Raw genomic sequence first — 59,907 nt, forward strand, 5'->3', positions numbered from 1 at the left:
CCACACTCCTTGGCAGCAAATTCCACTGTCGAACAGCTCTTACTGTCAGGAAGTTCTTCCTAATGTTTAGGTGGAATCTTCTTTCTTGTAGTTTGGATCCATTGCTCCGTGTCCGCTTCTCTGGAGCAGCAGAAAACAACCTTTCTCCCTCCTCTATGTGACATCCTTTTATATATTTGAACATGGCTATCATATCACCCCTTAACCTCCTCTTCTCCAGGCTAAACATGCCCAGCTCCCTTAACCGTTCCTCATAAGGCATGAGTTCTTACCATGTAGTTTATTCAATATTCACAGAGAGAGAGAGATGAAGGAATGCTGTCTCTCTTAGATAATGGCGTTGCTCCAAGTAAAGTCCTACCCCCCCATCCCTCCTATTCTACATCACCCCTGCACTGGCTGATCTGTGCTTTCTGCCTCTGAGTTTTCTGTTCTGTTACTCTCAAGTCATGCCTTGTTCTGGGAGGGGGGGGGGCTCACGTCAGGAATGCTTTCAAGAGACACTGAGTCTGTTAGCTGTCTCTCCTCTGGTGCTTCTTCCTCCTGCTGCTCTCCCAATATTTCCCAGCTCCTCCCCTCTGCAGCCTCTGAACTATGCCCTTCTGCAGACCACTGTTCTAAATCTATACTGTCCTCCTCTTCTTGGGAAGGTGCAGGAAGGGGGGGCGGTTCCCACCATTCCTCCTAAGTCCATCCCTTGACACCTGACACTATATACATGACATTGACAAATGGGTGACCCCATGCATAGCTAACAGAGGGTGAGCAGAAGCGAAGCTAACTGCTCCGGCACCTGGAGTGGTGCACATGCTGTGCACCCGGGGGTGGAGCTAGCCATCTGTGGGGGAGGGGCTAATGACACTTGGGGCAGGCCACACCCACTTCACCCCCTTCCTCTGCCGATGAGGGTGGGCCAGTCTCCCATCAACTTGAGAGCAGGGAGGGAAAGTTCATTCCTGCAGTGTTGAATACCCTGTGTGCCAGTGTGGTGTAGTGGTTAAGAGCAGTGGACTCGTAATCTGGTGAACCGGGTTCGATTCCCCGCTCCTTCATATGCAGCTGCTGAGTGACCTTGGGCTAGTCACACTTCTCTGAAGTCTCTCAGCCTCACTCACCTCACAGAGTGTTTGTTGTGGGGGAGGAAGGGAAAGGAGAATGTTAGCCGCTTTGAGACTCCTTAGGGTAGTGATAAAGCGGGATATCAAGTCCAAACTCTTCTTCCTCTACCCTGTCCAGCAGCTGTTGTGCAGAGGCATCAAGGCCAATAGGTGGGGCATTCAGGGGTGGGGCATTGCGGAGGAAGGAGTCTCTAGTGGCATCAGGCAGGAAGAAGGAGAGGTCAGGCGGAAGAGAGCACCCTGCCTCCCATATCTAAAGCATCCACCGCCACCCGCCTCAACCCACCTCCAGAGAAGACACAGCTGACCTCTTGTGGTTTCTCCTTTCTTCCTAACTTCTCCTTCCTGCCTTATGAGAGTCCCAGATCACTCTGGGTACCCAGCCTGACCTACAGTGCTCCAGGGCTGTCTCAGTCTGAGTTGGCCAACACCCAGATCACCCCAAACCTGCCAGATTTGGTTAGGGCCTCGGGCACAGCTCTAATGGTTTGTCAGGCGTATGGTCCCCCAGCCCATCAAATGTACTGTGGAGAGCAGGAGGTTCAGTCCTGCTGGGTGCTGCTATGCCAGTGCATTCCCATCTGCCAGTGATGGAATGTGGCACTCAGGATGAAAAAGAGTTCTGTGCCCCTATATTAAGGTCATGCCCCCCGAAAAAGGATACACCATAACCCCCCTTTTCTGCGCCTGACCCCACACACATTTGTACTCAACACCCATGGTGGGGAAAGGGAAACACTACAATTCCTGAGAAACTCCTGCTCCTTCTATTTGCCAAGGGGAAAACAAAAGCTTTCCTATTAAGCAGCTGGGGAAATCCCCCACCAAGGACCACTTAAAGATTTGTACTCTAATCTCAACAACTGCTTTGTTGCACAAGAATTCCCCTTTGTTATTTTTCACCTCCAAAGTTCCTGCTTGCCCTTCATAAGAGCCCCTCTTCCATTTCCCACCCTCCCAGTCAAATCCCCACATTCCTATGTTCGAGAGATCTAGGCTGAGGTCCACTTCGCACCTCTTGAGCAATAGCTCCTTTCTACAGACTCTGGATCAAACCTGAAGGAGGCTGGTAAAAAAATGTTTTTTCTTGGTTTCCATTAAGCTCCTCTCCCTCTCCCTCTTCTGTCTTTATTATTTCCCCACTGTTTTTTGGGTTTTTTTACACCATCTGCACGATCCATTTAAAGTATGCCCAATGCACTTTTAAAGCACTTATTTTCCCCAGAGAATCTTAGGAATTGTAGTTTGCCAAGTGTGCTTGATATTGTAGCTTTGCGTTGCTTCTGAATGCTCAACATGTCTTTTATTGCCTATACTGGCAATATGACATGCATTCAGGTACTTGAAATTCTAACCTGGTGCCTTGTTGCTCATTTGCTGTCCAGGAAACCTGAATTTTGCCCCAAAATTTTGCATAGATGAGATCACGTGTTAAGTGTACAATACAGTGGTACCTTGGGTTACATACGCTTCTGGTTACAGACTCCGCTAACCCAGAAATAGTACCTCGGGTTAATAACTTTGCTTCAGGATGAGAACAGAAATCGTGCTCCAGCGGCGCAGCAGCAGCAGGAGGCCCCATTAGCTAAAGTGGTGCTTCAGGTTAAGAACAGTTTCAGGTTAAGAACGGACCTCCAGAACGAATTAAGTTCTTAACCCTAGGTACCACTGTATAGGACAGGACACAGCCCATGGCCAGAGATTATGTGAGTTATAGTTGCAAACATCTGGAGTTGGAGAAAGCCAGTGAAAGGTGACGTCAGGATTGTTTAGCCACCAGTGAGCACTTCAGTGACTCCCATGCATGCATAGTGTGAGGGTGCAAAACAATGGCTAGTGCCTTATGACAGACTTGCTATGGGTGCTGTAGGAGGGTTGGAGCCAGATTAAGAGGAAGGGTAATCATTTAGAGGTAGAGCAGCTGATTTCCATGACAAAGGGCCCAGGTTCAGTCCCCAGCAGCTTCAGGTAGGCCTGTCTTGGTGTAAGGCAGCTTCCTGGTTCACCAAAAGTTGAACTCAGTTCCCACTGTAATTGATATGGTAAGTGAGTCATGACATAAGCCCCATATGTTGCAACGGGAACAAAGCTCAATGAACTTAGTGTGGATCTAGCCTGGAGCATTTACCAGTGTTGCTATGATCTCTCTTCTTTCAGGTGGCATTGTTTAGTTTCCTGTTTTGCAGATGGAAGTGTGCAGGTTGACCACACACACACACACACACACACACACACACACACACACACAGGGTTGGCCCTTACAAGAGAGAGATGCAGGTGGTGCTGAGGTCTAAACCACTGAGCCTCTTGGGCTTGCCGATCAGAAGGTCGGTGGTTTGAATCTCCATGACGGGGTGAGCTCCCGTTGCTCTGTCCCAGTTCCTGCCAACCTAGCAGTTCAAAAGCACACCAGTGCAAGTAGATAAATAGGTGCCAGTGCAGGAAGGTAAACGGTGTTTCCATGTGCTCTGGTTTCCGTCACAGTGTTCCGTTGCACCAGAAATGTTTTAGTCATGCTGGCTACATAACCCAGAAAGCTGTCTGTGGACAAACACCCGCCCCCTTGACCTGAAAGCGAGATGAGCGCCACAACACCATAGTCACCTTTGACTGAACTTAACTGTCCAGGGTTCTTTTATCTTTCTTTCTTTTTTTTTAACCTTACAAGAGAGTTACTGTTTTATAAATGCATAAATTAGATCTCTAAGATGTATAACAGCCTGCAAATCAGAAGGCTTCTGATAACATCTGAATAGTGATCTGCAGGTATTTACCGTGGGCTAAACATACACAAGATCAGTTTCGGCCCCTGAAGATGTGTTTTGTGAATGGTGAATGGTTTAGAATCTGCAACCACAGAAGACCTTGTTGTTGTTGTCATCGAATGTATACACTATGAAATGCAGTGGTCAGCCCTGAGTGCTCACTGGAAGGACAGATCGTGAAGCTGAGGCTCCAATACTTGGGCCACCTCATGAGAAGAGAAGTCTCCCTGGAAAAGACCCTGATGTTGGGAAAGATGGAGGGCACAAGGAGAAGTGGATGACAGAGGACGAGATGGTTGGACAGTGTTCTCAAAGCTACAAACATGAGTCTGACCAAACTGCGGGAAGTAGTGGAAGACAGGAGTGCCTAGCGTGCTCTGGTCCATGGGATCACGAAGAGTCGGACACGACTAAACGACTAAACAACAACAACAACATGCAGTGGTACCCCTGGTTAAGAACTTAATTTGTTCCAGAGGTCTGTTCTTAACCTGAAACTGTTCTTAACCTGAGATACCACTTTAGCTAATGGGGCCTCCTGCTGCCACCGCGTTGCCGCTGCGCGATTTCTGTTCTCATCCTGAAGTAAAGTTCTTTACCCGAGGTACTATTTCTGGGTTAGCAGTGTCTGTAACCTGAAGCGTATGTAAGTCGAGGTACCACTGTATTGTATTGGGATAAGCTTTCTAAGAGGTTGGCTGCTTAAATTAAAACTGAGCAGCTTATCTCTTGACAGGCTGCTGGCTCCTGTTACCCTTCTTCTGGAGAAGAAGTGACTTCTTGAAGCTGGAATCACGCAGGACCTGCAATGTGTTTAGGTCAGACGGATGAGGTGGATGGAGGAGCAGGGAGGCGGTTCTTCTCTTCAGGAACTTACAGTCAGGTGGAATCTGGAGGACTTCAGTCTTTCAAAACTCTCAAGCTGTTCTTGAGAGTTGCATAAATCAATCAGAGGAGCCAGAAATACAGATTTATATAGTTGTAGCTCACCATCTCTCGCTTGGCTCCTTTGGGAGGGAGAGTGGGGGAGAAAATCAAACAAAACAAACAGATAAAATGACTGCAGCTGCCTTCCTGGCACAGACAGAGCTTTCAGACCAGTTCTGTGGAATTTCACTTTTTGAGCCCTTCTCTCTATATAAAGGGGAACAGCAGCAGAGAAAGAGTTTTCCTCTCTCCTACAGCAAGCCAAGTTAGAATTGCTGAAAAGTGGAAGGTAAGAGGCTGCTTTGGATTCAGAGTGTATTTATTGTGATCATTTTCTTCCATTTCTCCCCTGTTATTCCTCTAAGGAGCTCAGGTACCTTATTCTTCTCCATCGTCCCATTTTACCCTCACTACAATCCTGTGAGGTGGGTTTGGCAGAGTGAGTCTTTCTAGGGGTGGATGAATCTGTCAATTTTGGTTTCTCTCAGTTTTCTGGTCTTCTGTTCTCCACATTTCTGCATCAGTGTGCAATTTTAGTTTATTTTTTTTTAAGTTCCCATGAAAATTTGGCAGCATTTCAGTGCAATTTTTTATACGCTGTTTTGCATGCAGTTTCCCCATATATAATGCATTTTTGCATGTTATTTTCACTAATATATGCAATTTAATGCACCATTTCCCCTAACATATGCATTTTTTTTTATTACACTTTGTTTGGTTGGAGAACTTCAATGCAAAATTCAGAGGTACAAATTTCAACAGGGAGCTGTGATTTGATTATTTAGGGGAAGTGTAAATTAGGCAGGTTCACATCAAAAACAGGGCTGTACACTGGATTTGGCAGAAGTCTGAAGTCTGAAGCTTGAACTGAATCAGGCCAGTTTGGTGAGATCTGTACTTTGGTCACATCAAACAGCCCCCTTGGCTGAGCCTCCCAGAGTAATTTGAAGCTGTCAAGGGTCAAGGCATTGGGCAGGAAGAAGGAAGTTTGGCTGTGCATGCCTGTTCAGTCAAAATGAGCAGTCTTGCCCCAGTGAGCAACTTTGCCACTGAATTCTTCACCAGCTGTTTTGACTAATAAATTTGCACCTGCCTTTAGTATGTCAATAGAGCCTCTGCATGTTGTTAGGGGTCATTATGTATATAGAATCCCCCATTTTTTTGTCTGATTCTGTCTAGTGTCTCTGTCTTTTGGAGTAGGAGGGCGTTAAGTCTCCAAGTAGATCTCTGTTTTGCTTCTAGTTGGTAGTGCAGGGTAGCATCTAGCGTACTGGGACCAGAGATTACTATTGGTCCCATTGAAACCTGCTTAATATTTGCAATAAAATCCAATGAACTTATTAAATAACCAGTTCTATTATATGAGCTATTACGGTTTGAAAAGAAAGAAAAAGAATCCTCTAGTGGATTTAGTAAGGTTCAAAAGACATTCTAAATTACCTGGATTGTATACAGAGGAGCGCCTTAATTTCCCCCTCCAATCTAGTTTCCAATCTAGTGGCCAGTTCAGGTCTCCATCTGATAACAATTTGCCTTCCTAAAAGTCTTTTAAGGTATTTAACTGGCCTGAGCACACCCAGCTCCAGGAGGACAAATGGCTGGCAGTTTAATTCTTTAATTCTTTATCGACTAACCACGAACTTACAGTAGCTCCTGAGGTGCACTAAGCGCACATACACACACACGCGTGCATAATGAACCACAAACACTTCTGGTACCTCAGGAGCTGTCTCACCTCCCTGGGCTTATGCTCTGAGCTGGAGTGTTGGAGCAACAATTGGCCACTCCTACACTTAGACTTAAGTACCCTTGCCTGACCACCACCCAGTTTTTAATAGAACCTCAAGCTACGCCAACTACAGCCAGCTGCAAAAGACATACTGTCAGAATTAAAAGAACAGGGTGCTTACAGTATAAGCACATTATGAACCTAGGGATTTGTTTTCAGTACCTGAACTGAACCGAGCTCACAGTCCTTTCTGGTGGAAGTCCCCTCCTGGCTATCTTTCTTCATTTCAGCAGCCCAATTTAGGGATGGGTGGGAAATTATTTTGTTGTTGCTGTTAAGCAATCAGAAGACAGGAGCCCCTTGCCCTCCCACTGCAAATCAGGCAGAGATCTACCTTTTTCGGTCCACTGCTGCTATATGGGCCTTTGGAGTTCTTGCAAGAAACAAAGTCCTTTTCCATCACTGCACCTCCATACTGGGAAAAGCTGCTGCTGTTGATTTTTGTTATAGGTGCAGTGCCTACTTCAGCTCAAAGGTTATGTTTCTTAAAAAATATCCATCATTACTACGATAGCTTTCTGAATCGAGAAGACCCCTGTCCTGAAATCATGTTTAATATTTATTCCAAAAATCCTTGTTTTGCAGCCATGGCAATGCTGAGGCTCCTCACCCTTCTGGCTGGTTTGATGCTCATGAGCGGTGAGTAACCTGGGATCCTATCCCTTTTCCTCTTCAGGTTACACATGCAATTATCAGTATGCATTGTTAGGCAGCACAGCGATGAGGAACCTGATCACCCTCCACATATTTACTAGACTACAACTCCCATCATCTCTCACCATTCGCCATGCTGGCTGAGGCTGATGGGAATAGGAGTCCAGTAACATCTAGAGGGGGCCACAGGTTGCCTAGACCTAATGGCCAAATTACATCCCACATTAAATACAGTATTACACATTAACTCAGAAAAAAGCAAGCTATGACCTTCACTGCAATTAGTAAAAACAGATGCACCATAATGAGAATCAAAATATTTTGTAGAAAGAAGCAGTTTTATCGAGACGCCTCCCTCCCTACATCACCCTTATCTCTGCTGAACAGAATGCATTTGTTTAATCACTACCAGAATTCCGCAAATATTGTGAAATCTATTCTTCCACTGAAAACCTTTGAACAGTTTCCCAGCACTGAGTAATCTGTTGCAGCCGCTGGATGTACCTGAATCTGGCCACAACTTAAGCACATACAGCAGTGGCCTGTTTTATTTACTTCACTTCCCATAAACACTCCACGGTGATTTAACAATAATAAGCAGCAACAATTTCAAGACCAGTACAGAGACTGATTGCAATGGGGTGAAGAGAGAGACTGCACCGGAAAAACTTGCTGGAACAAGAAGCTCTTCAATAGGCCCCAAAGAGGGAATAGAGATGGTGTCTGTCTGATAGGTAACAGGAGTGAGTTCAAGACGGTTGGTGCCAACATGGCAAATGCCCACTTCCTATATTACATGGTGCAGAGCTTCTGGTGAGATCTTCTCTGCAGGAAGCCCCCTCTCGCAGACCACAATGATGGGCTGGGGGGGGGGGAGACAATACATCAGGCTACACTGGTTTAGCCCACTAACAGCCCCTGGGTGGCATCCAATTCACTCATTCCATTAGCGCAAGGTTTACCCTTGTGCATTGGAACACCCCCTCTCTCCTTGCTCCGAACCTGTGCCTTCCTCAAATCTGCTCAGGAGGGTTCAGGGAGCCCCTAACAAATTTAGGTGAGGTTGGGAGGGGGGAGAGGGAGAACCTTCCATTGTACCCAGCAGTAGTGCATGCACAATCGTGTGTGAGGAGAACCAAAGCTTACAGGGTTAATAGCTCATGGAGTGATGTCCTGTCCATGGGGGTGTGCACATATGGGGTTTTGACGCTTTGTTATGTGAGCTGAGATTACTTTCGTTTTTGCTATGAGGGGAGAGACAGCATGTCCGCTCGCTCTCCCAGACTGCTAATTTATTTTATCCGCTATAAATAAAGCTTCTTAGATTAGAAAGAAGCTGCGTACGGAGTGTTTTTCTGCACGCCTGAGATTCCGCCACACAGAGCACACACCGCTGATTGCAACACTCTGCTATATGTCCAAAGCAGAGCTGAGGCACAGCTGAAGCATGCTGGACTTTCAATTCCGCATCATGCACTTTTTTTAGAGGAAGAAATCATGAGGACAGAATCTAGTCAGTCAATTCCCAGCCACCACACCTTTTTTTTTTTTTTGCAAAAGGGGTGACCGACATTAGTACAAAAGCAATTAAGATGCATATGCATTCCTCACTTCAGCTGCTGGGAGTTTTCTCGCTCTCTCTTTTCTATAGCTTAGGAAACTGCACATAGAGCACTCATATTGCTCCTGCTTCTTTCTCATGTGCTGATGATGCACATACAGAACATTCATATCCAGATTGGGGATGCATTTATTTCTTAATCTGCACCCTATTTTTTTAAAAGACAAGCAACAACAACAATGCCATTTATAGCCTGCCTTTCACCAGCAGGTCCCAGGGCAGGTTGCAAGAATCTAAAATTCAACATTAAAACAAACCAGGAACAGGCGAGTGCAACCAAAGGAAACAGAGATGTTTTTCCACATGCATTGGCTGCAAGAATGATTTCTCACAAATAGCAGGTTTCTTTTCCCTCCCCCTACCCTCTGCCCACATCAATTGATGGGGAGGTGAGAAAGAATCACTTTTCTAGTCCCATGCTGGGCATTTTCCAAAGCACTGAGCATAGGGTTGGCAACGCCCCTTTCACTGCACTCCCCATGCGCATGGGCACTTCAGAACCCTGCGCAAGGGATTTTGACAGATGGGCAGGACAACTCGCCTGCCAATGGTGATGTCATAATGACGTCTTATGATTGGCAGGTGTGCTTTCTCCTAATCCAAAGAACAGACTGAAAGAAAACCAAGCAGAACCAGGGAGGTTTTGCTGCAAAGCAGAATGTGGTGCAGTGGAGCAGATTGTAGGTCAAATGTTTTGTGCTTAAACCAAAGATGGGGAGCCTGTGTCTTTTCAAATGCTGTTGGGCTCAAATTCCCATCCAAACCCAGCCAACATGTCTAATGGTCAGGGGCGATGGGAACTGCAGTCCAACAGCATCCCTGATATATAATAAGTTTTCTTTTCATCTGATTTCTTTTTTGCTTTGATATTTCATTGCTATTGGTTTTTTATAATAATTTTTATTAAGTTTTCCATTTTAACAATCCAATTAGATCACATTAAATATTCCAAATTATTCAAATACATATCATAAAGTCCAAATATTTTGCCAAATTATAAATTTTTTGTTGGGGCTTCCCATGCTTCAAGTTCAGTGGGGTCCAGTCATCTTATCTTTTTACTGCCTTGAGTTTCCAATAGTCCTTTGTTTAAATCCTCCTGTTGTTATCCTCCTCCTTTCATGGCCTCTGAGTTATTTCCACAGGCGAGTTGAAGTGAACAATAATATACTTCTGTGTGAACTTTGTATGACTCTCCTTTTTTTTTTTTTTGCAGCTATTAAGTCTGTTATTTGCAGTATGTCCTCACACGCTGATGTTTACGCTGATATTTCATTGCTATCGTTTTCCAAAATCTCTTTGTGAATTTTATGTCCTAACCTCTTCAGGTCACGCCAGCGCAAGGTACTATGGGAAACAATTTGTCACGGCCTTCATGCAAAATTTTGAGACGAGCCGAGCCTCCGAATCAAACTTTCAGCTGCTCCTCACTGGACACCACAACCTGACTGAAGTAACTGTGTCAGTGAGTCGATCGGCCTTCCGGAAAAGTTATTCAGTTGCAGAAGGTGAAATGGTGCCTGTTCAGATCCCAGTGACTGCAGAGATGAAAGGCAGCACCACATTCGACCAGTCTGTTCTGATTCAGGCTGACAAGGACATTTCTGCTGTCTTACTGTACCGGAAGTTGTATTCCATGGCAACCACAGCTCTGTATCCATCCCATGAGCTTGGCACAACCTATTATGTCGTAACCCCGTCAAGTACCAGACCGCCCATCTACTTAAAAGAATTCGCAGTCATAGCCTCACAGTCTCCTTCCACAGTTCGTATTTACCTAAAAGGGAATGTGATCTTTGGTGGGACATCATACGCCGCGGGGACAAGAATCACAGTTTATCTCCGGGCATTCCAGGTTGCCCAGCTGCAAAGCTCAAATGATTTGTCGGGCACCAAGATCGAGTCGTCAACACCCGTGGCCGTCTTGAGTGGGCATGTCTGTGTGGTGCAAAATTACCAGTGTGACCATGTTGTCGAGCAGCTGCTGCCGGTCTCCAGCTGGGGCAGCACTTTTGTCGTCCCCCCAGTGTTTTTCCAGACCAATAATGACATTGTGTATGTGGTGGCTTCCCAGGACACTCATGTTGACTATCAGCTGGGAGCACAGAAAGGCTCTCAAGACATGGTGGCTGGTGAAGTTAGACAGTTTGAGATCCAGTTCCCTAATGCCTTTTACATCTCTGCCAATGCTGGGATCCAGGTCCTTTTCTTCTTCACTGGCCTCAAGTCGGGAAACACAGGCTATGACCCATTCCTCATCAACATCCCAGCCACAACAGCTTATGGCCTATCCTACCACGTTGATGGGATAAAGAATTTTGAGAACTATGTCGTTATCATAGCAAAAAGCTCTGAAACCCAGAGGATTAACCGAGATGAGACCGCTATCACAGGCGTTCAATGGAGAATGATTCCCAGCTCACCTTATTCATGGGCTGTATACAACTTGGGCCCCAGGCATCAGTCCATCTCTGTAGCACATCCTCAAACTCCTTTTGGTGTCTTGGTCTTTGGTGGCCGAAATTATGAAGGCTATGGCTTTGCTCCACCACCTTTTGTCTTATCAGGTAATTTAAGGTTCATGTTGGGTTTACATCCTATGTAGATGTATTTGGGTTGGTGGGGAACCAGCTTGCAAGGATAATTTCTCCAGGAGATCCTTAATCTGTATTTGCCACCTATCCAGTATAAGTTCCTTTTACAGAGATCTCCTGTGCTATGGCCAATCATCTCTTTGCACAACACAGCCAGTCATAAAGCATCACTATAGACAGGTCCCTCCCACATCTATCTCCATGCAGGGGTGAATGTGTATATTTGTGTCTCCTCCAGAAAAGCTCATCATAATCGGGCAGTTTTGCTATCCCCCCCCCCACTTCTTTCTTCTTGATTGCCTAACTGTAACATTGCAAATTTGTTTGTATATTTAGAATAGTTTTTCTAAAATTTTACTTTTTAGGAAAAACTCGTCACATAGCAAATGTAGCATAAGGTAATTTAAAACATCACACTTAAAAAAACACCCCTAAATACATTAGAATTAGAAACAATGATCTTTCATAAAATCACAATTATCAACAGAATAAAAGCAGTAGCAGCTGCAAGCCAATAACCTGCTTAAAATCACTCCATAAAGAGGACTTCCGGTCGGCGCCAGCGCTAATGGCGGTCCTTTTTCCGAGCTCCGGAGAAGGACTGCCCTGCGAGTTCGGGTCTGCCCTGCTACGGCAAGCGGGGGACCCCTAAAATCACAGGTGCAGAAGCCTGTGAACGAGGAGATTCGGTGGGCACCAAAAGCGCCCCCCCTTTACCGCAGAAAGAGCCTTTTTAAAGGCTCTGGAACGACATCGGGGGAGAGCGGTGCTGAGAAAAAATGCAGGGATCTCACTTGGAAGCAAATTCCACTGATGTGTGGCCACCACCAAGAAGACCCTGCCACATATGCCTAGCAATTTTATTTCTGTCACAGGTGGGCACACAAATGAGTCCTCTGACACAGATGTATCAAAGCATACGTGACTCTCCGAAGTTCTTGGGATGGGAGTGTTTACAATAAGATTGCTTTTCAGTGATTTTATTTATTTGATGCGTTTATATTCCACAAAACTTGGTATTTCGAAGCAGTATACATAACGGCAACCATACATAAAATGAAGCCATAAAAGGATAGCAAATTATCAGAAGGTCCTGTGGGTAGCCATGTTGGCCTGATGTCCCATTTGATGGTCCTATAACTTAATTCCAAGTCAGCTGACAATAAAACAACTCATTCCCTCTTTAAGTGCATTTATCTCAGGATGCGGGTGCCTCTGCGGTCTAAGTCACCGAGCCTCTTGGGCTTGCCGATTAGAAGGTTGGCGGTTCAAATCCCCGCAATGGGATGAGCTCCTGTTGCTCTGTCCCAGCTCCTGCCAACCTAGCAGTTTGAAAGCACGCCAAAAAAGTGCAAGTAGATAAAGGTAAATGGCATTTCCATGCGCTCTGGTTTTCATCATGGTGTCTCATTGCACCAGATGCAGTTCAGTCATGCTGGCCACATGACCCGGACAAATGCTGGGTCCCTTGGCCTGAAAGCTAGATGAGCACTGGAACTCCATAGTCACCTTTGACTGGACTTAACCATCCAGGGGTCGCTTACCTTTTCCCTTTACTTATCTCAGTTAGCAAAGATATCTTGATAGACCTATAGACCTGAGAAATGACTTGAATGGGTTTTAATCCTTGTTTCAATCAGATTCTGAACTGCCTCCAATATCCTGCCCTGAGAACAGCCACTATGAGTCCTGCGGAAATGCCTGCCCAGCCACCTGTTCTGACCGAACCGCTCCCGAAACGTGTGATGACACCTGTGTGCCGATCTGCCAGTGTGACGAGGGCTACATCCTCAGTGATGAAACGTGCATCCCAGTGGAGAATTGCAACTGTACCTATAACGACAAGATCTATGGTCCTGGGGAGGAGTTTTGGACTGATGAAAGCTGCCGTAGTCGCTGCAAATGTAACCCCAGATTAGGGAGGGCTGTGTGCCTGCAGGATTCCTGTAAGGCCAGAGAGAGATGTGCCCTAGTTAATGGGAACTGGGGCTGTCATACCATCAGCTATTCCACCTGCATAGGAACTGGAGACCCTCACTACACCACCTTTGATGGAAAGAGATTTGACTTCATGGGAACCTGCATTTATCAAATGGCCGGAGTCTGCTCCAAGGACCCCACTCTCACCCCGTTTTTGGTCACGGTGGAGAACAACAACCGAGGCAGCAAGGCGGTGTCCTTCACCAAAGTGGTGACATTAGAGGTCTATGGCATGACCATCAGCCTGAGCCAAGAGCATCCACGCAAGATTAAGGTATATATGCTAGGAGACAAGAGAAGATTGGGGGAACTGTTGATTATATACTTTGCTGTGAGAGGACCAGCTGGTACAAGGGTAGGGAGTCATTCATTCATCACCAATCATTCTCCTCCCTCCTCCCTTGCAGACTTGTTTCCCTGGCAACAGTTTAGGGATGGGAGCTGAAGAATTACTCTGTGCTGAGTGGCTGCTATGTCATATGTCATACACATGCAATGCTGGGTGTCACTCAGCTCCTATCTAAAAGTGTCTCTGCAGCCAACTACACAGGGCCAAGAGGGGAAGAGGATGAGTGAGCAGGACTTTGCAGCTGCAATGCAGCTGAGTGGCCAAAATGGCAATGCTGTAGGCAGGATAGCTACCACCCCCGGCATCTGGCGCAGAGCCTGACCCGAGGGGAGCACAGTAGAGGATTTAGGAAGAGATGGCCAAGTCCGCCTAAAAGCCAATGGAACATGGAGGCTCTGCCTTCATACAATAGATTTCTGTTTTAACTGTCCATAGGAGTAATGTGTCCCCTTGTCCCCATAATTTTAGCCCTCTCATCTGGCAACTAATCTCTTTCACCAGCTTCAAAACCCTGTATAACACATTTCTACATATGTTCATCAGTTAATCACCATCCTTTTCTGATTTAACCGAAAATCCCTGGATGGTCACTTCCATGTTTTCCAGGTGAATGGAGTCTTTGTGGACCTGCCCTTCTCCTATGAAAATAAACTGAAGGTCTACATCAGCGGAGTCCATGGCTTCATCAAAACAGACTTTGATATGAGAGTCAGCTTTGACTGGTACAGTTATGCCAGGGTCATTATTCCTAGCACTTACGCCAATGCTGTGTGCGGACTGTGTGGCAATGCTAACCAGGACCCCAGTGATGACTTTGCTATGAAGGATGGAGCTCAGACAACAGATGAAATCCAGTTTGCAGACAGCTGGAAGTTGAAGGAGGTCCCAGGATGCTCTGCAGGATGCAGTGACTGCCCAGTATGCAGTGAGGCAGAGAAACAGACCTACAAGGGGGACCAGTTCTGTGGGATCCTCAAGAGAAGGGATGGGCCGTTCAGGCAGTGTCACGAGACCATTGACCCAACACCTTACTTCGATGATTGCGTTTTCGACACATGTCAATACAAGGGTCATCATGACACTCTCTGCAGTGCCATCAGTGCCTATGTGACAGCTTGCCAAGCTCTGGGCATCGAGGTTGGGAAATGGAGATCAGACTCTTTCTGCAGTAAGTATTACTTCCTGAATCTCGGTTTCGTTTTTGCTCCAGAAATGAGTGTGGGCATCCTCTGTGCAGATATTCTGCACAGACAGAATTCATGGATTTCAGAGCATTTCAAGGGACCCAGACGACACCAGAAATTGGGCAAGCAGACTCATCCTGTTGCTCCATCTATGTGGGGAGCTTTCTTCAAGTGGCTACTGTGAGAGGGGGCTAAAATTAACGGCTTGTCTAGGTTCCTAAGCTCTTGGAGAAGGACCATAGCTCCACAGTAGAGTTTGTCCTTCGTATAGAGAAGATCCCAGGTTCAATCCCCAGCATCTCCAGGTACCACTGGGGGGAGAACTCTGCTTGAAATAGTAGAGTATTTTTGCCAGTCAGGGTAGACACTGCAGAGCTAGATGGATCAGTGGACTGACTCATAAGAGTCATAAGAAGAGCCTGATGTATCCAGCCAATGGCCCATCCAGTCCAGCTTCCTGTTTTTGCAGTCATCAGCCACACACCTATGGGACACTCAAAAGTAGGACTTGAATGCAATAGCATCTTCCCCACTTGTGATTCCCAGCAATGTACACTGTCTCTGTGTCAGGGACTGGGCAGAGGAGAAATGGTGGAGACTGCCTCCCCTTCCTGACCCCTCCAGGGAGGAGGAAGAGGAAGCCAGTATAGATTTACAACAGTGGGTTTTATAGCAGCTCTGTGTAATAGTGAAATAAAAAAGGATGGTAAGAAACCTTTCCTTTCCTTTATACCTTCCTGGGCAGCCAGCTGGAAGCCGCTGACAGCATCCCGACACTCTGACAGTAGAGGTACAATAGAGCTAGAGTGCTTAGTAGCGATGGCTTGAAGTAGCTTTGGGTTGAGCATTTCTGGGTTGCGTTCTGAGGTGACCTGGAAGTAACAGAGCACGTTGTTCTGGGTTTTGCCGCTCGCGCATGTGCAGATGCTCAAAATGATGTCATGCACATAAGGGGGTTGTATTCGCTTCATGATGTGAACAGGGCTCCGGAACGGATCCTGTTCACATCCAGAGGTACCACTGTATATTACAATGGTCAGGGGGAAAGAAAAGAACACACCTCTCTACTCATTTTCTCCTTCCAGGCTTTTCCTGTCCACGCAATTCCCACTATGAACTCTGTGGAAATGCCTGCTCTGATACATGCGGGAGCGTCTCCTCCCCAATAATGTGTGATGCTGCATGTACTGAAGGGTGTGCCTGTGATCCTGGATTCGTGCTCAGTGGAAATCAGTGTGTGCGTCTTGCAAATTGTGGCTGTGTGCATCAGGGCAGATACTACAAAAAGGGAGAGGAGTTTTATCCCAGTAGCTCCTGCCAGGAGAAGTGCCGCTGCCTGGACAATGGAGCCACCAAGTGCCAGCCGTTCTCCTGTGGAGCGCATGAGGAGTGCAGGGTGGAGAACGGCATCCAGGGCTGTCACCCTGCGGGATATGGTACAGCTATAGCACTTGGTGACCCCCTTTATATTTCCTTTGATGGACAAAGCTTTCGCTTCCATGGCTCCTGCACTTACACTTTTGTCAAAGTCTGCAGTACAGACCCTCGGCTACAGAATTTCTCCATTTTGGTGGAGAATGAGAAGCTTGGAAATGGACACCTTGCTCAGATAAGGAAAGTTGTGGCCTCTGTTCATCAGCACACTATTGTCCTTGAAAGGGGAAGGAAATGGATAGCTATGGTATGTATGAGCCACTCATATCAGATTATTATTACTATTTAAAATAAAAGGGACGCGGATGGTGTTGAGGTCTAAACCACTGAGCCTCTTGGCTTGCTGATCGGAAGGTCAGCGGTTCGAATCCCCACAACAGGGTGAGCTCCCTTTGCTCTGTCCCAGCTCCAGCTAACCTAGCGGTTCGAAAGTATACCAGTGCGAGTAGATAAATAGGCACCGCTCTGGCAGGAAGGTACACATCGTTTCTGTGTGCTCTGGTTTCCATCACGGTGTCCCGTTGTGCCAGAAGCAGTTTAGTCATGCTGGCCACATGACCTGGAAAGCTGTCTGTGGACAGTGGACAAACGCTGGCTCCCTCGGCCTGAAAGCGAAATGAGCACCACACCCCATTGTTGCCTTTGGCTGCACTCAACCGTCCAGGGGTCCTTTACCTTTACCTATTATTTCAAATGAATAACATGTCCTTCTTATACAAAGAGAGTCCAGGGCAGCTTGTAGTCATAAAATTACAGGGAAACTATTTGGTATAATAATTAAATTGCTTTTAAATAATGATGACATTTCTTTAGATCACTGGGATGAAAAACAGCATGTGCAAAAGGACGTGTGTGTCTCTTTTGTACAGTGGTGCCTCGCAAGACGAAAAGAATCCGTTCTGTGAGTCTCTTCGTCTAGCGGTTTTTCCGTCTTGCGAAGCAAGCCCATTGACGGATTAGCGGATTAGCGCTATTGGCGGCTTTTAGCGGCTTATCTGCTGATTGGATCAGCTGATAAGCAGCTTAGCGGCTTAGAAAAGGGGGGGGGGAGGAAAAAAACCCAGCAGGAACTCACAAGACATTGTCGTCTTGCGAAGCAAGCCCATAGGAAATTCATTTTGCGAAGCACCTCCAAAACGGAAAACTCTTTCGTCTAGCGAGTTTTCCATCTTGTGAGGCTTCGTCTTGTGGGGCACCACTGTATTTGTGTGTGCTTGAGAATTTGCGTGTGCTCACAGCTGACCCCCATGAATATGCTTCTTTCTTCTTTGCTGATGCAGGTGGATGAAGAATTCTGCACTTTGCCAGTGAATAGAGACGAGGGGAAACTCTGGATCACTCAGGAGGGGATCAATATAATTGTCCAGGCGTCCTTTGGTCTCACAGTCCTTTATGATACCTCTTCCTATGTCCGTGTGACTGTCCCCAGCACCTACCAGGGACACATGTGTGGTCTGGGTGGCAATTTCAATGGTGACGAGAGGGACGATTTCATGCTCCCTAGTGGGGAGTCTGCACAAACGGTGGATGAATTTGGGGCCTCCTGGCAGGTCCCTCTGGATGGTGCCATCTGCTCCAATGGCTGTGGTGAGGAATGCCCCACTTTTGATACAGTCCAGACAGCACCGTATGAGAGTGACGACTCCTGTGGAATGATCACGTCCGAGACAGGACCATTCAAAGACTGCTCCTCATTAGTAAGCCCCTCGGATTACCTTGAGCAATGCCTGTATGACTTGACTGCGGCCAAAGGGGAGCAGGAGTATCTCTGCCGGAGCCTTCAAGCCTATGCAGCTGCATGCCAGTCTGCTGGAGTCAAGATTGGAGCCTGGAGAACAAAGTCCTTCTGTCGTAAGTTGGATGAAAAAGTTTCTTCATCTCTGCCTTTTCGGTAGTGAGTCTCTTCAATACCCAAAGTAGTATGAGCCTTTGATCGAGCTATGTTGGTTTCAGTGCTATGAGTTTGTCTTCTGCATTGTTTCCTCAAGCCTTTCTCTCCCACGTATCTTTCTATCCATGGAGAGGACACAAAATAGATGAGTATATTAAAACCCGATGTGAGGAATGTTCAGTTCTCAAGATGTTGCTGAACTACACCTCCCACCATCCCCGTGCATTGGCCATCCTTTCTATGTCTGATGGGCATTGTAGTGGAGCAACATCTGGAGAAGGTTCCCCATCCCTGATAAGAAGCAACAAAGGAGAAAGACAAAGTGAGAGACAGAGCTCTGAGGTTTGGAAGGCTGGAGACATCTTGCAGGGATTGCGTACCTCACTGGGTATCTGATGAGGGCGGTGGATTTCCAGCTTTTTGCAAAGACTTTGCTGTCTCTGACTTCACCTATGCTTGACATGCATACTTGTAAAGAAACCCAACTATTTAAAAGCCATAAGCCTTCGGTGACCTCTCCTCCAAAGGAAACCAAACCCAGGTCAGTGCTGTTCCTGGAACTTCTCATAACTTGGGGAAGTGGTGTGTGCCTGTATAACAACACAATACAGAGAATAGAAAATAGCTGAAAAGAAAACCTGCTTCTTAAGAAGACTCTTTCCTATTTTATGTAATGAAGAATGTCTGGTAAACATGACTTTGATTTGTCTTCTCAGCCCTCACCTGCCCGGCCAACAGCCACTATGAGACTTGTGCTGGATCTTGCGATTTCACCTGTGCCAGCTTGTCCACTGTTGTGCAATGCTCAAAGAACTGCTTTGAAGGCTGCCAGTGCAATGACGGCTATGTGTCTGATGGGGATGCATGTGTGCCTATGAACAAATGCGGCTGTGTGCATAATGGTCTGTACATTAAGGTAAGGCCAGCTTTACTGGTGGAGCATCATGAACGTTGAATGAAAACTGGTGTGCCTATGGTACAAGCATTTGCTGAAGTTAGATCACTGTCTCTTTCTATTCCTACATGTAGATCTTGGAAGGACAGCAGGCTCATTTTCACAAATAAATAAAATAAACAACAACAAAAAAGCAATGTATTTGAACGTTCAATCCCTTTTCCAGCTCTCACAGCTATGTCCCTTTGTCTGGGATTTCCCTACAGGTTGGAGAGGACATCTTCTCAAGCAACTGCACGGAAAAAATAACTTGCAATGCCACAGGTCAACTTGTTTATGAGAAAACCAGATGCCAGGCTGAAGAGATATGCACGCTTAGAAATGGAGTGCGCAGCTGTGAAAGCAAGGAATACCAGTGCAAACTCACTCCAGGAGCCCAACTCTCTACCTTCGATGGTGCTTCGCGCAAGTACCTCTGCAGTGGGGTTTATGACATTGCCACCGTTTGTGATGAAAGTGTCCCCTACTGGTTCAGGGTGTCAGTGAGCATCGGAAAGGACAGTGACGATGTCTTGGTAGTTGGGAGAGCGGTCCATGTTTTCTTCCAGAATGCATCCATCACTCTTAAAAGGGACCACAGGACATGGGTAAGAGAAAGTCAGGAGGAACAGTGTGTTAAGATCTGAGAGCCATTAGTCAAGTATTGGGCTCGATTGCCGTCCCCTCGCGTTCCTGCACAGCCAGGAAGAGGAATAAACCTTGATTCAGTTGCATGTCCCGCTGTGCCTGGCCTCTCATTATGTACTAATTGGGGATCAATATATTTTTGTTTAAGAAAAAGATTCTCGGCAATTGCAAAACATGCCAATTTCAAACGATGGATGATGAAGCTGGCTTGTTTAATGAATCTCAATTCTTGGGTAGTGAAAATTGCAGGTGAATGTATTCCTTCTCCTGAATGAATGCAGGGCGAAGAGGGTAACACTTCAACGTGAGGCTTAAAAGATCTGAGCACAGTTTAGCATTACATGGGACCTGGTCCAGTGTGGGAGGGATCTCCTGATTGTTTATGCAAGGGCTGTAGATCCAGAACCGCTGAGAAACCCTCGTTTTTTAAAGAAGCATTTCTTCTTTATTGTAATCAAGTGCTGTGCTTGCTTCCTCATCCAATGCATGGAATGATGGGGTACCAGCAGATTCTGTGCCTCAGAGTTGCCCTATGATTCTGTGGAAGGATCTCTGCATTGCTGGCATTTGCTCTTTTGCTCTGCAGCAGTGTTAAAGCGAATCAATGGGGAGAATTCATAATCAAATAAGACTTTTGTTCTCAGAACTTTTCATCTCATCTCTCCAAGACCAACTTCTGTGGAAATTCAAAGGCAGCATCCATTGGCAGTTTCTCTTCATTGTATCCATTTAATATTACCTGAGCTAGAGCAGGCAACTTCCGTTTATTCATAATAGGCTCCAGTGTTTTTTGACTTCCAGTTGCAAAGTTTGACAGCCTCTGGGGTGTTCCATCTGCTAGCATGCGGGGCTGGCGTGGATTTTGGTTCTCAGGCTGCTGCTGGCTTCTTGGCCTTCACTCGGCGCCAGATCTCATGTCCCATTCTTTATGTGTTCCAGGTAAATGGACGCCTGGTAAGGCTGCCATACAGGATTTCCCAAGCCATATCTGTGAGCGAAACTCAGGACGGGATCCTAATTAACCAGGCCTCTCAGGTGCAGGTTCACCTTCGCTCTGATGGGGAGGTGACAGTGGGAGTCAAGAAGACCCTCGCAGGAAAGCTGTGTGCCCCATGCGGAAACTTCAATGGGAACAGCTCTGATGACTTGAAGCTGCCCAATGGGATGGTCGAGACAAACACTGCTGAGCTCCTACATGCCTGGGAGGCCAAAGACTTCTAATATTAGTAAGATCGCTGTGACTGTATTATTATTATTATTATTATTATTATTATTATTATTATTATTATTATTATTATTATATTTTAATTGATATGCTACTTAATGCCAAGATGGCTTCAAAGAGATTTGCCAAACTTAGGCTGGATCTGCACTTGTTTAATGTTACAGTGGTACCTCGGGTTACATACGCTTCAGGTTACATACGCTTCAGGTTACATACGCTTCAGGTTACAGACTCCGCTCACCCAGAAATAGCACCTCGGGTTAAGAACTTTGCTTCAGGATGAGAACAGAAATCGTGCAGCGGTAGCGCAGCAGCAGCGGGAGGCCCCATTAGCTAAAGTGTCGCTTCAGGTTAAGAACAGTTTCAGGTTAAGAACGGACCTCCGGAACGAATTACGTACTTAACCCGAGGTACCATTGTATTAGAATGATTTTAGATATGTCGTTCTAAAACATCACAGGGCATACTTGTAAATTAAAGCATTTTTAACCCCCTTTTTTGGTCAAAACACTGTCTCCCTACTGCTGGTTGCTTGTTGCTCTGCAGTGCCTTCCAGTGTTGCATTTTAATAGCACATTATGAACATTAAAAGTAGGACATCATATGTCCATATACATCATTGAAACCCTTCCTTAACGTGAAAAACCACAAGTGTAGATCTGCCCATAAGAACCCACATTGTACTGCATCATTAAAATAAAGAATAATTAAAAATACACTGTAATTAAAACAAAAAAGAAAAAAATCCCGTTAAATAGAAATGTCAATGATCAGCACATCTACAATCTTTAGATAAATGTGCTAATCATGGACATTTATAATTAACAGGATTTTTTCTTTCTTTTTGGTTTTAATTACGGTGTATTTTTAATTATTCTTTATTTTAATGATGCATGACTAGCATATGGATACCCGCTAAGTGTCCAGGAAAAAACAGGACATCCCATTTTTTGTGGAAGATCACAAAAGCCATTTTGGGTGCTGTGATCTCCCACGCTTTCATGTTGCGCTCTCATGTAGCATCCCAAAATGCGCTCTGAAAAAGCGCTTTTTCCAGGGTGAGGTTGTGGCAAGGGTCAAGTGACTCACCTGGGAGCATGTCCCGGAAGATGCATGTCCCGGTTTTTGAAATGAAAAAAATGAACAGTATGCATATGCAGTGAGGCAAACACATTAAAACAATGCAGCAATTAAAGCAGGAGGCCCAGGCGAAGAGATCAAGGGAATGCCAGTGTAAACAGGTGTATTTTGAAAAGCTGGCAGAGTGCCAGTACAATTGGGTCTGTCGTATTTAAGCAGGGAGTTCATTCCACAATGCCAATGCAGACAGTGAAGCCCACCTCCTAGTCATCACAAGCTGAGCATTATTGGGCTAGACAAGTTCCACTTGTTGATCTTAATTCCCTTACCGGGCAACAGGGGGGAAGGACTGAGCCATTTGCTTTGTGCTTTCCAGGTACAGCTCTGTGCTTTAAAGCTCCAAGTCTGAGCTCTCTCTCTCTCTCTCTCTCTCTCTTGCCCCAGAGCCTTTCCTGCTTTCACCCATCCATCATCTACTGGAGGAGGCTGTTTCATAGCCCAAGCCTAGTCATGTTTATTCAGAATGATTTCAGCTGGAGTTGCTTTCACATATGTATGTTTAGAGTGGCAGAGCTTGCACATCACGATACGCTGAATTTCTGGCTTGTTGTGGTTTATATCAAAAAGATGATGTGGGTGCCCATGGCCCAGTCACTCCTGCTTTGGTTTCCCACTGGTGAGAATGGGGTAAACCAACCAGAAAGTCTGGGCTTCCTATTAACATTCAAATCAGGGATTGTGGTTTGTTGCTCCCACGCTTAGTAAGAGAACGGCAAGTCATGGTTTGTGTTTGGCTAGTGGTTGTCGCTTACTGGAGAACAACAAATGATGACAGCTAAATTGGATGTTATAGGAAGCCAAAGCTTCCTGGTTTATTTATCCTGCTCAAGCCAGCAGAGAGTAAAGTTGGAGCAATTGGGCACCAGAACACCACTTGCTCACAATATACTATGGTGTGAACATGTCTATCCTGCATTGGTCTCTACAGCCACAATGTATTCCCCTGGGAGCGGGCCCAGCCAGTGCTCACTGGCCAGCTGGGCCTGACCCCCAGCGAATGTCCACAGGTTATTGGTTGGCAGCCCCATTATAGCCCACCCAGCTGCCAGATCACTAGCATGGCCCGTGGTCTGGTCCCAACACTGCCCACCTTCAAAGGTGTGCACACATGTCAGCATGAAGACAACCTTTGCTTTTGGGCAGTATAAGCCAAAACAGTATAGGCAGTGTAAGCCAGCGTATAGGATCAAGTTGTAAGCCTTTTAAAATCTCCTTTCTTTGTGAACTCCAGAACCGCTGCATCCTGGAATGATTCCATGCTCATTTCCCACCCTCTTCTCTGACCTGGACCTATCTCCTGAGTCCAACACACAAAGCAGAGTGAAGGGACACCATTTTGTTCAGCGTAATCACAGGAGCAGTGAAATTATTCTAAACCAGTAATCATCACATTCTTGCTTGCCTCAGCCCCCTGGATGCTGCTGTATGGAAAAGAGGATTATTAATGCTCCTGCAAACCGAAGAAGAAAATATCAGAAGCCATAAAGTTCTCAAACTGTGAACTTACCAGGCATCCACTGGAATGGATAATTTTGTCCAAAGAGCATCATTTCTGGAACATTACGGCATTTCAAGGGAAATAGCAAATATCTGAATGCAATAAAGGAGAAAAGTTAGCCTCCAAACAGCAGAAGTAAAATAGTCTGGACCTATTAGTAGCAGTGCAGAAAACTGCAAAGACTTTTAATGTTTTGTGGTGTTTTTTTTTAAAAAAATGATTTTTATTTGATTTTACAAATTCATTCACATCCAAAATCAAAAATAATGAAAATCACACAAGATTCTTCCGAATCTCGGGACTTCCCCCCTCCCCTCCATGGGTTCTTTGGTTAACTTTTTCAACTCCATACCATAAATCCTCCTAATTTTCAGGCCCCCATTGTATCCAAAGTTTATGTTACATTACAAGAGTTATTTAAGACCTTCCAAAGAGTTCAGATATTTACAGTAGTCTGTCAAATATAATGTAAATTTCTCCCATTCTTTGTTGAAGTTTAGATCCTCCTGGTTTCTGATTTTCCCAGTCATTCTCGCCATCTCTGCATAGTCCAGTAGTTTAGTCTGCCAATCCACTCTGTAGGGACCTTGTCGTCTTTTCAACTTTTAATGTTTTGGGTCATCTTGGGGCCCCAAGGCCTTCGGCTGCTTTGTTCTGATTTTCCACAAAAATAACCCATGACAGCAAATTGTCTGCTAAATAATTACCACTGTTTGCAAACAGGCTGTAATTCCATTTTAAAAAAATCATTGCTAAAAACTTAATCATTTTTATTAACTGTATTTGCATACAAGAAACAACAGATAGTTTTAAAAGGTGTTTTAGTTTCAGAAGATGCATGGACCTCAAAAGAGGTATTCCCTTCCATCTGGGAGAAGCAGGCAGACATCTGCTGAGGCGATGCCTGCCACCCATAGATTTATTGGACTTAGATTAAAAATAATTAACATTTTAAACTCTTTTTTTTTAATGGCATGATTAATTGGAGGCACATTCTTAATTCAACAAATGTGTTGTGAATACCTCCACATGTGGTGGGAGTGCCCCAAAATCCAACTCTTCCGGCCATCAATCATACAAGAAATATGCAAAATAATTAAGCAAGTATTAGAAATCACCCCAGAACTGGCCCTACTAAACATCCCACTCACATCATAAAGAGCTCATAACCCACCCACTCTCAGCACCCAGAAGCATCATATGCAGACACTGGAGAGACCTGTCAGGAGTAAGCATGGATCAATGGTATCACATAGTATGGGAAACAGCCTTATTAGAAAAACTAACCAACAAACTGAAACTGCCACAGGGACAAATAGACAACAAGACAACAACAAGAAACCGCCAACAGCATACAAATCAATCTGGCTAAACTGATCCAAACACGCACACACACACGAAAACAAATTTCACTACAGCCAATCAAAGACAACCAACCACACTCTAGGCCTAGGCCACCCTCAACCTCTCTCATCACCAAAGAAATACAACAAGTGAATAGTAAAGAGAATCCACACAAGTGACGCTGACACAAAACACCACACATACACTAAGTAGAATAGAAACATTGCGACCGACCCCACCCAACTCTCATTCCCCCTCCACCTCTTTCCCCCTTTTCTTCCTAATGTAACACTAATGTCTCACAGCAAATGAAACTGATCTGTAGAAAATGCAACTTGAAAAAAGAGACAAATGCACGTACTTTTGTAAACTAAGAAATCTTTAATAAAAATATATTAAAAACAAACAAACAAATATGTTGTGAAGTGTTGTGTAGATCCCAAATGGTTGACAAGACAGAAGTACTGTTTTTGGGGGACAGGAGGCGGGCAGGTGTGGAGGATTCCCTGGTCCTGAATGGGGTAACTGTGCCCCTGAAGGACCAGGTGCGCAGCCTGGGAGTCATTTTGGACTCACAGCTGTCCATGGAGGCACAGGTCAAATCTGTATCCAGGGCAGCTGTTTACCAGCTCCATCTGGTACGCAGGCTGAGACCCTATCTGCCTGCGGACTGCCTCGCCAGAGTGGTGCATGCTCTGGTTATCTCCTGCTTGGATTACTGCAATGCGCTCTACGTGGTGCTACCTTTGAAGGTGACCCGGAAACTACAACTAATCCAGAATGCGGCAGCTAGACTGGTGACTGGGAGCGGCCGCAGAGACCACATAACACCGGTCTTGAAAGACCTACATTGGCTCCCAGTACGTTTCCGAGCACAATTCAAAGTGTTGGTGCTGACCTTTAAAGCCCTAAACGGCCTTGGTCCAGTATATCTGAAGGAGCGTCTCCACCCCCATCGTTCTACCCGGACACTGAGGTCCAGCACCGAGGGCCTTCTGGCGGTTCCCTCACTGCGAGAAGCCAAGTTACAGGGAACCAGGCAGAGGGCCTTCTCGGTAGTGGCGCCCGCCCTGTGGAACGCCCTCCCACCAGATGTCAAAGAGAACAACAACTACCAGGCTTTTAGAAGACATCTGAAGGCAGCCCTGTTTCGGGAAGCTTTTAATGTTTGATGTATTATAGTATTTTAATATTCTTTTGGAAGCCGCCCAGAGTGGCTGGGGAAGCCCAGCCAGATGGGCGGGGTATAAATAATAAATTATTATTATTATTATTATTATTATTGTTTCGAATGCCAGTCCTACTCAGTACATGCCCATTGAAGTTAATGGACATGGCTAACTTTTAGATCCTTTAATTCCAGTGGGTCTACTCCAATTTCTAATAGCTGCAATAAAGAATATGTCCCAGCTGCAATAAAGAATATATCTCCTGTATTGGTCCAGTGTTTTGTCCAACTATGCTTTCCTTGCCTGTTGTGATCCTACTTAGGGTGACTCAACTCAGCCCTACTGAATGTGACTCTGCTTTTCTGGATGAGACCCCTGTCCTTCTAGCAAGTGAGGATGTTGATAGACATAATTTCCTTTCCACTCTGTAGTCATCACTTGCAGCACTGCTACTGTGCATCTTCCACAAAAGCAGTGCTATTTTTCTAGAAAAAGGGGTGCCGGAACTCACGAAGAACGCCTCCCTTGTTCTCTCTCTCTCTCTATTTTTTTTAAAATAATTTTTATTAATTTTTCATTAATAACAATCCAGTGGAGGCCACATGAATACAATGCCAAATCATGCCAAATCACAATACAACCAAAAGTGCCAATTAAACAGTTCCGAATGACACATTTTTGGATTTTCTTTTTCAGTGAAGGCTTGCCGATTCATAGCACAGCAAAAAATAATGTAAAGACACAACATAGCACTTACATAGCATTCCAATTACGATGACAAGAGTGCTCTCCAGATCAAAACCTTGGCACTCAGTGGCTGATTCATTTTGCAGGTTCTCTTTCTCTTTCTTCCAAAACAGGTCTGTTTCTGAAGTCCAAATTCAGATATATCTTAGAAGAAACAGATACGTCTGCTCATGGCGACCACATTGGGGAGCTTCCAATATGTGCATTCACTCTGCATCCCTGCCCCCACATTCCATCGGAGCCAGAGGCAGTTATCAGATGATCTGCGAGAGAAAGCCCTCCTCCCCTGAACTGGGGGGGGGGGCCTTGCAAGGATAATCACTCCCAAATTATCCTTAATTAACTGCATGGCTGGCATCCGCTACCATGGGATTGGCAGTTTGCCACGGCGGCTGCGCCAGAAGCCCTCCCTTGTTCTCTTATAATGGCAATGGTGCCCACCCGAGAGGTGCCAGAACTTGAGTTCAGGCTGAAAAAAAGCCCTGCACAAAAGCCCTGTTATTTGTCTTACATAATTATGGAAATTACTTTGTAATTACCTTATCAAAGTCCATTCAATGAAAAGGAATGGCAATGCAAATGGGTGAAAATACATAATCAATCATATATCACTTTCAGGCTCAAAGCAACAGCAGCAGCAAACACCAGGCATGTTTGCCGGATTGCTTTCTCTTCCAGTTATCACCATCGTTTTCTTTATAAGCTGATTTTCCATCGCTAAAGCTATGTTGAAGGTGGCTTACAGCAGAAAAAGATTTACATAATTACAAAAGTAGCCATAAAATAAATAAGACACATCAAAAAGTACACAGCAAAATTGAACCATTTCCATATAAATCATAACAACACTTAAAAATAAAAGAATATATATAAATAACAATAATATATCAATAACTCCCTCAGTAATACCCCAGCCCAAGAGTCTTTTGAGCAACATCAGCTTAAGTAGCTTCCCTCCCAGACCAGGTGGGGAAAAGCTAGCAAGGCAGGGAACAAATCTTCCAGGACTCGCAGCTAGGATGGTTGATGGATATAGGATGAATAAGCGAAAATTAGCAATTTCAACTGCCATTTCAATTTTTGTCAGATTTCTCTAACAGGCAGGCCCAATACATTTTGGCACCTGAGGCGAACTACAGAATCACGCCTCTCCTACCCCTCAGTTTAGGATGCATACTTGTCGACTTTTCCCTTTTCTTGTGAGGAATTCTATTTGGAATGAGGGAATTTCCCTTTAAAAAAGGGAAGTGTTGACAAGTATGTTAGGGTGAGATGCAGGTGATGGTGTTGTAGAAATTTGCTTTATCTGAAAAAAGTACAAAGCCAGACTTCTGAGTACAACTCCAGGGCACACCACTCTGTAGCCAGCACACAATGAAGCACACAAAAGTCAAGCTGTAGTGTTTTGTGCCCTCAGGAGCTTTCAAGAAGTCACCTGCTTTTAGCATTCCAATTTTCAGACCCACCCCACCTACCCAGTGCACCCAATAACACGATCAGATATCAGGTTCAAATCCCAGCTTGTAAAGCTCACATGGTCGCCTTGAGCCAATTGCAACCTCAGCCTAACCTAGAGCACATGGTTATTGCGAGGGGGGGGGAATGTGCAAGCGAAGGCACCCTCTCCATGAGCTGCTTCTCTCCCCTGAGCAACAAGAGAGGCAGCGGACAGGCAGGGAGTAGGCAAGCAGCAAAGGATGTGCACAGGAGAGCTCACAGACAGAGAAAGAGGCAGCTATGGCAGAGGCAGCAATGGGTGGATCCGCCGCCACTCACAGGGGGTCTAGATCTGCCCCTGAAGCAGCATGCTTCATTCTGTGTCATGCAAAACATCCCTGCTAGTAAATAGCACTGATTTTAACCCAGGCTTCCCGGACAGCCTTAAGCTGAACTGGGCACGGCCCAGAGAACATGCAGTTAGCTCCACATGCCCAGTAGTGCATTGGCCTTCCTCTTTTGCAAACAGCAGTCTCCAGTTCCCAACTCAGGGAAGTTTCGAAAGCAGTCTCGGATACGGTGATAAGCTGTTCAAAGCGGGAAACTAAAATGTCCCATTAAACTGTTCCCTGAACTAGCTCTCTGGATTTTGACCGAGAAGATCATTCCAAGGTCAGTTTCACTTTCTTTTTTCTGATTATGAAGAAAATTCCCAGAGGTCAAACTACTTCTCTGGAACTTGCTAGTACATCTGCCTGGCAGTAAGATCCACAACATGTTAGTTTCCTATCCAAACAACAAGTCAGGTCAAGGACACTTCGGTCACCTACCCCTGAGCAGCAGAACTGCACAAACAGGAAAAAGCTTGCTGTCTAGCTTGCCAGGTTTTGTTGATAGCAAGTACCATAATTCTTACAGAATAATGTCTAAGCTGTCTCTTTCATTGATGTCCTGCTAATTATGAAGAACTACAACAGCAAACAGGAGGAAAAGTTTGGCTTCACCTATTTCAGTATTCAAATACATTTTAGAAACATTTGTTAAATGCTAACCTATAAGGCACATTGCCCAATCCAGTCAGTTGCATTTTTTTTCTGGGGCTGAGAGGATAGGCAAAGGTTCTCTGCTTTTTTATTTGACTCTTGCATTTTCCCAAAGCCCAGCCCTTATGGACTGTTGCTGCTTTCCTAATAGTTAATCGGGAGATGGGCTTTGACTCCTTCAGCCTATAAAAAGGGAAAGAGCAGCTGAGAGAAAAGGAGAGAGGACCAAATTCTTCTTCATCCAGCCAAGACAAGCTTACTTAGGGGCACAAGGTAAGATATTGTTTTGAATAGTGCCTTGTGATTCTAATCCACTGCTGATCAAGGGAAGGATCTGTCTGAGATAAACAAGGATCCTTCTTGCCTTTTGTGCTTTTGGTGCCGCTAGTATAGTGTTGGATGAATTTCTCAATTTTTGTTTTTCTTTCCTTTCTTTTTTTTAAAAAAATCTTAATGAAAGGTTTTATTTTAATGCAATTTCCCTCGAATATACATACGCTTGAAAGCAGTTCTGCCTCATATACATTCCCCTTAATGCAGTGCACTTTTGTACAGTGGTGCCTCGCAAGATGAAAAGAATCCGTTCTGTGATTCTCTTCGTCTAGCGGTTTTTTCGTCTTGCGAAGCAAGCCTATTGACGGATTAGCGGATTAGCGCTATTAACGCTATTAGCGACTTTTAGCAGCTTATCTGCTGATCGGATCAGCTGATAAGCGGCTTAGCGGCTTAGAAAAAGGGGGGAGGAAAAAAAACCAGCAGGAACTCGCAAGACATTGTCGTCTTGCGAAGCAAGCCCATAGGAAATTCGTTTTGCGAAGCACCTCCAAAACGGAAAACCCTTTCGTCTAGCGGGTTTTCCGTCTTGCGAGGCATTCGTCTTGCGGGGCACCACTGTATCTTATTTTCACTAATATATGCTATTCTTATGCACACTTTATCCAGGTATATGCATTTTTGTACATGCCCCTTAGCTAGAGAGGTGCAAAATTCAAAGAACGGTTGTGCTTTGGTTCATGTATTGTTTTGGAGAGTGACAATTTAGTCACCCATAAATGTGAACTGAATGGAATTTCTCCTTCATCCCTGCACTGGTACTAGTTAGTCCAGAAGACATTTAACTGAAGAGGGGCTGCAGTGGGTGGCTGGGTGGGCAGGCCTTCAAAAATCTGCTTTAGGGGAAATAAGATCTGCCAGCTCTGATTGCTGTATCTTCTGCTTTGCTGTTCATGTGATCTCGTCCATTTGATTTTCTCCTGATTGGTTTCTCTCTTAAACCAACCTTTCTGCTTCTAATTTTATTTTAAATGACGTCTGGGTGCAAGCCTCTCTGGGGTGAGCCACCAAGAAAACTTTCCTCTAGTCACCATTTGCTTTAGCACAGATAGTGAGGGCTTAGAAGACTTTTTCTGTGAAGAGGCAGAACAAAGTTGGGCAAAGTAGTCCTTCAGGAATGCCTCTAGGTTCCAAACTGTTTGGTGTTTTAAAGGCAAGCTGCACTACTGGAATTGTGCCACAAACCAGACTGGGAGCCACTGTTTCTGTTTACACACAGCCACAATACGGTGCCATCTGCTGAGCATGGTGGCTTAATTTTGAACCAACTCCAGTCCCCTTCATGCAACGCATTGCAGTAGGTTAATGAATCAGAGGCGGTTTTAGGGCAGTACGACCGGTTTGGATGCACTGGGTTGCAGGTGCCACGGGGGGTGGGGGGGTGGGCAGGGCACGGATCCGCAACAATGATGTCAAATTGAGCATGAGAGGTGGGGGGCACCGAATCTTAGCACTACAAAGGGCGCTGCTGAAATTTGAGAGCCCAAACTTTGCCACCGAATGAACGCCTGACGCATAGTGTTCTGAAAAAGGACTGTTAAAGGACAGTTCACACTCTTGTCAAGTTTCTGAAAAGTTATTGTTGCGACTGCATAGTTGGGAGTTCCCCGTAGAATTCAAAGCAGTGCTACGTGAATATCCTATCAGTGCAAGGATTTCTGCTTGTGCAATGGAACATTCTCCCCCTCTCCTGCCCCTGCCCCATCCCTCACAAATCTGTTCTAGGCATTCATCCAAACCTCTAGGGCAGATCTGTGGGGAGGAGGGGAGAGTTTGGTTGCACAAGCATAAATCCATGTGGCGATGGAGCAAGTGCTTTGGAAACTGCCCTGCATTTCATGTTGTAGCAAAGGCAATGTGGTCGGATTTGTATTTAGAGCTGCATAAAACAATCTGTCTTACTTCTTTCCTATATTCTTTTGCAGCTATGGCAATGAGGTTATTATTCCTCTTGACTGGACTGGCACTATTGAGTGGTAAGTAAACCGGACCAAAGGCCACCTCCTCATTTTGGGGATGGCCAGTAAGGGAGCATGCACTTTCATATGGCCTGGCACGGTGAAAATATACTACACAAATGGATGTGAAAAGGGGATGCTGGTACAGTGGTGCCCCACAAGACGAATGCCTCGCAAGACCGAAAACTCGCTAGACGAAAAAGTTTTCCGTTTTGGAGGTGCTTCACAAAACGAATCTCCTATGGGCTTGCTTTGCAAGACGACAATGTCTTGCGAGTTCCTGCTGGTTTTTTTCCCTTCCCCCCTTTTTCTAAGCCGTTAAGCCGCTTATCAGCTGATCCGATCAGCAGATAAGCCGCTAAAAGCCGCTAAAAGCCGCTAAAAGCGCTAATCCGCTAATCCGTCAATGGGCTTGCTTCGCAAGACGAAAAAACCGCTAGACGAAGAGAATCACAGAACAGATTATTTTCGTCTTGCGAGGCACCACTGTATTCGTTCAGTATGAGCCACTTCCTTAAAAGTTATTTAATTTTTTTTAAAAAATATTTCTTATATAGAGCTACACAGTCATCATTGAAAGACATTTGCATTAACCGTCCCCTCTTATTGTTTATACTAATTTGTTGCACCATGAGGGGAATACTGGCTGCCAACATAGGGCTCAAACCCATGGCCCTGAGTTTAAGAGTCTCACACTCTACCAACTGAGCTATCTCTCATGACAAACCTGGGTCCTAGTTTCATGAGAGAGGGAAGTAAATTTCACTATCCACTTTCTCCATGTGATTATTCAGATGCTCATAGCTGTATGGGGTTCTTCCCCAGTATATATTATTCCAAATGTGGCCACACCATTCCATATATATTTGTGAACGAGACTTGCGATACTATTTTTGATCCGTTTCTATTTTCTTCCTCTCAGGGCCGTGCACAGCAAGTTCCCAAGGAAAGGAATTTGTCACAGCCTTCATGCTCAACATCAAACAGAATCGACGCAATACTAAGCTTGAGTTGCTCATCACTGGGTACCATCCTGCAACCACCGTCACGGTCACATCAAACAAAGCTACATTCCAGAACACCGTTCCTGTCAGTGAAGGGGAAACTGTGTCCATTGAGCTTCCAGCTTCCGCAGAGATGGCGGGGACGGACAGCTTTGACAGGGCTGTGACGATCCGAGCAAACCATGACATCTCTGTCTTTTCCCGCAGCCGCAAGGACTATTCAACTGGTGCCATGGTAGTGTACCCAGTCAAGCAGCTGGGCATGTTGTATTATGTGGTAACCCCAGTGGGTGAAATGGCAGACACTTTCAAGGAGTTTGCAGTTGTGGCCTATCAAGCAGCCACTAGGGTCGACATCCGTTTGACGGGGTCTGTGACATTCAAAGGACGTGTTTATCCCGCCGGGAGCATTCTGGTTGTTAACCTCAAGGCCTTCCAAGCAATCCAGCTGCAAAGCTTGCAGGATCTATCTGGCACCAAGGTTGAATCAAGTGGACCTGTGGCTGTCTTGAGTGGGCACAGTTGTGCCAAGAACCACACACACTGTGACCATGTTGTCGAGCAGCTCCTGCCCGTTTCACGCTGGGGTGCCGCCTTCCTTGTGCCCCCAGTGTCCTTCCAGAGCAGATACGATATGGCGTATATCGTTGCATCCCAAAACACTTCAGTCATGTATCAATCCGGACCCACAGCAGGAAACTATAATATGAGAGCTGGAGAAGCTATTCAGTTGAGCATCCAGCCCTCTCGGGCACTTTACATCTCAGCTGACAGAGGAATCCAAGTCCTTTTCTTCTTTACTGGTGCATCAAGAGGAAGCACGATCTATGACCCATTCCTCATCAATGTTCCTCCACTGACAAGCTACTGTAGGTCATACCGCATTGAGGGAATGGCCGGGTTTGATAATTATGCAGTTATTATAGCCAAAACCTCAGAAACCGGTGAGATCACATTAGAGAAGAGGGCCGTTGAAAACATCCAGTGGAGACCAATCCCGGCCACAGAATACTCCTCTGCTCAGCTCAGTTTGGGCAGAAAAGCTAGTTCTCTCTCCCTGGAGCACCCCAGCACTCCTTTTGGACTCTTCATTTTTGGAGGCTCATTCCGTGATGGCTATGGCTCCATAGCTCTTTGCTCATCTGGTAAGTATTGAATAGGCTGCTAGGGAATGAACAAATAGTTGACAATAGTCTTGACCAGGCTTCCTGCTAATTGGAGCCCATCTGGCAGTTCCTGTTTGTACCCAGTTTATTTCCTGTGCCACTGGGTTACAATGAATTAAAGTGCTGGGGCACAAAACTACAAGCCAATATGTCAATAGAAAAATGTTCCTCAGAAGTGAAGGAATTATGAATGACTAATTGTTGTAAGCTGCCCAGATGGGCATGGTAGAAATAAATTGTTGTTGTTGTTGTTGTTGTTGTTATACTGAGAACTCACCTGACCATTTTTTTATCAGTGTTTGATCCAGACACAACCGTGGCTCCATTATCCTGCCCTGAGAACAGCCACTTTGAGGCCTGTGGAAGTGCCTGCCCAGCCACCTGCTCTCACAGAACTGCTCCCTCTGAGTGCACAGAGACCTGTGTGGAAATCTGCCAGTGCAACAGAGGCTACGTCCTCAGTGCTGAGAAGTGCATCCCAGTGGAGAGCTGCACCAACACTTCTATGGGTATGAACTGCAATGCAGGGCGGGAGTCCTGGGCTCATGAAGACAGCCAGACTCTCTGCAAGCGTTACGCCAAATTACATAGGGAGTATAATATTTGACTGCTGAGACCATATAATACCAGTCTTAGAAAGACCTACATTGGCTTCCAGTACATTTCCTAGCACAATTCAAAGTGTTGGTGCTGACCTTTAAAGCCCTAAACAGCCTCAGCCTTGTATACCTGAAGGAGTGTCTTCACCCCCATAGTTCAGCCCAGACACTGAGGTCCAGCTCCGAGGGCCTTCTGGCAGTTCCCTCCCTGTAAGAAATGAAGCTTACAGGGAACCAGGTAGAGGGCCTTCTCGGTGGTGGCGCCCGCCCTGTGGAATGCCCTCCCATCTGATGTTAAGGAGATGAGTAATTACATAACATTTAGGAAACATCTGAAGGCAGCCCTGTATAGGGAAGCTTTTTAAGGTTTAAGGTTTAACTATGTTTTTATATATGCTGGAAGCTGCCTAGAGTGGCTGGGGCAACCCACTCAGATGGGTGGGGTGTATAAACAACAACAACAACAACAACAACAACAACAACAACAACAACAACAACAACAAAATAATAATAATAATAATAATAATAATAATAATAATAATAATAATAATAATAAAAAATTGACTGGAAGGAAAGAGGGACTTTTACTCCCTCAATCTTTTCCGTCCTTACTGGAGCCTTGAATTACTTTGCTTTTCCTGATTTTTAAAATATGTAATCACACCTGACTACTTTTGAACATTGCTTTCCTTCAGGTCCCACTGACCCCCCAATAGACTGTCCTGAGAACAGCCACTTTGAGACCTGTGGGAATCCCTGCCCAGCCACATGTTCAGACAGAACTGCTCCCGATGAATGCACAGATGGCTGTGTGGAAATATGCCAGTGCGATGTGGGATACATCCTTAATGATGAAAAATGCATCCCAGTCGAGAGCTGCCCCAGCACTTCGACAGGTATGGACTCCAATGCCAGGCAAGAGTTCTGGGCTGATGAAGACTGCCACATTATTTGCAATTGCTACCCTAAATTAGGGATGGTTGTGTACAAAAAGACTTTTTGTGAGGCCAAGAAGAAAAGCCTCAGGCACTGTAGGGGATGGAGGCTGTGAGCATTCAGAAGTAGCTCTGCTGCCAGAGCTAGGTTAGGAGAGGCGTGGATTGAGGTGTTCAGAGAATCAAGTGAGGCCAATTTGAGCCCTTGAGGGTGTCAAGCCTAGCCTGCAATTTAGCTTGATACCCATGGCTCTCACATTTTCAACTCAGTTGCTGCCTCGCGAACCAAGACACAAAGGACTTTTTCACCCTGCCATCCTTAATTAGAACAGCAAGGGTTTTGTGGGCGGCAAAAAGGAATCAACTTTGAGGTCATTCTGTGGATGAAGATGCAACCTTTTGCAAATGCCACCTCCTTCCAAGGTCAACAGGCTTCATTTTGGGAAGATGTCAACTCCTGCCCACATGTGTTAGCTTCATGGTCCATGGGCCCCTGTCCCTGAGGTCACATGGCTTCCTCTGTCCCCAACCTCCATGAGTAAGGTATGAACATCTGTCTGATGCATGGAGATTGTGGTGTTCTGTGACCACAGGGGAATAAAGCAATAGGCATTCCACTATCTCTGCCTAAATCTAATTGGTTGTTTTTTTTTACAGTCCTGAGCCACATGCAAATCAATTTCATTGAGAAGGCCTAGTTTCACTAACATGGGAGATATTTTTTTCTCCCCACTTTCCCTGCATTTTAAAAATACCAAATATATCATGTCCTCCTATGCAAGGTGCTTCTGACACTTCAACTATTTCAGCTGCCGCTTTTTGTCCTTTTCCTTGCTCCAGGATGGCCCTTTTGTGACACGGCAACTAGAACACTATTATGCATTAAAAATCTATCCCACCTATTTCTCCAAAGAGACCCAAGAAGCCTAAGAAACAATACAAGAAACAGAGCAGAACAAAATTCTGAATATTCATTCCAGTTAATAAATTAGCAACCCTTTTAATAATAACCCCAAAACAATGTAGAATGGTGCTAGGAAAGTAAAATACGTAGTATTTTCAATGGCCTAATATAAAAGCCAGGTTTTTACCTCTTGCCTGACACAGTAGAGCGATGGGACCTAATGGAACTTCCTCGACAAGCCATTTAATTAGGTAGGTGCCACAACAAAAAAGACCCTACTAATGGAGCTTTAAGGGACTTGGAAGAAGGCCCTAGATGATTGCAGTACAGTTGTACCTTGGTTGTGGAACAGAATCCATTCCAGAAGTCTGTTCAGCTTCTGAAAATGTTCGACAACCAAAGTGCAGCTTCCGATTGGCTGCAGGAGCACACAATTGGAAGCTGTGGAAGCCACATCAGACATTCGGGTTCCAAATAACATTTGCATTCAGGAGCCAAATAACATTTGCATTCAGGAGCCAAAAAGTTCAACTCGCAAGGTGTTCGGGATCCAAGGTACGACTGTATAATAAAATTTGCTGCACAGCGTGTGTGCCCCAGAACCATTTAATTCCTGACTGCAGCCTTGAATAAGCTTTGTTTTTCCTTAACTTTTTTTAATTACACCTGACCAGCTTTGATCGTTCTTATTCCTCCAGTTCCCACCTCAGCCCCAGTACCCTGCCCTGAGAACAGCCACTTTGTGTCGTGTGGAACTCCATGCCCAGCTACCTGTTCCGACAAAACTGCTCCCGAAACGTGCAATGATACCTGTGTGGCGGCCTGTCAGTGTGATGAGGGTTATATCCTTAGTGCTGAAGCATGCATCCCAGTGGAGAAGTGCCCTTGCATTTACAAAGGCATGAGCTACAGCGCAGGAGAGGAGTTCTGGGCTGATGAAGGCTGTCATACTCGCTGCAAGTGCGACTCCAAATTAGGGAAGGTTACATGCACCAAGTCCTCCTGTAAGGCCAATGAAAAATGTGCCCTGGTGAATGGCATTTGGGGCTGTCATCCCACCAGCTATTCCACCTGCATAGGAACTGGAGACCCTCACTACACCACCTTTGATGGAAAGAAATTTGACTTCATGGGAACCTGCATTTATCAAATGGCCGGAGTCTGCTCCAAGGACCCCACTCTCACCCCGTTTTTGGTCACGGTGGAGAACAACAACCGAGGCAGCAAGGCAGTGTCCTTCACCAAAGTGGTGACACTAGAGGTCTACAACATGACCATCAGTCTGAGCCAAGAACATCCACAGAAGATTAAGGTACATATGCCAGGTGATAAGGAAGAGTGGGGCAGATTTAAATTCAGCACTTGATTTTGGGTTCAACCAGCACCTCATTGAGCAATGAGGTCCTCTGGCAGGGCCATTGCATCTGATTCTTAATGTTAGAATGCCAACAGTCTTTCTGTTGTGGTTTACAAGGCTAAAGGATGTGAGGCTAGGACAGGAAAATGTGCTGAATGAGGAAATTGTGTTCTGTATTGTGTTATACTGGATACCAGCAACAAGGAAGAAAGATACTAGGCAGTAGCACTGAGGGATGCAGAAATGGAATTAGTTCACATTTAAAGGGGTGGTGCTGTGGGTTAAACCACAGAGTCTAGGACTTGCCGATCAGAAGGTCAGTGGTTCGAATCCCCGCAACGGAGTGAGCTCCCGTTGCTCAGTTCCTGCTCCTGCCAACCTAGCAGTTTGAAAGCACGTCAAAGTGCAAGTAGATAAATAGGGACCGCTCCGGCGGGAAGGTAAACACCGTTTCCGTGCGCTGCTCTGGTTTGCCAGAAGTGGCTTAGTCATGCTAGCCACATGACCTGGAAGCTGTACGCCAGCTCCCTCGGCCAATAAAGTGAGATGAGTGCCGCAACCCCAGAGTCGGTCACGATTGGACCTAATGGTCAGGGGTCCTTTACCTACCAAATCAGCAGTTTCCGAAACAATATGCAAACTGAAGCACAGCGATCCTTCAGAATTCACACTTCTCCAACCATATAATGTGTTTAAAAATGCTTTTACTAGGGGAATAAATGCAGATAGTATTGAAAATAACATATGGAAACACATTATATTAGGGGAAATTGCTTGAAACTGTGTGCATTATTCAAAACTGCAAACAAAAATGTGTTCATTGGGAGAAGTTGGCACTAAAATTAGCTTTTTTAAAAAAAGATCACAAATTGCTGCAGAAATGTAGATAACTTCGCATGCCAACCCTGCAGATGTAATGAGGTCCAAAAAGTTGTGTGAGGAGGGAACTATGATTAATATCGTTTCACTGATGTGATTCATAGAATCACAGAATGATCTAGTTGGAAGGAACCACCAAGGTCATCTGGCCTAACCCCCGTGCAATGCTGGAATCTTTTGCCAAATGTGCAGCTTGAACTGACTGAACTACCCCAGATCTCACAAAGCAATTTATAAGCTGCTGGTCTCAAGTTCAGCTCAGACGTGCAAATCAGCACCTCTGGTTGCTGTCCCATCTCTTGTAGAAATTGCTGATCTTAAATGACTCATTCATATGGTGATTATAATGTGAGAGACATATCAGCTTTCTGCCTCAAGCATGCATGCTACTTTCACAAGCTGAAAAGGCATTAAACATAAAATCTGTTTTCTGGTGCATGTTCTTAATAATTAGGCCATTCCATGGCTTCTTGAAATTGTCATATGACAAATTTTGCCCTGTAAATCTGTCTTAAGTGGGACGTTTTTTCCAAGAGCCCAGAGGTACTAGAGAAGAGCAGTAGATAATCTTGGGTTGGGGCAGTTCAAGCTTTCTAAAAGTCAGTGGCAAAGTGATACCAGCAACAAGGGCCTGGCGTCTGCTGATGACCCACAACCCAGCCTGGGTCCACCGACAGCAGCCTCCTGGACCTGCTCCCCCCCCCTCACAATGGCTACCTGCTTGTACACCCACCTCACTGTGTATCTGGTCGAGACAAGAGTGGTGATGATTAAAAGGAGCAGTAGACACCACTGCCTGCTTGCTCACTGGCTCTCTGTCGGACAAGCAAGGGAGAGGAGAAGCAGTTGGCAACAATGGAGATCAGGTCGAAGACTCATTGAAGGAGGACACACTGAGGGAGAGAGGTATGAGGAGGCCATTTTGCCTAAGAGCCTGTAGAGCCAGGAACCAGCACAGTGCAATAGAACACAGAGGGTTTACAGTGGTACCTCGGGTTACAGACGCTTCAGGTCATAGACGCTTCAGGTTACAGACTCTGCAAACCCAGAAGTAGTACCTCGGGTTAAGAACTTTACCTCAGGATGAGAACAGAAATCGTGCGGTGGCAGCGGGAGGCCCCATTAGCTAAAGTGGTACCTCAGATTAAAAATGGACCTCCAGAATGAATTAAGTTCTTAACCCGAGGTACCACTGTATCTCTAAATGACAAATTCCTGTTTGAACATTCAATAGTAGAAGCAGTTTTCTTTCTTAGCCTCAGGGTTCTGATGATGTCATGTGGGGGCAAGTCATTTCCTTCTCATTCTAGCGCCAGCAAAAGTGAATAAAACCCATAGATTATTATACAACATATAGCAAGGGTGGAAAATAAGTGGCCTGCCAAGTGTTGCTGAACTGCATACCCCATCATTCCTAACCACTGGCAATGCTGGCTGAGGCCCCATGCTCTCCACCCCTGGCATACAGCGCAGATGTGCCTCTCACTAGTGAAAACATGTCCAAGTTCGGTTTCCCCCCCTGAATTTGCTGAACTCTCAGTGTGACGGTCACTTCTATATATTTTCCAGGTGAATGGAGTCTTTGTGGACCTGCCCTTCTCCTATGGAAAGAAACTGAAGGTCTACATCAGCGGAGTCCATGGCTTCATCAAAACAGACTTTGATCTGAGAGTCAGCTTTGACTGGTACAGTTATGCCAGGGTCATTATTCCCAGCACTTATGCCAATGCTGTGTGTGGACTGTGTGGCAATGCTAACCAGGACCCCAGTGATGACTTTGCTATGAAGGATGGAACTCAGGCAACAGATGAAATCCAGTTTGCAGACAGCTGGAAGTTGAAGGAGATCCCAGGATGCTCTGCAGGATGCAGTGACTGCTCAGTATGCAGTGAGGCAGAGAAACAGACCTACAAGGGGGACCAGTTCTGTGGGATCCTCAAGAGAAGGGATGGTCCGTTCAGGCAGTGCCATGAGACCATTGACCCAACACCTTACTTTGATGATTGTGTTTTTGACACCTGCCAGTACAAGGGTCATCACGACACTCTCTGCAGTGCCATCAGTGCCTACGTGACAGCCTGCCAATCTTTGGACATTGAGGTTGGGAAATGGAGATCAGACTCTTTCTGCAGTAAGTATTACTTTCTGAATCTGGATCTGAGTTCAGTTAAATATTGGGTGTTGATGACCGCCATGCAGTCTTAGCATTTGGGAAAAAAACCTCAACGATGAATCATTTGATAAGAATTTCAGGGTACCGTGTAAAAGACGACATTGTATCAAGGATTGCTTAGAGAGTTGCAACTCTGCAGGAATACTAGGTGGAATGACTCCCTGTGCTTTGGTTTTTTCCTGTAGTGCCTCACAGACCTCGGGTTAAGAACTTAATTCGTTCCAGAGGTCCGTTCTTAACCTGAAACTGTTCTTAACCTGAAGCACTACTTTAGCTAATGGGGCCTCCTCCGGCTTCCGCATCGCCGGAGCACGATTTCTGTTCTCATTCTGAGGCAAAGTGCTTAACCTGAGGTACTATTTCTGGGTTAGCAGAGTTTGTAACCTGAAGCGTCTGTAACCTGAAGCGTCTGTAACCTGAAGCGTCTGTAACCTGAAGCGTCTGTAACTCGAGGTACCACTGTATTCCACATAGCATTAAGGAGACCGTGCCGTCAGCCTGATGGAATGATCTCCCTTCTTTGCCCCAGGGTTCTCCCAACTCCCTAGAAAAGATTCGGGGGGAGTGTGGTGGCATGCAGGGGGAGGAGAATGGAGAAAAGTCCCATTGTCGTAGCAGGCATTGCACTAGCACATTGATTTAGTTCTGCACATCCCAAGATGCCCAATTTGTGCACATTATTTTCCAATGCCAAATTGAAGAGTATGTTTGGGAGTATGTTTTTTTAAAAAATTGGGTATGTTCTTTAAAAAAATTATAATTGGGAGTATGTTTTTTTTAAAAAAATGATTTCTTGAACTGCTGCATGAGCACAAAGAAGGTATTGCATTGTTAAATTAGCAGTTACCATTCCCCCAAATACAGAGGGGTGCTTCATTTTCACCCAACTCCAGAAATGAGTGTCAAGGAGGGGGCCATTTTCCCAAGTCCTCCCTCCAAGCTACTAATCAATCACATGCAGGCACTGAACAGGTTGCCAAGCTTTATTGGCTTCTTCTCTGGCACAAGCCACAGAACATCAAACAGCAAGTTGAAAACATGGCATGTTCTCTCCCTTCCCCAGAAGGTTAGCTCGAAGATTTATAGGGGTTGGGGAATGCTGGCAAGAAACCAGCCCCTTCAACTGCTCCCACTTTGGGAACGAATTGTTACCACCTTCCTGAGGGGCCCCACCCAGAGATACTTGCTCACAGAATCACTACTTCATGACAAACCTCAGTTTTTTGTCCCTCATCCAGCCCACCACTGAATCTAGGCACCAGTTCATAACAGTCACAGCCCCTCCTGACTCAGATGCAACAGAATAAGCACTAGAATAAGCAAACTGCAGGTATTTTTTTGTGGTGTGTGTGTTAAGAGGACATTTTGAACCACATGGTGCCCAAAAGTCTTCACATAATAACACTTTGGTGGTGCTTTTGCTGAGCCTTAGTTATATTCCAAAGGCTGGTATAATTGTCTTTATTCTTTACTTCCAGGACTTCCCTGTCAACCCAATTCCCACTATGAGCTCTGTGGAAGCGGTTGTCCAAGCACATGCCAGAACCGTTCCTCCACCATAAAGTGTGGTGGACCATGTGATGCACCATGTACTGAAGGATGCTTTTGTGATCCTGGATTCGTGCTCAGTGGGGATCAGTGTGTGCGTCTTGCAAATTGTGGCTGTGTGCACCAGGGCAGATACTACAAAAAGGGAGAGGAGTTTTATCCCAGTAGCTCCTGCCAGGAGAAGTGCCGCTGCCTGGACAATGGAGCCACCAAGTGCCAGCCGTTCTCCTGTGGAGCGCATGAGGAGTGCAGGGTGGAGAACGGCATCCAGGGCTGTCACCCTGCGGGATATGGTACAGCTATAGCCCTTGGTGACCCCCATTATATTTCCTTTGATGGACAAAGCTTTCGCTTCCATGGCTCCTGCACTTACACCTTAGCCAAAGTCTGCAGCACAGACCCTCGGCTACAGAATTTCTCCATTTTGGTGGAGAATGAGAAGCTTGGAAATGGGCACCTTGCTCAGATAAGGAAGGTTGTGGTCTCTGTTCATCAGCACACTATCATCCTCGAAAGGGGAAGGAAATGGATAGCTATGGTATGTATGGGCTACTCATATCAGATTATTTCAAATAAAAGGGATGTGGGTGGCGCTGAGGTCTAAACCACTAAACCACTCTTGGGATTGCCGACCAGAAGGTCAGTGGTTCGAATCTGCTTGGTGGAGTGAGCTCCCGTTGCTCTGACCCAACTCCTGCCAACCTAGCGGTTTGAAAGAACACCAGTCAGTGCAAATAGATAAATAGGCAGGAAGGTAAATGGCATTTCTGTGGGCTCTGGTTTCGATCACGGTGTCCCATTGTGCCAGAGGTGGTTAGGCATGCTGGCCACATGACCTAGAAAGCTGTCTGTGGACAAACGCCAGCTCCCTTGGCCTGAAAGCGAGATGAGCGCCACAACCCCATAGTCGCCTTTGACTGGACTTAACCGCCCAGGGATCCTTTACCTTTACCTATTATTTCAAATGAATAACACGTCCTTCTTATGCAAAGGGAGTCCAAAGTGGCTTGTAGTCATAAAATTACAGGAAAACTATTTGGTATAGTAATAAAATTGGGTGTTTTTTTAAATGATGACATTTCTTTAGATCACTGGAATGAAAAACAGCATGTGCAAAAGGATGTGTGTGTGTCTTTTGTATTTGTGTGTGCTCAGAGCTGACCCCCATGAATATGCTTCTTTCTTCTTTGCTGATGCAGGTGGATGAAGAATTCTGCACTTTGCCAGTGAATAGAGACGAGGGGAAACTCTGGATCACTCAGGAGGGGATCAATATAATTGTCCAGGCGTCCTTTGGTCTCACAGTCCTTTATGATACCTCTTCCTATGTCCGTGTGACTGTCCCCAGCACCTACCAGGGACACATGTGTGGTCTGGGTGGCAATTTCAATGGTGACGAGAGGGACGATTTCATGCTCCCTAGTGGGGAGTCTGCACAAACGGTGGATGAATTTGGGGCCTCCTGGCAGGTCCCTCTGGATGGTGCCATCTGCTCCAATGGCTGTGGTGAGGAATGCCCCACTTTTGATACAGTCCAGACAGCACCGTATGAGAGTGACGACTCCTGTGGAATGATCACGTCCGAGACAGGACCATTCAAAGACTGCTCCTCATTAGTAAGCCCCTCGGATTACCTTGAGCAATGCCTGTATGACTTGACCGCGGCCAAAGGGGAGCAGGAGTATCTCTGCCGAAGCCTTCAAGCCTATGCAGCTGCGTGCCAGTCTGCTGGAGTCAAGATTGGAGCCTGGAGAACAAAGTCCTTCTGTCGTAAGTTGGATGAAAAAGTTTCTTCATCTCTGCCTTTTCGGTAGTGAGTCTCCCCCAAAGTAACCTGAGCTATTGGTTGAGTTATGTAAGTTTCAGTGCTATGCAATCACTTGTTCTCTCACCTTTTTCCTCAACCTTTTTCACCCTCTTATCTTTCTACGGGGTTCCTGTTTTTCAACCCGCTGCCTTGTTTTGCAATCTTTCTTGACTCTGAGTTCCTTGTAAGGTAAAGGTAAAGGGACCCCTGACCATTAGGTCCAGTAGTGGCCGACTCTGGGGTTGCGGCGCTCATCTTGCTTTATTGGCTGAGGGGGCCGGTGTATAGCTTCCGGGTCATGTGGCCAGCATGACTAAGCCGCTTCTGGAGAACCAGAGCAGTGCACGGAAACGCCGTTTACCTTCCCGCTGGAGCAGTACCTATTTATCTACTTGCACTTTGACGTGCTTTCAAACTGCTAGGTTGGCAGGAGCAGGGACCGAGCAACGAGAGCTCACCCCATCGCGGGGATTCAAACCACTGACCTTCTGATCGGCAAGTCCTAGGCTCTGTGGTTTAACCCACAGTGCCACCCGCGTCCCTCAAGTTCCTTGTGAGAGGGCCTCTAAATGCAGCAGGTCTGGTTTACATTGTTAAGTAATGCACATTGCCACTCTGCCTGGCATGGGATATCTAAATCCAACATAGGATACCTCAAAATAACAATTACCTAATATTACCAGTATTTATGATTTACATATTTATTCCCTGAGAGGTTGGAATGTTTGCGAACACTTCCAAGTCAGCTACAGTGTCAGAAGCTTCTGTGCCATAATATTGATGAAGCATAATGGTTGAAAATAATTGTTTTCATTTTGGAAAGCCTCCCTATTCCATGTTTGTCAAACATTACTTTTTCTGCTTTCTCTCTCTCTGTAGCCCTCACCTGCCCAGCCAATAGTCACTATGAGACATGCACAAAACCAGTTTGCGATTTCAGCTGTGCCAGCTTGTCCACTCCACTCCAGTGCACCAGAAAATGCTTTGAAGGCTGTCAATGTGATGATGGCTACTTATTTGACGGAGATACATGTGTGCCTACAGACAAATGTGGCTGTGTGCATGATGGTCTCTACCTCAAAGTAAGTCTTTGTATCCCAGTTATCGGGGTTCCCATATAGAGGGTCCAGCACAAGTGGTTTTTATAAGGATGGGAGAGAAATTTGATTCAGTTCGCATATAAAGGTGAACCTACTTTCCAAGACAATGCAAGAACTGAAACATTGCCATCTTTTGAAATTCACACTTCTCTGAATTTTGTAATGTAGTTCTCCAGTCAAGTAATGTGTGTATTGAAATGCACATATTTGTGAAAACAACATGCAAGATGCATGCTTTGCAAAGTTGTATATATTAGGCACAACTGTGTTAAAAATGTATACGGAGAAATTTTCACTAAAACGCTGATGAACTTTCACAAGGCCTTTTATAATAAACATTACAAAGTGATGTGGAAATGTGGAGAACTGATTGGGAAATGGAGAGAAACCGAAACAGATTGTTCAATAATGAAGGATATGATTTTACAAATAACACACATACCTCTAATGGAAGGGATAATGCGACTGCGCTCATGTCATGCTTATGGCCTTCCTGTGGGCATTTGGTTGGCCACTGTGAGAACAGAATGCTGGACTAGATAGTCCTTTAATCTAGTAGTGATTTTACATTCTTAAATAAATAAAATACATTTTTATAAGATGAAGTAGTTGTTACTGCTCTGAATCCAATGCTGAAAACCCTCTTCAAGAAACAATCTAAACCCAGGATCCATTTGGATGAGTGAATTCGGAATAGGCAGATCTTCAGCTGAGCCTCGGCTAAGCCCAGGGCTGGCTAGGACATTTTGCTGCTTGAGATAAACTTCCCAGCACCACCTGGTCAGTCACATGACTAGTGTAACCCTGTGCAACTTATGTTGACGAGAAGGGTGGTGTAAGTGAAACTCTGCTTCAAAGTCTTGTTTTCTCTCTGCCAATCTCAGGCCAGCTCAGCCATCAGTAGCCTTGCTACTGAGTGGAGTTTGGAATAGGGGTAACGTACACTGGGTTAGTTTTCCTTAAGTCAGAAATAAACTTGTGCATCTTTTACATGGGAAATCAGCATGTGAACGTTCTAAATAAGCTAACACCATTAAATAAACAGAAATTGCTGTTGGAATGTTTGCATTATTTTCCAACTCCCCCAACTTTATTTCTTTATGCGGGAATTTCCCAACAGGCTGGAGAGAGCATCTTCTCAAGCAACTGCACAGAGAAATGCACCTGCGGTGACTTGGGCAAACTTACCTGCGTTAACAGCAGCTGCCAAATAGACACCTGCGCACTTAAGGATGGGCATCGTGCCTGTGAGAGCATGGAACGTCTGGAGGGCGAGTGCAGACTCACCCCTGGAGCCCAGCTCCGTTCATTTGATGGTGCCTCAGGGAAGTACTTCTGCGATGGAGTTTATGACTTGGCCTCTGTTTGTGATGAAAGTGCCCCCTTCTGGTTCAGGGTGTCCGTGAGCATTGGAAAGGACAATGAGGACGGCTTGGTAGCTGGGAGAGCAGTCTATGTTTTCTTCCCTGATGCATCCATCACTGTCAAAAAGAACAACAGGACATGGGTAAGTAGAGTTCAGGATGGAGTATGCCATGGGGGAAAATATATCTAGTTCCTAATAATATATATATCTTCTTATGACTTGTCTATGTGTTCATCACTAGTCACTGCAGCTTATTATTTGCTTCCATGATGTGTGGGCTTATCATAGCCTGCTGTAAATGAACAGAGAGGAAGAAGCCCCCAAATAACTTGGACCCCCCCTTAAATGTCTTAGCTTTAAAAAGTCAGTTATTCAACTTTGATTGTTTGTGAAGTCTGAAAGTATACATCAGGGATGGCAGATCTGTGGCCCTCCAGAGGTTACAGGATGACAACTTGCATCATCCCTGACCATTTGCTTTGTTAACTGGGGTTGATGGGATGTTCACAGGGTCCCCACCACTGGGACGTATCCACAATAGTTTGACTATATTGGGGAGTTTAGAACTTAAAGCAAATTCATCGTATTTTCAAAGTGACCTGAGCCAATGGTGATGTGGGGTAACTCTGAAGCCACAACCCCTAAAATAGTCATAGATAGTCCTTGTTTACAATAATCCTACTTGAGGCTTCCTTCGCAATAAGGTGCAGGACCATAGCTCAGTGGCTATCAGGCTTGAGGAATCCTCCCCCCTCCGGAGGCGGCGCGAAGCAAGTAATGGCGGTCCTCTTTGCGCTGCGAAGAGGGGCTCCGCAGAAAAGGGTCGTTCGCTGCGGCAAAGCGACGACCCACTAAGAAAAACCACGAGTAGAGTGAGCTCGTGGCCGTGGGATCCGGCGGGCACCAAGAGCGACCCCCGAAACGAAGAAGGGACCCCGTAAGGGGTTCCGGAAGCGCGGAGGGGGAAGCGGTGCTGTGGATTCATCGCTCTTTCTGCGGGAGTGAAGCCGCGCGGCTGTTACTGATGAGCGCCGACCTTTCTTCCTTCTACATTGGATTACAAATCAACTACTCGTGAGTAAGACTTACTCAAAATTGGATTACAAATTTATGAATTCGGCTGAAAGCGGGAGACGAGAAAAAGGAAGTCCGTCTCCCGACGATGTTTAGTGATCAAAGGCAAAGATCTGACAAGCTGGAAGCAGCACAGAGAGGTTTTAAAGTGAGAGACATCATACGTCTTGAGAAGTCGGAAATTGAAGGAGGCAAGTTACTCTTATTTTCTTGTTATTTTCTGTATCTTATCTGGGGACTTTCTCCTCTGCTAGACCTTTAAAAACTTTAAAGACTTTAAAACCCCCAGTCTCCGGACTTGCAGCGGAACAAAAGGCTACTTTGCGGATACATTTACAACCTGAAATGGATATTTAGAGGCATTACTGTTGGATACAATTAAACAACTGTACTTTGCACCTTTTAAGAAACTTGTGGCAACATTGTGAGAGCTCTGCCAGAGGGAAAAGGTCTTTTCCAAGGATTATTGTTAATTTACTTAACTGAAGGAACTTTAATGGCGACTGAAATTTTGTTTCTTCTTTCCTGAACTGTAACATTACTCCCTCTAGTGGAGTTTGGGATTTACAACTCTCTGGGAACCAACTTTGCTTTGTCTCTCTGTGGTTTGGTTGTTTACTCCAAGGCCTGCCTTTCTCATGAAACTTTTGACAGTTTGACCTTGAATCCAAAGACAGGTGTGGAATGAGTGACAGAGTGAAAACAAGAGCTGCGTCGAAGGCAGGGAAAGGCAAATTGACACAAACAACCCTGTTCTCTCAGGGACGTAGATCTTCGGTCCCTGCTGTTTTACAGACTGCACCCTCGCCAACAACTCCAGTTGAAGAAGCTGAACAATTAACAGGCGAGGATATGGCATCTGGAGGATCTAACACTTTGCTAGAGGAAATGCTACAACAATTCGCAATTTTGAATAAAAAAGTGGATGATCAAACTGCAAAAATTGACTTAGCCACATCCTCAATTACCAAACTTTCAGAACAGGTGGCTAAGCATTCACAAGATATTGGTAATCTAAACGACGTAACATCTGAAAATCGAAAACTGGCGGAGGCTGCGATTGGGAAAGCAGAGGCTGCAGCCAAAGGAGTGGAGGAACTGAAAGGAGAGGTAAGGCCGCTTCACAAACATATTACGGACCAGCAGGCCTACCTGTCTTTGGTGGAATTGCGAAACAGGGAAAATAATTTGAGATTACGCTCTATCCCAGAGATTGAGAAAGAGGATTTGACTGGCTTCTTAACGGCAGAATTTTCCAAATTCTGGGGTATAAATCAAGACACAGACTTCAAAATAACGACCGCATTTAGATTGGGAAGAGTTGCTGGGAAGGACAGGCCTAGAGACTGTTTGATTATTTTAAGGACTAAACAGGAGAGAGACAAGCTACTTGATTTACATTTCAATAAAGCACTTGTGATCCAGGACAGAAGAGCACAAATTTACAAGGATATTCCTAAACAATTACTGGATCTAAGAGCTAACTATACGGACCTAGCTGGACTCTTGAGAGGTAACGGAATACCTTACAGGTGGGAGTTTCCACAAGGTCTGTCGTTTAAATACAAAGGAAAGAAGATAAAAATCAAAACGAAAGAGGATAGCCAGAAGTTTCTACACGATCACGGAGAAGACCTACAGAAAGGAGCGGCAGCTATTTGGCCACCACCAGAGTCAGGAAAAGAGTTGCCACCCTCGGATTTGGACAAAAAAGAAGACACCCAACAAGAGTAAAAACAGATTGACACAGGATGTCTCTGCAGCTGTATAGTTGGAATATTAATGGCGCGAATTCCCCTGAAAAACGCAAAAGGATCTTCCATATTTTAAAGAAAGAGAATTTGGATATAATTTGTTTGCAAGAAACACATGTGACCAGGTTACACAGGAAGGTGTTAATAAATAAAAGATTAGGCCAAGAATTTATCTCATCAGACAGAGTAAAGAAGAGAGGCGTGGTGATTTACGCCAAAGAGAATCTTTCACCAAAATTTTTGTTTAAAGATGAACAAGGAAGAACCCTGGCTATTGAAATTTCGACCCAAGGAGAAAAAGTTTTGATATTGGGAATTTATGCACCAAATGAGGGGAAATCAGAATTTTATAAGAAGCTGCATGAGACATTATTGGACTATCTGGACTATTCCAACATCATTATGATGGGAGATATGAATGGGGTTGTCTCTACTTTGATGGATAAGTCACAGAATCAGAACTTGACTAAAGATGGAAGACTACCAAAAACTTTCTTTGAACTAACTGACAATATGGATTTAATTGATCTATGGAGGACGAGAAACCCCCTAGGTAAAGAAGGAACTTTCTTTTCTGAAGCCCACCTGTCATGGACAAGAATCGACCAAATTTGGACAACTAGAGGGCTGGCACCTAAGATTTCAAAAATAGAAATCTGCCCAAAGACTTGCTCCGACCATAACGCTTTGAAAATGGAAATGAGATTTACTACTGCCGATTCCTTCAGATGGAAAATGAATGACAACCTGCTAAGAGATCAAGAGATTGTAAAGAAGGCCCAAAAAGCTTTAAAGGACTATTTTGAAATCAACTTAAATACCTCGGTGGAAAAAAGAACAATCTGGGACGCGAGTAAAGCTGTTATGAGAGGGTTTCTGATACAACAGAATACGATTAAGAAAAAACTCTGGAATGGTAAAAAAGACAAGATATTGGAGAAGATAAGAGACGGTGAGAAAAAACTAAGATTGAATCCAAAATCAAAAGAGACTCTAAGAGAAATTAAGTTCCACCAGTCACAATATGCGCAACTGATCAACCAAGAAGTGGAATGGAGAATTAAACAAATGAAACAAAGATCATTTGAGTCGGCAAATAAATGTGGGAAACTGCTAGCTTGGCAGTTGAAAAAGAGACAAAAATTAAATTATGTTACCAATCTAGAAGTTGAAGGAAAGAACATCCAGAAACCCGGAGAAATTAGAAAGTGCTTCCAGAAATATTTTAAAAAACTATACACACAAGGATCCGAGGATGTAGCCGAGATAGAACAATTTTTGAAAGAAAATGGCCTTCCAGAACTATCTCAAGAGAAGAGATCAATCTTGAATTGCAAAATAACACAACAGGAAATTGAGGATGCCATTCAGAATATGCAGTTAGGCAAATCTCCAGGACCGGATGGACTCACCTCCAAGTATTATAGGACGTTAAAAGACTATTTGATACAACCACTAGAGGAGGTTTGCAACCAGATTATGGGGGGAGGGAAGGCACCAGATACGTGGAAAGAAGCATTCATCACACTGATACCTAAAGTGGAAACTGAAAAGACTCAACTTAAGAACTACCGCCCCATCTCACTCCTAAACGTGGATTACAAAATATTTGCGGATGTTTTGGCTAACAGATTTAAAAAAGTATTAAATGAAGTAATCCATAAGGACCAAGCAGGCTTTCTCCCAGGTAGACATTTGTTTGATAACACCAGGAATATTATCGATATTTTGGAACTTTTACAAACAAATATTAACACCAAAGCAGTGTTAATTTTTATTGATGCGGAGAAGGCCTTTGACAATATTTCTTGGAAATTTATGAAGAAAAACTTGGAAGGGATGGGAGTGGGAAGGGGGTTTGAGAATGGAATAGAGGCAATCTATTCTGAACAAAAAGCTAAGTTGATAGTGAACAATGTGGTGACAGAAGAACTTCATATTGAAAAAGGAACACGCCAGGGGTGCCCCCTATCCCCTTTACTGTTTATTTCAGTCCTGGAGGTTTTGCTGAACATGATAAGGGAGGATCGGCAGGTACAAGGAATACGGGTCGGAGCGAAACAATATAAACTGAAAGCATTTGCAGATGATCTGGTTTTAACACTACAGGAGCCAGAACCCAGTACAAAAAGAGTTTTGGATCTGATCCAGAAATTTGGTCGGGTGGCGGGTTTTAAGCTGAACAAGCAAAAAACTAAAGTGTTAGGGAAAAATTTGACGGCTATGGAAACAGAAGGGTTTCAGAAAGAGACAGAACTAAATATTGTTAAAAAAGTGAAATACCTGGGGGTGAATCTGTCTTCTAAGAATTTGAATTTATTTAAAGACAATTATGAGAAATGTTGGCTAGAAGTTAAAAAAGATTTAGAAATTTGGTCAAGACTGAAATTATCCTTGTTAGGCCGAATTGCAGCTATAAAGATGAACGTTTTGCCAAAGATGTTGTTTTTGTTTCAGGCCCTGCAGATTGTGGACAGAGTGGAATGCTTTGGAAAGTGGCAGAAGGATATTTCTAGGTTTGTCTGGCAGGGCAAAAAGCCCCGAATAAAGTTTAAAATATTAACTGATGCAAAAGAGAGAGGGGGGTTTGCCCTGCCGGACTTAAGGTTATATTATGAAGCGGCGGCCTTCTGCTGGATGAAAGATTGGATTTTACTAGAAAACACTGATGTCCTAGATCTGGAAGGCTTTAACAATTCGTTAGGTTGGCATGCGTATTTGTGGTATGACAAGGGTAAATCATATGGAATGTTTAAAAACCATATTGTCAGAAAAGCAATATATATGGTCTGGAAAAAATACAAAGACTTATTGGAGAGTAAAACTCCGAGGTGGATTTCACCAATAGAGGCCAAAGCTCGGAAAACAACCAATATGGAGGCATACTGGCCGAAATATTGGGAAATAATAGAAAACATTGGAGGCAATTGGAGACTGCAGAGCTTTGAAAAACTAAAGGATAAGGTGCAAAATTGGCTGCATTATGCCCAAATTAATGAGGTTTTTAAGTTAGACAAAAAAACAGGTTTCCAGGTGGAAAAATCGAAACTTGAGACAGAATTGCTTGAACCAAAGACCAAGTTATTATCGAGAATGTATAACTTGCTGCTTAAATGGAACACTCAGGATGAGACAGTTAAATCAGCAATGATAAAATGGGCCCAGGACATTGGTTATAATATTATGTCTGAAGACTGGGAAAGGTTATGGACCACCGGTATGAAATTTACTGCATGTAATGCTTTGAAAGAAAACATTATGAAGATGGTATACAGGTGGTACATGACCCCGGTTAAGCTAGCTAAGATTTACCATTTGTCCGATAACAAATGTTGGAAATGCAAGGAAGCTGAGGGGACATTCTTTCACCTCTGGTGGACTTGCCCAAGACTGAAGGCCTTCTGGGAAACGATCTACAATGAGTTAAAAAAGGTGTTTAAGTACACCTTTCCCAAGAAACCAGAGGCCTTCCTTCTGGGCATTGTCGGCCAGAAGGTGTTTAAAAAGGATAGAACCTTTTTTATGTACGCTACAACAGCAGCAAGAATTCTTATCGCCAAGTATTGGAAGACCCAAGATTTGCCCACACTGGAGGACTGGCACTCGCAACTGATGAACTACATGGAACTAGCCGAGATGACTGCAAGGATCCGGGACTTGGGAGAAGAAGCAATGGAGGAGGACTGGAAAAAATTTAAAGACTATTTGCAAAAGTATTATAAGTTATATGAAACATAAGATGTCGTATGATTGGGAATTTAGCTCCAGTAACGAAACTTGAATATTTATGAAATTTGATAAGATTTATGAAAGAACCAAGATTTAAATGGGTAAAAACGATATTATGGTATATTTTTAGAGTATATGGTGATCAAGAGATTTAAATCTAAACTGCAATTGAAAATATAAAGAAATACACGAAATAAGGGTATAATTTGCTGATAAATTTATTGTTAAGAATGCATTGTGCGGGGGACGGGGGAAGTCCAATGGAAATTTGAAATAAGTCATTGAAGTGGTCGTGTTTTTTTTTTTTTTTTTTTTTCCTTTCTTTTTATCTCTTCTTTTTACTCTTTGACTGTTCTGTTATTTCTGTAAAAAATGTAATAAAAATTATTATAAAAAAAAAAAAGGAATCCTCCCCCCGATGGCACCAAGAGGCAGGAAAGAAAGTTCTTACGTATGATTTATTCAGTCATCACGATAAAAGACAAAGAATTTCGGTCATAATGGAGCTGCTCGCACTGAGCTCCTCCCCCTTCCCTCTCTTGCAACAACACCTGCTTCTATGGTGTCTGTCCGTGGACAATTGTCTATGTGCTCTTTGTTCTAGCACTCTTAACAAACACTGCAATTTGAGAGAAGGGGTTGGGGGTTGGGTATGCTGTCCAGTGATGTGTCAGCTAGTTTCTCTGCCTCCATCCCTCCTTCTCCTAACACAACATAACTCTGCTGTTTGCCTGTCTCTGAGCTACTATCTTCATCAAAGCCCTGCTGTAATTCAAGGCTGCCTTCCTCCTCTCTGGAAGTTACAGGAGAAGGGGGGGGGACGGAGATCTCCACCATTCCTCCTCCTCTTCAGTACAATCCCTGACAGTGGCAGAGCATTTTCTTGGCATGCAAAAAGTCCCAGGTCCAGTCCGAGCTAGAACTGGGAATATGCCCTGCCTGAAACCCTGGAGAGCTTCTGCTAGTCATTGTGGACAATAATGAACTAGATGTACCCAATGGCCTTCCTATGTTACCAAGTGGATTGGCTGCTTCCCATCATAAAAGAGATTCTCTGGACTATTACACAACCCCTTTTTATATACTAATTGGCATTTGCTTGGTTGGGGAAGTATACGGTAATTAATCCATGGAAATAATTAAAAGTTGCACAGTCCGACTAGCTGGAAGATTAAGGTAGCTCCTCTTAAACAGTTTGCCTCCGATCTTTCCAAGACTGTTTTTAGAGGCACTCACAAGACAGAGTCCCCTGCCAAAGTGAAAAATGAAATCGTCCAGTGCCTGCTCATTTTTAATAATATGATGCTGAAGAGTAATGGGGGCAATCTCATAGTTTATGACAGGAAATCATCGTTTTTGGATGACCGGAGGTTTTCCATCACTGCGCCTCCTTGATGGAGGATTACATTTTTCATCAATTTTTGCCTGCTTAGCAGCTGTTAAGGCACAGGGCCTAATTCAACCAAAAGGGCGTATTTCTCAAGAAATCTTCCATCTCATTCAACAGTGGAAGGCTAAAGCAGAGATAGCTTCCAGATGTTGTTGTACTGCAGCTCTCATCATTCATTGGCCATGCTGGCTTGGGCTGATGGAAGTTGAAGGCCAGCATCTGAAAGGCCAAAGGGTTATGGTGATTTCTTCACTGATCCCTTTGCTCTTCAACGGTGGATGAAATTCAGCTTCTCCACATATACCTTTGTGCTCTTTTAATTAAGATTAATGGACGACTGCAGAATAACTACTTGTCCCCAGTTCTGTGCTGTCATTCACTATAAGAATATCTGGACTCCTGCCAGTCAAAGAGTTGGGCAATCTATCCTTTTGTTGTTGTTATTGTTGTTTAGTCTTTTAGTCGTGTCCGACTCTTTGTGATCCCCTGGACCAGAGCATGCCAGGCACTCCTGTCTTCCACTACCTCCCACAGTTTGGTCAAACTCATGCTGGTAGCTTCGAGAACACTATCCAACCATCTCATCCTCTGTCGTCCCCTTCTCCTTGTGCCCTCCATCTTTCCCAACATCAGGGTCTTTTCCAGGGAGTCTTCTCTTCTCATGAGGTGGCCAAAGTATTGAAGCCTCAGCTTCAGGATCTGTTCTTCCAGTGAGCACTCAGGGCTGATTTCCTTAAGAATGGATAGGTTTGATCTTCTTGCAGTCCATGGGACCCTCAAGAGTCTCCTCCAGCACCATAATTCAAAAGCATCAATTCTTCGGTGCTCAGCCTTCTTTATGGTCCAGCTCTCACTTCCATACATCACTACTGGGAAAACCATAGCTTTAACTATATGGACCTTTGTCGGCAAGGTGATGTCTCTGCTTTTTAAGATGCTGTCTAGGTTTGTCATTGCTTTTCTCCCAAGAAGCAGGCGTCTTTTAATTCTGTGACTGCTGTCACCATCTGCAGTGATCATGGAGCCCTTTACCATTATTTAACTCTGGTTGTGAATACCTAGGGAGTTACTAATAAGTGAATGGTGAAGTTGACTTGGTGTTGTTATTTAGTGGATGTAGCTTAAGTTTATTTAGAGTTGGTTCCAATGTTTTCTTGACTTTAGATGCTTAATGCAAAGTTAGCCTCTGGTGTATTCTACATGTTAATTCGCTTTTGCCTTTATTAGTAGGTGTGAATTCTGATGTTCTTGCTGACTCCTTGGCCTTCATCAAAACAATATCTAATGCACCGATCTTTACATGTTCCAGGTAAATGGACGTCCAGTAAGCCTGCCATACAAGGTCTCTAAAGAGGTGTCTGTGAGCAAAGTTCACGATGGGATGCAGATTGACCAGGCCTCTCAGGTGCAGGTTCTCCTTCATCCCAGTGGAGAGGTGAGAGTGAAAGTCAGCAAGTCCCTCGCAGGGAAGCTGTGTGCCCCATGTGGAAACTTCAATGATGACAGCTCTGATGAACTGAAGATGCCCAGTGGAAAGGTGGAAACAAACGTTGCTGAGGTCCTACATGCCTGGAAGGCCAGAGACTTCTAAAAGGAGCATATTTCTCTGTGGGCGGCTGGTCTTTCTTAATACACAAGGACTGCAGATCTGCTTATTTTCAACTTATTTCTGAGAAGAGATGTAGGCAATTACACCATAGTTACAACAACAAAAAACACAAAAATGGATTTTGTCGAATTATATTGTGTAGAAGCAATCCTGAGCTGACAATAACAAGGCTGACTCTTCAGTGACCCATTAGTTACATTAATACTTAACTGCATTGTTTGTGATGAACACTGTATTATTATCAACTGAAAAATAGTCAAGCAATGAACGTCAGATATAAAATTGTTATCCGTGTCAGTGTGGGGAAACAGTTTTGTGGTACCTTAAAGACTAAAGCGGTGTATACACAAGTATGTTATTGCACACATGGGTCACAAAGATCATGTTTTTCTGTGTGGCACTTTTGTCTACAAAGGAGCACCTCCATTTTAAACCATTCAAATATTTATTTATTTATTTTTAGAAACCCTATATTTAGCTCTATTGAGCTTGCTTCAGCATTTTAGTGTGAATTTCTCCTAAAAACAGATTTTAATATACACGTTTGACTGGTGTGCACATTTTTGCAAGCATTTCCCCATAATATAATGCATTTTGTATGTTATTTTCACAAATATATTCATTTTTATGCACAATTTGCCCTAATATATGCATTTTTATTAACATTGGTGTGCGTGTGTGTTTGTGTGTGAACTGCATTGTCAAATTTGGTTAAGTGTGAATTTTGAAGGACAGTTGTTTTTTGGTTCTCATATTGTTTCAGAAAGTGTGGATTTGATAAATTCAGCTTTAAACGTGACTGAATCAAATTTCTGCCTTGGGCTTGGGTGAGTTAGTGGTGGTAACAAGAAAGGACCTGAGTCAGAACAAAAGTTAGAATGATATTCCATAAAAATTTATTTAAATCACTGCGTAAAATAATAAAATCATATTAACTCAGAAGTAACTGAAATGTAAGAATAAAAACAATATATAAATACAGTGGACGCTCGGGTTGCGAATGTAATCCATGAGGGAGGCACGTTCGCAACCAGCAGCATTCGCAACCCACAGCTCTGCGTCTGCGCATGCATGGGTTGCAATTTGGTGCTTCTGTGCATGCGCAAGCGACGAAACTCGGAAGTAACCCATTCCGGTACTTTTGGGTTCGGCGAGGTGCACAACCCAAAAACGCGCAACCTGAAGCATCTGTAACCCGAGGTATGACTGTAAAATGAAGGGCAATACAGTGGAACCTCGGTTGTCAAACGCTTTGGAAGCCGAAAAATTCGGAACCTGAACACCGACAACCCAGAAGTGAATGCTTTCATTTTTGAACATGTCTCGGAAGCCAAATGGCTTCTGTGGCATGTTTCTCAATTTCTTCAATGAATTTTGCAGACTGGCAATTGCGCCTTAGTTGTTGAACATTTCAGAAGTCAAACGGTCTTCCGGAACGGATTATGTTCAACAACTGAGGTTCCACTGTAGTATGCAGCTGGTGAAGGTGTATACCATTGTGTACTATTGTACATAAATGGAAAAGTACAAAATGAGATGTGTGCCTGGAGACAGGCAGTGAGGTTGGGTATCCATAGCAATGACCAGAGGAGGAATGTCCACTGGGAGGAGTACAGAGAGAAGAAACACCATGATGCACTTGCATCTGCACGACCAGACGCCTCTATCTGCCCCAGCTGCAACAAAACATGTCTCTCTCGCATTGGTCTCTACAGCCACAGTAGGTGCTGCTACCTTCCAAAAGTTTGTCTTTTCCTGAGACAGACAGATGCTGACAAAATGAGACAAACAAAATTTTTACCTGGAACAAAAACAAGTTGTGAAACTAACTGCAAATACAACTGCTTTTCAAAAATGTGCAATTTGGGCATAACTGCACGCCAACGTGTATATTAGGAGAAAAATCGCACTAAGAGGCCAATGAACTTCCACAAGACTTTGATTTTTAAGAAAATCACAAACTGATTTGGAAATGTGGAGAACTGAACTTGCAACTGGAAAATTAGAGAAATGATAATAGACAGATCCAGCCTTTCCCAGTCTGTTTCCAACATGCCTTGCTAAGAGGAGGACACTTCAGAGCCACTATCCTTCTCCATTTCATTAATTCTTTAAAGTCTAGTTCTCAGTATTGCCATTTGGCCCTTGTCACATGCCAGCCCTGCTCATATTAAGGGGGAAAGATAGTGGGAGATGGTGTCACAATTAAAATGCATTTTGTATCTTTGAACATGGTTTTAGTAAGCTGGCATCCCTAATAAACAGAAGCAATGGGTTAACCTGAGTATCTGGGAGCCTACAAAAAATGCTGTTTTTTTTAAAAAAAAAGTTTTGAAAAATACATTGAATTTGCATAGCTCGCTATCACCATCTAATGTCTCATTTGTATATTACAGCACATTTAAAATGTTTTATTTGCAGCTGTGTAGCTGAGTCCCTAGTAAGTTAATCTTTGTTAGAAGCATTAATGTTTATGATATAGTCATAAATAATGATGTTTAAAAATATGTATCAAATCTCTTTATTCTGTTCTATTATTTTTAAAAATTTAAATAAAGTTCTGTTTTTAACCCAGTTAGATTGACTGTTCACCTAATTTTCAGAAGTATTTGGCTGTGTTCTAAGAACCTTCCCTGCTCCTCTGGATTCCTGTAAAAACAGTACACTTACCGGTAATTTCAGCCTGATTTACAAGGCAATGTTTTGCGTGTGTTTGATGACTGCAACATAGCATGTGAAAGTCTGGTTTTAAAAATGTCCACCAGAGGGCTGCTGCTTTGAATGCAGTGTTTTCACTTTATGCAAAGAGTAGGCAAAAAAACTCAACCCTGATAAGTTTATCGTATTAATGACAGGAGCTGCATTTATAAATCCACACAATTTCATAAGGAAGAGAATAACTAAGTGGATGATTTTTGGAAGTGCATTTCATACGGCATAAGTAGTTCACCAGTTTATTCTAATCAACACACATCCTTTACTGAATTCACTGAAACCCTTGGTAGTCCCTTCCACATGCTCTTCATGGATCTGCCACTCTCCTATTGAAAATAAACTGAAGGTTTACATCAGCAGACTCCACAGCTTCCTCAAAACAGATTTTGATCTGAGAGTCTGCTTTGACAGGTGCAGCTATGCCAGGGTCATTATTCCCAGCACTTATGCCAATGCTGTCTGTTGATCTTGATGCAATGCCAATCAGAATAACAATGATGGTTTTGCTATGAAGGATGGAACTCAGGCAAGGAATAAATCCCATTTGCAGGCAATTGGAAATTGGAGGAGGTCCCAGGATGCTTTGCAGGATGCAGTGAAACAGAGGGGACCTGTGGCATCTTCATCAGAAAAGATGGGCCACGCAGGCGGTGTCATGAGGCCATGGACCCAACTTTCTATTTGGATGCTTGTGTTGTTTACACCTGCAGTGAAGCAAAGATGGCAGCAGATGAACATGGGCAAGGTGCTGCCACAGAACTGACTACAGTGGTACCTCGGGTTATGAACTTAATTCGTTCTGGAAGTCTGTTCTTAACCTGAAACCGTTCTTAACATGAGGTGCGCTTTCACTAATGGGGTCTCTTGTTGACGCTGCGGCACCGGCGCACGATTTCCGTTCTCATCCTGGGGCAAATTTTGTGACCCAAGGTACTACTTCCAGGTTAGCGGAGTTTGTAACCTGAAGCGTTTGTAACCCGGGGTGTTTGTAACCCGAGGTACCACTGTACTGCTGG

At 44.5% G+C, this 59,907-nt stretch overlaps 1 protein-coding gene across 1 annotated transcript; it reads left to right on the forward strand.

The window, feature by feature from the left end:
* Window positions 1-4,833: 4,833 nt before the first annotated feature.
* LOC309537655 (IgGFc-binding protein-like) lies at window positions 4,834-56,841 on the forward strand. Its single transcript, XM_082232546.1, has 22 exons — window positions 4,834-5,099; window positions 7,185-7,238; window positions 10,203-11,441; window positions 13,109-13,722; window positions 14,404-14,965; window positions 16,067-16,662; window positions 17,696-18,266; window positions 19,023-19,222; window positions 19,468-19,848; window positions 20,828-21,106; window positions 29,674-29,764; window positions 31,750-31,800; window positions 32,705-33,931; window positions 34,249-34,461; window positions 35,247-35,447; window positions 37,089-37,702; window positions 40,196-40,757; window positions 42,278-42,885; window positions 43,547-44,117; window positions 45,034-45,236; window positions 46,375-46,761; window positions 55,877-56,841. Exons 2-22 carry the CDS (start codon window positions 7,187-7,189, stop codon window positions 56,156-56,158), a joined length of 9,504 nt encoding a protein of 3,167 aa, XP_082088672.1. The 5' UTR covers window positions 4,834-5,099; window positions 7,185-7,186; the 3' UTR covers window positions 56,159-56,841.
* The last annotated feature ends 3,066 nt before the right edge of the window (window positions 56,842-59,907 follow it).

This window comes from Podarcis vaucheri, assembly GCF_965113315.1.
Source record: "Podarcis vaucheri genome assembly, chromosome: 7".
In the NCBI taxonomy this organism is placed as follows: Eukaryota; Metazoa; Chordata; class Lepidosauria; order Squamata; family Lacertidae; genus Podarcis; species Podarcis vaucheri.

What these genes read in the sequence shown, in the direction of transcription:
- LOC309537655 (XM_082232546.1), top strand. Translation starts at nt 7,187, where the DNA reads ATGGCAATGCTGAGGCTCCTCACCCTTCTGGCTGGTTTGATGCTCATG. An exon ending in TGGTTTGATGCTCATGAGCG is followed by an intron (nt 7,239 to 10,202) that starts GTGAGTAACCTG and finishes TAACCTCTTCAG; the next exon opens with GTCACGCCAGCGCAAGGTAC. An exon ending in GAAGGAAATGGATAGCTATG is followed by an intron (nt 42,886 to 43,546) that starts GTATGTATGGGC and finishes TTGCTGATGCAG; the next exon opens with GTGGATGAAGAATTCTGCAC.